This window comes from Lytechinus pictus, chromosome 4, assembly GCF_037042905.1.
Source record: "Lytechinus pictus isolate F3 Inbred chromosome 4, Lp3.0, whole genome shotgun sequence".
In the NCBI taxonomy this organism is placed as follows: domain Eukaryota; kingdom Metazoa; phylum Echinodermata; class Echinoidea; order Temnopleuroida; family Toxopneustidae; genus Lytechinus; species Lytechinus pictus.
The window spans coordinates 28,706,371-28,768,885 of record NC_087248.1 but is presented as its reverse complement, the minus strand read 5'-3'; the positions used below and the strand labels follow the sequence as shown (position 1 = coordinate 28,768,885).

General features: G+C 36.8%; 1 protein-coding gene across 1 annotated transcript; it reads right to left on the bottom strand.

Annotated features, from left to right (window-relative positions):
* Positions 1-6,986: 6,986 nt before the first annotated feature.
* LOC129258680 (sestrin-1-like) lies at positions 6,987-56,754 on the bottom strand. The gene is made up of 11 exons (XM_064098777.1): positions 55,925-56,754; positions 53,417-53,533; positions 52,611-52,856; positions 51,042-51,074; positions 44,856-45,026; positions 28,320-28,502; positions 26,471-26,668; positions 23,184-23,316; positions 18,215-18,455; positions 17,169-17,394; positions 6,987-15,420 (listed from the first exon to the last, which is right to left on the bottom strand). The coding sequence occupies exons 5-11, from the start codon at positions 44,961-44,963 to the stop codon at positions 15,334-15,336; spliced, it is 1,176 nt and encodes a 391-aa protein (XP_063954847.1). The 5' UTR covers positions 44,964-45,026; positions 51,042-51,074; positions 52,611-52,856; positions 53,417-53,533; positions 55,925-56,754; the 3' UTR covers positions 6,987-15,333.
* Between the last annotated feature and the right edge of the window lie 5,761 nt (positions 56,755-62,515).

Sequence of the window (62,515 nt, the reverse complement as noted above, 5' to 3'; positions counted from 1 at the left end):
ATAGGATTATATTATAATAGGTATTGGTTCTACTACTATTGTATCATCCAAATCTGTTAGAAACCTTGTTGCTTACTTTGATTGTAATATGAATATGTTAGAACAAGTTAATCAATTATGTAAATCTGTCAGATTCCATCTAAGAAACATATCGCAGATAAGAAAGTACATAACTGAAGAAACCTGCCACAGTGCTGTTCGTTGTCATATTTTGTCCAGATTAGATTACTGTAACAGCCTATTAACATCTGTTCCCCAAGTGTATTTGAAGCGCCTACAAAGTTTACAAAACTGGGCAGCCCGTATTATCTTTAAGGTGGACCGACGTCATGATCCTGGCCCTTTACTTAAATCTCTTCATTGGCTCCCTGTAAAGAAGAGAATTGTCTTTAAATTACTTCTTTTTGTCTTCAAAGCCTTAAATAACCAGATGCCAAAATATATCAAAGATAGCCTTGCTTCCCATAGACCAACTCGCCCTAATCTCCGTTCATCTAAAGACCCATATTTGCTTGCCATACCCAAAACTCGTACAAAAACAGGTGATCGCACATTTAGTGTTACTGCTTCTAAAGAATGGAACAACATCCCCACTTTCATTAAATCATCAAACTCTTCAGATCAATTTAAGAAACTTCTAAAAACATACCTCTTTTCCGATTAATTTCTTTTGCGTGTATTTGTATTGTAATTATTATGTACTTTTGTTTTAAATCGTTTGTAAACGCTGTGATATAGTTAACTATGAAGAGCGTACTAAATGCTAGTTATTATTATTATTATTATTATATATCTCGTTATGAGACTATGTAAGCACCATGAACAATGAATTACATAAGCCCTGAACAAATTATGTTTTATAAAGTTATGAAAAAAAGATTATATAATATAATATAACATAACTTAATCATAATATAATAATATAATGAACAATTTTATCTTCTTTCCCACTACATTTCTTTTCCTCCCCCCCTTTTTTTTGCCAGCCGATGGGGGGGGGGGGGGGGCACGTGCCCCCCTGTGCCCCCCGTAGTTACGCCACTGTTTGTGACTATAAAATATAGCTGCTTGTGTAATCTAAGGTAGATATGAATAATAACAATAATAATAATATAATAATAATAATAATGATAACAAAACTAATTCTAATATTAACAGGTCACCTTCTCCCACTCCTACCCCCCCCCTATACACAAAAAAGTGGTGGAGGGGGATGCACCGTCCACACCCCCTGGTGACGGCCATGTAAATTCAATTGGTCTAATTCAAGTTCTTGTTTGGAAATGAATTTCAAACATGACCGTAGGCCTACTTCTGATGATGTTAATCACGTGGTCTAGCCCATTTGCATATTCCCAATTTTTTCCAAATCATAATCTAGAATAAAATATCCATACAATGGCCCTCATTGTTTTGTTAAAATAAACTTAATACGTGTGAACTATTTGACAATGAAAATGTGTAAATTTACATTACATATGTCAAATAACACTACTGCTAAATGATTAATTTTTCCACCACATTGCACTGATCATGACTGCATACCGTACATTCTTTTTGAATTAGAGCGCCGTTACAATTAATTCAACAGCATAACAACTAGGTATTGTGGCGTGCGTCTATGATATAAGCTACATTACTGGGAAGTTACAAATTGGTTCGAGCCAGGGATCACGCCTTTCGGATGGTAACGTTAAATGCAGGGGCCCCGGAAGCGGGGGGGGGGGGCTTCAGCCCCCCCCCCCACTTTTGACTCAGCCCCCCCCCTGAAATGTCGGTTACAGACGTAAATACTCAAGGATACTGAAGGATACAACGTCTGAAGAAAACTTAAAATTTTACGCACTCGCGCAGAAATTGGGGATTCCCCTGGCCTAGGCCGGGGATTCCCAACCCATTTGTTTGACTGATCGATGAAGGGAAGATCTTATTGATGATTTAATTAACAAACCAATTTTATATAGATCCATAGGCGGTGGAAGCGGGGGGGACCTGTCCCCCCCCCCCTAAATTTGAGGTGGGGGACGATCTCCCTAAATTTTTTGTTTATAACCTTTTTTTGGTTTGGCTTGTAATTTTTTTTCTTGCATCCCCCCTAAATGAATGGGAAATTGTAGGCCTATGTGTGTTGTTGATAACTTTAAATGAGATTGCCCGTATTCACAATTTCTCATAGAGTCCTAAGTCAATTTTTTATTGAAAGTGTATTTTAGTGAAACTGATCCACAATGTGCTGCACTCAACCCAGGTGAGGTAAATGGGTACCGGTAGGAAGTAATTCCTTAAAAAGCTGTGTGCGCTATGAACGCCTAGCTTAGCCGGGTAATATAGGAGCGCCTTGAGCACCTAACAAGGTGGACATGTGCGCAATATAAATACCCTATATTATTATTATACTATATTATTTTTAACTTTGAAGTCTTTATTTTCCTTAAATCCCCCTTCACTCGTTCGCTCTAACGTTAGACCCTATTCAATATCTTTCTTTTGATTTTTATCATGATTGTATACCAAACTTATAACATTCCATAAGTCTTAGAGTATATAGACTCTTACAAATAATCTAGAGTCTAGACCTAACTGTTAGACCTAATTTTAGGTCTAACAAGTAACAATACAAATTACAATAAAGTTATGAAAAATACACTTCTAAATCTAACGTTAGATTACGATACCCCTGCCATGCACCCCATCCTGCCAACATAAGCAGTGCATCTAATTTTGTCTGAACGAGAGAAGTTTGAACTCAGCGTTTGCTTGTGGAAACTTGTCACATTATCAAAATTTAGGAATACTAACTTTGTTACCGAAGGGGAATAAGCCGAGGAACTTGCTCAGAAATTGGCGACCAATTTCTTTACTTAATGTCCAATATATAAGATTCTTTCCCATTGTGTTTCGAATAGAATAAAACCGTTGTTAAAAGAAAATATACACAACGATCAAAAAGGTTTCCTCGCAGGTAGATACATAAGTGAAAGTATTAGAATTATTTAATTTCCTATATACAGAAAATAACGACATACCTGGTATAATTCTTTTTATCGATTTTGAAACAGCATTCGATTGTGTTTCGCATGATTTTTATGGAATGTACTACACTTTTTCAATTATGGTGATAATATTATAAAATGAATTAAAGTTATGTATGCTAAATCTACTTCTAGTATTTTGGTTAATTGCTGTTTAATCTCACGTTTCAACACTTTTTAAAAGAGGATGTCGCCAAGGGAACCCCCTCTCTCCCCATTTGTTTCTACTGTGTGCAGAGATCTTAGGAATGTTAGTAAGAAAATCTTAACGGATTAAAGGCATAGTTATTGATAAAAAAAAAGAATTCAAACTATTGCAATATGCAGATGACACCGTTTTGTTTCTCGATAGAAAGGAAAGTTTGCAAAATACACCAGATCTTATAGACACAGAGACTCCAACCCCAAACACCTTCTGATCTGGAGATCATCCCGCCTGGATCCCCTAGCAAACTGGAGACTCTAATTATTTTGATGTGCGCTTTGCGCACATCACGAGCGCGAAGTCCCTTGCGGCCGGGGTCCTGCATGGGGCCCACTAAAAAGGTCCAGGAAGCTCTATAGGGTTCTAGATGCTCTCTTATGCTATCTCAGACTAATTTTTGAATATGATGGCACCATGCAGTGGCGTAATGAGCTAAAAATTTCGAAGGGGCTAGATGTGGCATATCGCGTAAAATTGATATTAAAACAGTTGCGAGCGAGCTTTTATTTCAGAAATCCAATTTTGTTAAAGATTTCGACATATTAAAAAATGATAATATCACATTTCACCCTACTGTCTCTCCTTTTCTCTCTTTTTTTTATGGTCGTGACTCCCCCAACCATCTGTACGACTTAGGAGGGTACCAAGTAATTATTGAATGAATCAAATAATACATTTTGGCTTGATAAAACTTAATAAAACTTTTCATATATATCATTATTCATGCATGCATATAAAATTGATAAGCATCTACAAAATCATACGTTTTTGTGATACCTTTATCCGTATCAACCAGTGAAGGCATACTACCTCACGGCCTTAAAATTGACATCTCCATCCATCTTGTCTCAATACTTGATGATCTCTGGAGTAAGATTGCTCCAAACGCCATAGCGGGGCGCGCCAATGGGCGAGATCGCGCGCAGCGTTGACTCTCTACTTAAGTCTTACCTTGAATATCGGCTTGGATATGAAAATTTAATTCCGGTTTTTAAAAAGGTGTTTGGGCGGGATAAAGATCATTTAAAGCGGGAGAAAATACATCTTATGCGGGAGACACAGGGCCTCGGTGGGAGATATAAAATCTCAACCGGGGGGTAATTGTCCGGGGGGTAGATGTCCGGGGGGGTAGATGTCCGGGGGGTAGATGTCCGGGGGGTAGATGTCCGGGGGGTAATTGTCCGGGGGGTAGATGTCCGGGGGGTAGATGTCCGGGGGGTAGATGTCCTAGGGGGTACTTGTCCTAAGGGGGTGGATGTCCGGGGGGTGGATGTCCGGGTGGTAGATGTCCGGGGGGTGGATGTCCAGGGGGTAGATGTCCTAGAATCATTCCAGGCATCTCTGACGCATGCTTTGGACAAGTTGTCTGGCGTAGTCCTGGGAAAGTTCTGTCCATTCCTCCTGCAGAGCTTGGATCAATGTTTGCCGATTGGTAGGAGGCTGTTCCCTTGATCTCACCCGTCTGCCAAGTTCATGCCCATGCATGGGATTGAGGTCAGGAGAACATGATGTGCATGCTCTCCTGACCTCAATTGGGTTAGTGACTTGTAATTGTGACTGTGATTAACGTTCGTGATTCTAATCATGTTCTAGTTTGGTTTCACACGTGCTAAATATTCGTCACTAGCCTTATTTTTTTCACTGGAATCATCATTCAAATTACGATTCTTTACCGTGTGAAGGGCGGTGAGTCGATAATATCCATGAGGTACCAGTATTAGACTATCTGAGTAGACGAAGGGCCTTTTCACACGTGAATCTTGAATCATCATTGTAATAATGATTAGAGACGTTCGTGATTCTAATCATGTTCTGGTTTTTACTTACTTGGATTTACTTGGATGTAGAGACGTAAAGCTCGTAGCTTATTTGCCCCTCGTCACGTTGGATAGTCTCTGGTAGGGTAAAAACTTTAGTGGATGGTTTTTCCAGTGCCTCTCAATAGCTGATTTGAACATATTGACACTTGATGCAGAAACCGCTTCCTCTGGTACAGCATTCCAGTTATTTATACTCCTATATTGAAAATGCATTTTGCCTTATTTGCAATTTGCATCTGTTTTTTCTTAATTTCATGCTGTGACCTCTGGTTCTACTTTGGTTTCACACGTGCTAAAAATTCGTCATTAGTCCTATTTTTTTACCTGGAATCATCATTCAAATTACTTTTTTTTACCATGTGAAAGGGCGGTTTCTGCTTGTACATGTAGAGCAAGGGAATAATTATAAACCTCGATCGGAGGATGCATTTTCCTGGAATGTTTTTTTTTTTAGGGGGGAGGCGCAGATCTAGCCGGATTAGACAAAATGGCCCGTATATTCTGAACTCAGGTTTTTTAAATTGAACCCTGGTTTAAAGTTGTGGTTTAGCTTTGGAGAGCCAATTAGGGCACAAATCCCAAATTGCACACATTCAGTGTCTTGTAACTCATTTGACACTCAAATTGTCCATAATTGTCGGTGAATGATATATAATTTTTTTTCTTCATTGTGAAAGCAAAAGGAAACAAAATAGTAAACATAAGAAATATACAATATAAACAAAATCTTTGAATATTTGGCTCCCCATAATTTTATTACAGAGTTAGACCGTGGTCTACCTGACTGCAGAATACGGGCCATTCTAATCTTTGAGGGTGCCATGGCCCAGTGGTCTAAGGCGCCTGGATATCACTTGAAAGTACGGGGTTCGATCCCCCGCCATGACACCTATTCCCACAAGCAGTGAGGTTAATCACTCAGTGCTCTTTTGTCCGACATTCAAATAAATGGAAATGCTAATGCATTCTTGGTGAATATGTGTTCACTTAATATAATAAATATACCATCTTAAGGGCCATATTGTTTTTAACAATAGTAGGCCACTCAAAACTATCGTGTATAATCTGGCTGAATCCTGCGGTTGTTGCAAATTTGGAGATGGACGAAAAACTGCTACCAAATGCTGCCACAGCATCCCACCAAGGGGGTATGGTGGAATAAAATACCAATTTCACTTATCACAACAAATCTCTCTCTTCCCCCCCCCCATTCTTCTTATTTCCAGAGGACATTTGTTTATCTTAAGGGGTACTCCAGGCTGTACATCGTTATATCAGAATAAGTAGAGCAAAATTCACCAAGCAAAATACTGAAAATTTCATCAATATCTGATAACAAATAACTTTGTTCTTGCTATTTGATTGTAAGTGAATGCACCATTTTTTAATGTGCGAATAAAGATGATATATATTTAATTCAACATTTTGTGAAAACAGTTATAATATGCACGTCGTCATGAATATTCAATAGGTGGGCTGATGTCATGTTCCCCCTCCCCACTTACCCTATCTTGTCATTACACGAAATAATAATTAATTCATATTTTCACACAAATGTGTATATCATCTTTCCCTTCAAAAATAAGTTGAGAATAATTATCTTATACACAGTCAATCCAATTTATTTTTCATTCTTGGAGGACAAAATTAAAAAAAAAATTCATATGACAAAATACAAAAGAATATATGTAAGTTTGGACATGTCATTATCAGCCTGCTCATTACATATTCATGAAGATATTATAGAACTGTTCCACCAAAATATTGCAAAACTTGAAATGTCAAAACTTTGTTACTGCTCTTCAAATTTTTGTCGAAAATTTTCAGCATTTTGTTTCTCTGATTTTTCTCTATCTGTTCAAATAATTTTAAAGCCTGGAATAATAATACAGAAAGTTACACTAAATATTCACACAAAAACACACATACTTTATTTTAGTCACCATGAAGTTAATACTTTTAATTCTTTGGATTTCAAAAAAGAACAAAAGGATAAGTTCATATCATGGAAAAGATATATTCAGATAAATATAACTAGATCACAAGTCAATTATTTAGTTACCATAACAACTCATTAAATGGGCAACCACTCAATCAATTTAAAATCCAGATTGTCAAATGAGCCATTAATGAAGCACATCAAATATCAATATCAACACTGTAAAAACAAGAGTAAGACTGACTGGGGTTTGGAGAGCACCATATCCCAGGTGAAAAGATAACACCCTGGAGTGTTTGAATATGACACCAAAACCAAAGGGTGTTGAACTTGAACCATATATTCAACAAAGGTGCAATATTCTTTGTGTGGTCCCCTAAGCCCTGTCGGTGTAGGATCAACACCATGGAATATTTCTAAAATGAATTGGTGAACTGGTGCCTTAATGCCCCAAAGTTTATAGAGTCTACATCTACTTTGACAATTACAACAGAATAAAAGCAGAATCTATATCTGACCATACTCTTGACACAAGTAGAAGCGATAATGCACAGCTAGGAGAGAAACTATCATGCTCTTCTTGCTTGTTATAAAGCTTGTCAACTAGACATACAGGCTGCCCCCCCCCCCCGGAAAGAAAGGTTCTTATAAAGCGTGATTAACGGGATATCTATCCCAGAAAATGATTTATTTTTTTCTTTCTGGGGCGCATGGTATATTATCTACACATGCAGCATAATATATATTAAAACAAATGGAGGGCAAGTGTATTAGGGCCCAAAACTTTTACTGGGTTTGAGTATATTGCCTGTGCGAAGGCTTAAAGAAGGCATGACCATGTCAGCATTTTACTGGTACTTACACTATACATGTTTGCTTAAAATGACCCAGGAGGTTTTAATCTATCAAATTTCAAACTTTATTCATCAATATTGGTTTGTAAGGTTTGTAACTGAACGGAACAATGCATGATGCATGCCATAGATCTTGACAGGTAAAAGTCGGGAAAGCTGAACAAGATGTGAATGGATCAAAGACCTTCAATGGTTATTGCCGTATTGCAAATGATTATATACCTTTGTGAAACTGGCGCCACAAAGGTTTGGGACAATGATCCTGACTGGTCAGTGCCTTTTTGCTATTGATTGCAAATCATTGTGAAACTTGAGTGACAAAGGTTCGTGCAACCTACTCTACCTCATCACAAGGTAACACAATTGGAACTAGAACAAATAATCTACACAAGTACACAATTCAAATTCAGAATATATTTCTTAATATCATTTTGATAATACAAGGAAAGTACACAAACATATGTCGTCTACTTCCGTAGCACAAGGGCGAGCACGAATGGCTTAGAGCCTGCATTTACATGTAGCTGCAGTTTATAGGGTATTTGAGATTACAATGAAATACAACTGTGGTTTTACTGGTGGTGGGGGTGCTTGATCCCACCAATTATTTGATGCATGATAATTATGTAGGCCTTGTTTCTTCAGGCTAGGATCAACTGCAAGATATTCTTAAAGGTTATTCCCGCACAGCTAAAAAATTGATTTTAATAGCTGTAGACCAATTAAATTGTCTATAAAATTGGTTTTTAATTCACTTGAAATTAAATTTCAATTATACAAGTGGTGAATACCCCTCCCCCAGCTTCATTCAGGCAAATCAATCTTTTGAATTTACACAAGTTATAAGAATGGTAATAAGAAAATGGTTTGAAAAAAATATTAAACCAAATCACAATGGCAGTTTCATTCAAACAAATTCGCACGATCATGACAAGGTTCAAACTTCCATCCCCTTTTAGCGGTAATCTTTACATCTAATAAATGAAAAGCCTTGTCAAAGTAACTGACATAGCATATTACATATAAGGCCATTCATTCATACAAACTGTTGAGCACTATATATACATATATTATTGCCTTAAACAAGGGATGCAAGATATACATATATATTGAAAATGCAATGTTTATGTATTTCGACAAATAGGAACGTTGAGCATTGTGGATTGTTGACCAGGCTTTTATAATTGAATATGAATGACTTACAGAAAGAAATAATTTATCTGTCAATACTCACCCATCCTTAATTAAAAGTTATATTAACAATGTCAGGGAAGAAATAGGCCACAGATGATATATAGAAACAAAGGTAAAATAATACCTTAAACTCTACAGATATAAATATGAGCCCATTCTCAGCTTTCAAAGTCATTAATTTCCCACTTCATACGGTCAATTAATGTATATAACCTCTACAATCCGACTGAAATATGACCTTTGACACCCCCCCCCCCAGATATGCCAGAACCCTATTACTATAGACCATGGCATCAGTTATACAATTCATTTCACTTTTCAAAGAAAATGATTAAAACACATACATTTGGCACTCAAGAATGTTTGCATGACAAGATCAATAATGTATGAGGGTGGAAAATCAGACCTCTTAACCTTTCTGTGAAGTATTAACTTTTAATTTGTCTTAAAGGGAAATCCTATCTAATCAAGAGCTCTGAATCGCAATAAATTCTGATTCTTTCCTCCAAATTCAGAATGGGTGGAAGATCTGTGTGACAATCATGGCTCCTCCATTCTCAATATTTGTCAGTGATTACCGACTATCTCACATGTGTACTTTTAGAGATAGGACCACGAATCATGAATGATATGGCTCCCTGTTTGTGTGTGCATATGGGGGTGTGTATATGAAGTTTGGAATGAGTTCTACCAGAGGTGCTTCTCTGAGATAAGTTTATTTACATGCAGGGACCAACCTTTAACCCACAGGGCTACTGTGTCTCCTTTAATGTTGTATCCAGATTTGTTGTTTAAAATATGAAAATGAATAGAACAAAACATTGCTTGCCAATTTGAGGAGAGAAGGATTAACTCTAAGGTTCAAAATTCAAATTAAAACACTTTTGCAGTTTGTCATCATCCTGAATGCTAGCAATCACATAACAAATATGATTAGAAAGAGAGCAATGTACCGAAAAACAAATAATACTATTCACATAACAGTATGTGGTGCTGTTCCTGAACATGTCCCATGTAACATGAGCTAATAATTTCAAACTCAAAATTGGCAACGCGATTAAAACAACATAATCACTGTTCGAAATGCAAATTGCCAAGTTTTTCAGTATATTCATTCTTCTATCATTAATTGAGACTCATGTTGTATCCATTTTTTCTTCAAAATATGAAAATGAATAGAAGTTGAACGGCTGTCGCTAATTTTGATTTGCAAAAGAGAAACTAATCAATCGTAACTCTATGGAAATCCAACAGTGTCATAATTTTTTCTACAAAAAATTTGCACAATGTCCTTTGTATGCAAAGGGAAGCGCAGTGAATTTTCAAGAAAACAATGAATGCATGAATATACATCATAGCTAGAAAATACTTTGAACAAACATGCATAATAGATGTTGATGTTGCTGGCCGTCCAAAGTTGCGATTGATAAGATCAATTGTAACTCTTTGTAAGACGGGGGCCCAGGTCTCGGTCTACTATATCAATCATTTCACTATACCCAGGTGTGGAGTGGAGTCTCTCTGATTTTTTTCCTCATTATTTTGAGGTATCGAAAAACATCACACTTGCGTCTATCTTATATTAAATACCAGAAAATAACAGGCTAGTACTCATTGAGCTGTGCAAATAAGAAGCAAAACAAGTCAAGATGTTGACATTTTTAGGGGTAATAAAATATGTCAAATAAACTGGCAAATTTCAAAGACAAATTTACATTAATTTGGCACCGTACATAAAGTAACATACAATGCAGGAAAGGACTTAACGCAGCAATTTTAAAGATACCTACAGTCAATTTTTTTTTAAATAGTGGAATCAGTTAATCAGCTGCTTTCCATCTCTAACTTCCTATAAATATACTTAAATAAATCACACTGTGCTAAATTCTGACCTAGCTAGAAATGAAAAAAAGTTAAATAATTTTTTTGGGGGTATTTTTTATCTGATTTGCACCCCCCAAATAAATAAATAAACTTCAAAGGGGTTGTGGCTCAGTGGATAAGTCGCCTGAATTTGAACCACATGGTCGGGGGTACGAGTCCCACTGCAGCACTTGTGTTCTTTGGCAAGGACTGTATCTAAATTTGCCACTCTCCACCCAGGTGTAATTCCTTGAATGCTCGAGTGACCGATAAGAGAAGCGGGGCTAAAGCCAGAGGAATAGTATGCAATACTTACAAACACTGTATATAGTGTTATATAAATGTTGCATATTATCATTACTACCAAGACTATTATCATTCAGAACTAATGTGTCTGGACATTGCAAGTTGGATACAAAAAACGTGGGAGACTCGAAGGGGGGGGGGGGGATAATCACACAACAGTTTCCGCTGCACATTTACCCACCTCCCACGCCCCCCTATCCCTGTTTTTTTTATGATTTAGATTTAACTTCAAAATACAGAGCATGTGGGGGCTTGAAGATTTTTTAAAAATGTTTTTCTAAACCAGAAATATATGTGAGACTAAATTATTGCCATACAAAGTAAGAAGTTGAAAAAAGAATGTGAACTTGATATGTACATTCTACGCCATGAGACTGGATGACAGAATCATCTCCATCGTAAATTTTTTGGCAGTGTTTAGCTTGTAAGAAAATGATGGCACAATATTGATCAGTCTCGATTGGCCATGTTGAGAAAAATGACCTGAACAGGTGATTCTGCCGAACACGTACAGATTGTTGAACATCTAGAATTGCAATCTACCTCCCACGAAAGCTCAGTTGTTAGAGTGAGACTTTTAATATGTAAGTGTGTGTCATTCGAATGGATGGGACAGTATATTTGGCTGACCCCCCAAAATGAATCTGTACTGCATAGATATCTATAGCCTTTCACAGAGTCTGGATGTAGCGAATTGTAATCTACCTCCAATTAAAGCTCAATAAAGAGTGACTTTTACGATGTGAACGCATGTGATACGACTGGATGGGACAGTTGGCTGAGCACCAAAGATATAACTGTATTGCATGGATGTCTACAGCTTTTCACAAAGTCTGGAGTCGGTAAACTACATCTACTTCCTATGGAGTCTCAAGACAAGGTGACTATTAATATCAAAGATGTGAGAATTCTGGGGGAGAGGTTCAAGATTTCATCAATGCACGTTCCACCAATTCATTACAAACAACTTTAAAGTACAGATTCAATACATAACTTAACACATTATTTGGCATATACATACTAGATAATATCAATAATGATGATCAAAACATGTTACCTCAGCTTTTATAACAAATATAATTATTTCAAATTCAGAGTAGTCAGGATATTCACTGAAAGGAGAGGGGGGGGGGAGGTAATATTATCCTACCAATTAACTAAGGGTTAAACTAACACACCAACAATAGCAAACTTAAAATGAACACAGGAATGATGTTTGGTGCTTGAAATTACATCACCCAACACTAATCCTTTTTACTTTCTATTGGAAGATGACTGAAAAAAAAAAAAATGAAGCAATAAATAATTCACATTTCATCATGCCGTCATATATATATATAAATTGCAGTCAGAGGCTACGTTTCCTTGCTGACCTTTATGACCTTCTTGTGACATTATGACCCATAGCTGGACTACACTGGAATGGGTACCCGGCAGGATTAATTCCTTGAATGCATGAGCCCTGAAAGGCAGCTCAAGCTAAAGCCGGGGTAATAATAATAATAACAACGCGCCTCGGAATAGAATATTTCTAGATAGATGGCGCTATATAAATGCCTATTATTATTATTATTACACATCAATAATTAACAGGAGTATCGAAGTGATAACGTCACAAAAAACTTTTTTTAGCATTTCAGCGTTTTTGATACCATATTTTGGTAGAGCATGATGAAACCCCCCCCCCCCCCACTACCAAAATTTGGTGGGAATCTGTCCATGGGGGCCTTAGATATGACCTCATGAATACATAATTAGCCTCATTGAAGTCAGTGTATAATTGGTCTGGTTCTAAATGTTAGGAACCCAGCCAATAATACACTGACTTCAATGGGGCTAATTATGTATTCATGAGGTCATATCTTGGGGCCCTACGGACCGATTCCCACCATATTTGGCTTGTGGGTTTCATCCTGCTCTACCAAAATATGGTAAAAAAACGCCGATGTGCAAAAAGTGAAAATTGATGACGTCACACTTCGTTACGCTATGAATTCCAAAAGAATTTCTGCCCCTTACTTTATAGCTTACACCAGTAGGGCACAATTGCTGTTTGAATTCCTTCTTCACTTTAGCTGCTTTACAATGCAGCATGAACACTATTCAGTCAATGTTTCAGCTTACTCTCTCCTCTTCTCCTGTGACAATGTACTGTTACATGCAGCTGCAGTGACAGTGCAGGCTCGACGGGTCTGACTGCTTTAATAATCAACTAACTCTCACTCTGATTCTTTGGTATACAAATTTACGGTGGCTGATAATTTCTGGTCAAGATTCCCAAGAAAAGTCGTCTAATACCTTTACTTCACTGACGATTATTCTTTCCTTGCCATTAGCAAAGGGGAAAGTAGATAACCCCACTCACGTTGGGAACACAGGCCCAGTATCAGATCTTTGACTTTGTTGGCCTTGTCTGACCTTTCAAAAATCACCATGGTATATTTCATTTTAATTTCATCTTTTTTTTTGTCCATCTAATGAAAGCACTTCATTGAGTTTCCCCCTATAATTTGAAATGTAACTTGTGAAAAATACAAACTGTTTCTGAAAAACCTTTTAAATACTGCAAAAGACATCGAATTTCACATAAAAAACGCCATAAAAAGTACAAATACATTACTGTACAAAATCCTCTTCATGTTCAGTCTCTCAATAAATGTTGTTCTAAGCTGTGCCTTCAGAGACCTAGCCAATCTGCACACTTCCAGCAGCAATGCCATATATACATACAGAATGCTTATACCAATGATGTTCATTTGCCTTTTTGTTTAGGAACAAAGCAGCTCTATAATATTTGATAAATACTAGCAGTATCACGCAGTGTATGCCCACCAAAAAAAATTCAATGCCCAAGTTTGTCCATTATAACAAAATAACATTTTGTCCCCCCCCCCCTCTCACCATGTACATGTACACAGATCGTATAGCAGCATATATCCTTTGTAGAAAAATTGGTTAACCCATTGCATACCGGAAAAATGTGATTCCTGTATACAGTCTACGGAAATCACACAATTCCGTTGTCCACTGGTAAAAAATAAATTTGATTATCAAGGAAAATGGTCCAATATTTTGCAAGGCTTACTGTAACTTGACCGTCATTTTTCAAGCTCTTTTGCTTCAAACTACTTTTATCCTACCGGCTATGTGCACATTGATAATGGAGAGAAGGAAATGGACAGATTACTGCTGGCCGTAGGTTTGTGGTCTTCTCATTACCGTTCAAGCCTTCTTGCAGTTTACATCACACTTTGCTCATAGTTTCATGGATGCTTCAGTGACCATTGACGGATACCGTCTGAGATCCCAAAGAGTGGATCAACCCCAAGATCTTGACACATTTTTCTCATAACCATCGACGTCTTCGTGCAGCATACACGATACTATGCTTATTGCTTCACTAATGCCGTAGTTGAGTTCAAGATAACCATATGAGATTCCATACAAGCTAGTCAATCACAAGTTATAGACAGCTTTTCCTCATAACCATCCAAGTCTTCCTGTAGCATACATCTCTATGCTCATCGTTTCAAGAACACTATCTCAAGTTTCCATCCAGCGAAATAATCCCAAGATATTGACAACTTTTTTTCTCATCACCATCAAAGTCTTCTTGCAGCGTACATCACACTATGCGTGTTGTTTCAAGAGCACCTCAGCAACATTCTCTATATCCATACGGGAATCCATACAGTGAACCCATCAAATGTTACTGACAAGTTTCCCATGATGACAATTCCTAATATAAAGGATTCTCAAGCTTTCCAACACAATGCATCAAGGGATCAATATTTATATATATATATATATATATATATAAGAGAAACACTGCTACACAAATTTGTTCAGAGCACATTTTTTTTCAAGTTTTGCAGACAGGTTGTCAAGATTTGCAGTGAAGAGATTAAGTTCGTCGGGGATTGGCTATACTGGCGTAATGACAAGCGGGGGTACGGCGAGAGTTGCAGGGGCGCAGCAGGAGTAACGGGACGGACAGCTTCAAATCGTGCGAAAAAAAAGTCTATGCAGAATTGTTCGGGACTTTGCACTGTTCAGGAGGATAACCTTGAGATGTACTTGACCTCTAACCGCAGCGGTTGACCTGAGAGAGGTCAAAAGGTCATGTCATGTACCTCATGATGGCTCGTAAGCAGTAAAGTAGACTGGCCTGTATTCTGGCTTCTAACACCATCACATTGACATGGACCTGGCAAAAGAAAGACAGAGAGAACAAACAATGATTGATTTGTCTCATTTATCGACAATTATTCAATCGTGACATCTTCAGATATAAGTAAAAAGAGCATAACAATCGGTAAAAAAAAATGGTCTCATCTCTTTTATTGACAAAAATACTTGCTTATGAGATATTAGTTATTTTAAAATGATATGGACCCTAACCAGATCATTGGTTGAAATTTATAACATGACCAGACATTCATTATAGCAAACAGCTAAAAAGGAAATACTTGTGCTCAAATAGAATGTTCATGTCACCAATATTTTGAATTTGTCTCTCCTTGATTATGTATATTTTCCTTATGTGTTGTAATTTGTATGTTTGCATGTAAACAAAATGAATTTCCATTAAATTGGACAATATATATATATATACAGATGTCAATTGTAGTATTATGTGACATCTAAAGACACTGTCTAAACTTAGAGCGCTTAGAGACGTTGTTCTGATGTCTTAAGCACTACTAGTATAAAAAAGCGGATTATTATTATTATCTTCACTTTCTTTGTGTTGTTTGGATTTTTTTTCAATGATATTTTTGTTCATAATTATTCTACAGGTACAGATTAAATTTAATCAAAGTCATGGTTCTTGAAAGAAGTATAGCTGCACAATGCGCTTCATGTACTTTCTCAAATTTGATTAGCAGTTTTTGTCATTGGGAAAAGGATTTGAACAGAGCTGTGTACAGTCCTATGTGAAGACCTGCTATGCTGAAGATCAATAACGGGTAGAAATCCTTTATAAAATGCAAATCAAATTGTTTGCAATACCAGGAAAATCGTTCCCCATCTTTCATGCCATGGCTGTGTACATTCAGGTGGGTTTAGAACAGCTTCAGTGAGCAGTCCCGCTCCATCACATCTAGTCTATTATTCAGTCCACTATAGCATTTGTTGATGTACAAAGGATTTCTTTCTATATACAACATAGTTTTGAGAAGCATGTCAAAAGGGATATTTCGTCCGAAAAAGTGTGATTTATCTGACATTTAGCATACATGCAGGTACTGTGCTTCTTGGCCAATCAAAATCAAGGAAAGTTGACAGATCCGACAATTTGTTAGACAAAGATGTTGACGAAACTTTCATGAAAAGACTTGTTGGTTGTTTCATCTCACAAATTAAGTTTCAAAAAGACAGTTACCATAGTAAATGTGCTTAACTCAGCCATGAAGTAACTCCTGAAGGTTTCTATGGCAAAGAAGAGGAGTGTAGTGGTTTTACGGTACACAATGTATCTTCCGTGGGCAATCGTTGGTCCTGAAAAGACCACCCGAACTCGACGTATCGACAATTGTGTTCTTGTTGTCCTCGTCTCATTTCTCCTGAAGATGACAAAAACACGCTTGTCGAAACAGCGAGTTTAGGTTGTCCTTTTTGGGACCAACATATACCCACAAAAGAATGCATGGTGTACTGTGAAACCACTACACTGAGTCATGAAAACTAAGGGAAATGGTCAGATCTGGGCCCTGTTGCATAAAAGTTATATTATGTTAACTTTGCCATCCAATGGTAACTACCATGGTAATGCTGATCAGCAGCCAATCAGAATCAATGATTCCATGTAAGTTACCACTGGATGGCAGTTACCATAATGGTAATACATTTTATGCAACGTAGCCCGGACAACTTGTTGGATAAATTGTGTTGGTAAAATGCTCTCAGTGTATCTTTCACTGTAAACCTGACGTTGCCATGGTGAACACTCACCTTTTCTGAGTGCTTAAAGTCTAGCCAGAAGCTGTCGTAATCGTGTTTGGTGGTCCGATCTGGATAGCACGCGATTGTCTTGATGTACGTCTTCAGTTGCCTATCGAGCAGCTCATTGATCTCTCCGTAGTCGTAGTCGTCATGCCGTATCCCGTACAGCGAATGGATGTAGTTCCAGATGGCTCGTCTTAGTAAAGAGGTGTCTACTTGTTTTTTATGGCCCATTCTATACAAAGAAGATAATTTTTGTTAATTAATTCAGGTCAGTGTTGATAAGGAAAAAAAAAACGCACAAATCCTCGCAACCTTTTTTGTTAAAATGAATGTGCAAGTGACTGACAATATTTCATTTTGGAACTTCAATATTCCTGTACCATGCATTATCATGACTGCCTGTACAATCTCTGATCGGCATCCGTATGGCTTTGTCGAGAGCCCTCTACAAGGACAAACACAGTCATGTAATCATAAAATGGCTGTACATAATGTATGTATACAAAATCATATTAGCCTATAGCAATCTAAGATGCCACCTAAATCCATCACATGATTATTGCAGAAAATGTAAATTAGGTATTACCATATCAAAGTTCATTTAGTTTTCCAAGACTTGGGAGATGACACAATAATAGTTTGAATATTAATATTTTGAAATTGATGCATTTTCTATCGGTATTTGAATTGTGACGACTCCTACATGTATATATTCTGTTATGTAACTGTTCAATTATATGTTCAATTTCTCTGTTGTATTTTTTATTTGTTGTAATGCATGACAATGGCAATGACGACAACAACAACATACATTTTTTTTTAAATATTAATATTTCTAAATTGATGTATTTTATATATCATTATTTGAATTGTGACGACTCATATATATTCTGTTATGTAACTATATATGTTCAATTTCTCCGTCGTATTCTATATTTGCTGAAATGCATGACAACGGCAATGACGACAACAACAACATACATGATTTCTTTATGGAAATACATATATATAAGGGACAAATGATCTGTTCCACAAGAGGAAAAAGAACTCACGTATTGTAGGTCATGTTGTAAGCTACACCAAGCTTGTCATCCATGAGCTGACTAACATCAGGGTAGTACCTATTGACCAGCGAGTAGCCCTGGTCTTCCCACGTGTAGTCCTGGGCCCGGAAGGTCTGGAACTGGGAGTTCTCCCCCCGTCTGGCAAAGTCCTCGTAAAGGAAGTTGGGATCCTGGACAAATGGCGTGATGTCCTCCCTCTCCCCGCATGAACCTGGACTTCTTGGCAGTACTGGAGTTTAGAGAAAAAGATTTGTGAAGGCTTTGTGGGTTATCATCATTATCTTCTTAGTGATATCACCATCATTATCATTACCACCAACATAATCAAAACCAAACATATCATCATCATAATAATAATAATATAATGTTTTATTGTCCAACTTAATGGAAATTCATTTTGTTTACATGCAAACATACAAATTACAACACATAAGGAAATATACAAAATCAAGGAGAGGCAAATACAAAATATTGGCGTGCACGTAATACATTCATTCTTATACATAAGTCGATTGAAAGAGTATAATCATCATTATCATCAGATTCCTCATCAAAACCAAAAATATCATCATCATCCTACTCTTTCTCCTCCATCCCCTCCTACTCTTTGTCCTTTCCTCCTCCTCATCATAACTGTCACCTCCGTGAAAATATCATTATCCATTTTTCACATCACTACGAACACCACCTAAAACTAGCATATATATGTACTAGGCATCAAGCCATTGAATTTCTTTTGTAATTGACATCACACATTTTTTAACTACCACTCCCTTTTATTTTATTTCAACATATTTTGTTGGACTCCTTTCAATGACAGCATAATCTTGCTCTGTTAAGAAAAAAAATGCAAAATGCTATAAAATGAAAATGGGCATGGATATCAACTAAATCTAGAAGATATGAGATTAAGAGAGCTATCATTGAAAGAGCAATGGGGGGGGGGGGGGTTGCTTCCTCAGGAATCAGTATCCAAAACAATTTTCACATCATACATGTATACACCAACCCTCCAACCGCACTTGATTCCTCATAATAACCTCCCCAATGGCTTGTCCAATGCAAGAAAGTGATGAACACTAATCCTGTTCAACACCCTACTTCCACCCACCACCGCACCTGTTACCACACCAACAAATGCCTCAAACCACCGGATTAGTGTCTCACGACAATTCCCTTCACGTTCCATTAATCCCAGATTTGTTTACCCTATGAATTTGGAGAAAAACAATGATTAAGCTCCCCTAATTTCAAGTCAATATTTTGACGTTGATATTGTTGCCATGAGCAACGTCAACCACACGAGGTGTTACGGACCAATTACTCTGAATATTCAATTTGATGCCCTTGGTTTACGGAGTGTTTATCCACTCTCATTAGATTGATTGGACAAGGTGGAGAGTGAATCATGCATGTATGCTCAATTCTGTCACTTGCTGGCTATCTTATTCCTTTCAAACATACAGAATGATGATCATATCAATTCACACTTGCTTGAATTACTTTAAACAATTTGAAAGTGAATTTCAAGATTATGCATCTAAACAAAGCAATAAAGTATAAATTACAAGCTAATAAACATGTAGAGTATCGTTTCAAACTAAAATGGCTGGTAGTGCATAAATAAACCAAGAATTCGTCAGGGAAGGTTTTTGTTAAAAGCTTAAGTAGTAATTTGGTTTTCAAAGTAAAAAACAAAAACAAAAAAACACAGAAAATTTGTTTTTCTCAGCTTTTTGTTTCTCTTACTTTTAAACATCAAAATTTAAAGTTGAAAAATTAAATAAAAGACAAGATACTCTGGGTCCCTCATATTCCTCTGAAAACAAATCTCGTGCTTTTCCCTTTGATACTCTCAGCAAATCAGAATATCAGATGCAAGGATTTCAATGCTTGGCTCATCATAGTCAATGGGTGTGTTTATGCTTCCATTGCGAGGACAGAATCAGCATTTTCAAACGTCGTTTCAGAACGACGATCGTAAACGTGGCTCTGGGAGTGCTGTTTATTGCTTAACTTTTCAGAGGCGAAATCATGATCTCCAGCTGGCTTCGCATCATAATTTTCGTTGAGCAGGAAAGCGAGGTTAAATTGGACGCAACCTTGTTTTGGACTAATCACGTATGGAAACGCTGATTCTGGCCTGAAAAGTGGAAGCATAAACACTCCCAATGATATTCGCCATTTGTTTCATGAAATTCTCCCAGGGACGAGCACACCTTTAATGGATGCCGAGACATTTGTTCCAGCGTGCCAAAGGAGGATTAAACAGGCAATATTTTGGCAGCTTTGAAAAAAAAACACAAGCCAAGCAAATGTGAAGTGTCTAAATGCGGCTCAGGCAGGAGTGGAGATACTCTACACAATTCCCAAGGTGATTTTGACTAGGATTAGGATATTGATTGAATTTTTTTGTTGCTCCAGGCTATCTGTATATCACGCTCAATACATTTTTAATGACAATCACATACCGGTATGCTATTTCAAGAAGATAAACCTATGATGCAAATGTGTGTGATCATATTGCTTCTTTGTACATATGCATATTATTTCAAGAGGAAATGTGCATGTATATTTTATTTTGGTCTATATCTTCAAACAATAAAACTTATATTACATTACTTTGTAAGTTTTGCTGTTTATTCAATATTTGAGTTATCTTCTTATAACATATCCTTAATTCTTTGTTTTGCATGATCTTATTTGTATCTTTTATCATAAAAAATTAGCAATAAAATAAGACAGGAAATACAAGAGTAAGACAGGTGAATTTGCCTTCATGACTTGCAAACACCCTTGAATTTCCCAAATATGAATACTACAGAGGCAATCATCTCCATCTTTTTAAGAGTTGCCTGTAAGTTCTGCCACAAAAAGTATTGAAAATGTATAGAAAATCAATATTCTACATACTGAACAAATATTTGCATTTACTGCATAATTGCTCACTGCACAAAGAAAGTAGCCCTTAAAATTAAAGAAATGACCCCCAAAATATGTAATTTTCTATCCTAAATAAAAACTGAATTAACTTGAATATTTGACGAGTACCCACATGTTTTCACATATCTTTTTATTCTTAATATGCATGATTCTCTATTTTTCTGTTATTAAAATTGAAAAAAAAATCTCTAGGTTTTTAGTCATTGCTATGTCTTAGGTTGTTTTCTAATTTAATAATAATACCAAGTGATGTTGCTATCCATTTGCATTCCAACCCCTCCTTTGCACTTTTTTGAATGATGACTTCATAGATGACATCATAATGTGTTGGCATATCAACATAGGACTGTTCTGTTTCTCCACGATGTGAAACACCTGAACACCGATCTTGACACGTTTTTTTTTTTACCACTCGTTGCCAGGTTTATGTTTGACCTTATAACAGGAATGGATGTTAAGTCCTTCCTCTCCTCCTATTAGTATGATTAACCCTAAAAGCACTGGGCTATTTGAACTGAAGGGGGGGGGGGGAGAATCATGCCCCCCTTCTGATCTACTTTCAGCATGACATTGTCTGGTAAAAAGTCATGTGGTGTTGTTAAAAAGGAAAGTCATCAAAATTTACTGGCACTATCTTTATGGAATGATCATGCAAATTGTTGAGGGGGTGGGGAGGGGCAGTCAAGCCGCAAAAGCAAAAATAAAGGAAATAAATTTGTTCACTCCCCAAAAGAACACAATTAACTAACCCCTTAATATGGACCTGGGGTTATTTCACAGAGAGTTAGGTGCGAATTATCAAAGTCATGCTTAAAAGCCAACATGCACATGACATCTAACGCATCTGATTGGTTAATATGCGGTAGTGCACGTCCCTTGCGCATGATGTGGCCCAGTGGATTAGTCTTCAGACTTTGAAACAGAGGGTCGTGGGTTCGAATCCCAGCCATGGCGTAATTTCCTTCAGCAAGAATTTTATCCACAATGTGCTGCACTCAAATCAGGTGAGGTGAATGGGTACCCGGCAGGATTAATTCCTTAAATGCATGAGCGCCGAAAGGCAGCTCTAGCTAAAGCCGGGGTAATAATAATAATAATAATAAGGCACCTCGGAATAGAATATTTCTAGATAGATGGTGCTATATAACTGCCTATTACTGTAAACGCTGTTATTTTCGCGGGATTAATTTTTCGCGCTTGGCGGCTTCAAAACATATTCACGGGTTCTTGAATTCGCGCTGCACACTCCATAATCACAAAGTCACTTCTTTTTGCCCATCTGTGAATGGTTTTAATTAACATTTCAGCATCGAAATTGTATTTTCTGATCATAATTCTAGCTCTAAAGCGGCATAATTTAGCATTGTTTTGATCCAATCATGAGCTTTTGTGACATTTAGCGGAACTTTTCTTTGCGGGGCGGACATCGGGGAAGGCAAAACGGAGGCGCTGCTGGCCTGGTATGGACGGCCAAGCACCGGGTAAGGACCAGGGGGGTTACGGCTATTCAAAATGCATGGGATCAATCAACAAACATGGGGAATCGACCCAACGTCTTCTTAAAAACTAAACAGATCTAAACACTCACCAATCAAACAGCAAAAGCAATATATATTTCAACCAAAATCATAATTTAAATACCGATCTGCGACTGTTAAAAAAATGATCGCATTGCTTTGGAACAAATTCTCGCGATGCATATGATTTTGGAGCTTAAGCTTGCTTGCTTAAATGCCGCCCTCTATAGGTCAAATTATGCGATCTCTTTGCCAAAACGATACACGCAATTGAACCACGGCTCAAAACTTGCATAAAAATAGATGCTCATAAATTCGTGTGTTTATAAATTCGCGCTCGCCGATCTTGCCGCGAAAATTTCCACTTTTACAGTACTATTATTATGATCTTACCAATGCAGTGATGCAGCAATAAACCGAACGTAACTGAAATTCAAGTTCAACTACAAGTCACAGTACCGGACCTAGACAAGGCCAGTTTGAAGGGATTTACTTACACTGGCCGCTCTGTTCTCTGACTTTCTCAAACTTCTTGACTTTCTCTTCTTGGGAGTCTTCAGTGTCGCTCTGCTTCTCAATGTTCTTCATCTTCTGTACCAGCTCCTCAACGTTCCCTCCCGCAGACTCCTCCTAGAAACATTGGAGAACAAAAAAAAAAGAGAGGATCCATTATGATTATTCGCAACGCTTGAATTATGAATCTGTAGCACTTTGTGTCCTCTGGAAAAGGCGCTATACAAATCCAATTTGCTGTTGTTTTTATTATCACTATTAATCATATATTTCCACGATAAATGGATGTAGGGGACATGAACTCACTGAAGAAAAAAAAGAAGAGAAAAATCATGAATTTCCCAACGATTAAAGTGATTTACCGTTATCATGAATATTAACTGCATCGACTTCCACACCTAACTAACTGAAATTGAAAGTGAGAAGTAAGAATAGCATTCCACATTTCGTCATTTTCTACAGTTCTAGGAAGAAGAGGTTGAACTCATGTTCAGGTATACACATGTAGAGAGATGCTCACGTGCACAGACAGATGAGGGGCCCGTTGCAGAAAGAACTGCGATCAAACGCAACTCAAAAAAATCTTGCGCAACTTGATTTTCAGCCAATGAAGCGCCCGTATTCTGGACTTGTGCTTGATGTTTTGAATTGCGTTTAAACACAACTCTTTCTGCAACAGGCCCCTGGAGGGTGTTTCATAACAGTTTGTAAGTTAGGAATGACTTTACACAAGACTGGTGCCCTTTCTTATCCTACATGACATAACCCTATGTGGCTCATTTAGCACCTAAGTCCATGCTCCAGTTATGCTTAACTTAATGGTCAGCTTTATGAAACGCCCACCTGACCCATTAACAATACTGCATCCCGGACCCATTGGCCCGAATTCACAAAGGTGGTTTTTAAAACCATCAGTTGAACCCATGGTTTATGCAGATTCCCAGTATAAATTACTCTTATTTACCGTGTATATCAAAAATTCCAATGCTGATGCGTGCTTTTGTAACAAGCACCACATTGACACCTGTTGTCATGGTTAATTACGCTATGTTATTCATGAGTCCACTGTTTGAAGAGTGGACTCATTAATTCAAAACATTGGACTCATGAATAAAATAGCGTGGATAACCATGTCAACAGGCGTCAATTTGGCACACTGTGACAAAAGCGCGCATCAGCATTGGACATTTTTTAATATACGCGGTAAATAAGCATAATTTATACAGGAAATCTGCAAAAACCATGGGTTCAACCGATGGTTTTAAATACCACCTTTGTGAATTTGGGCCATATACTGTACATGTAGTCTAATGATTGCTGAAACAATCAATTTCCATAATCAGTTGCATACAACTAATTTTAATGATTAAAAAATTATGAAACATGTAATGATCAATGCAATCCAAAATTTGCGGTGTCTACATTTGATCGCTATGTTTTGTGTAAAGGGCCCCAAGAAAAGACGAATAAAGGGGACTGTACAACCACGTATTGCAACTTTAAGGCTCCAATCTGAGAGTGATCATCTTCTTGTCCAAAGAAGTGACCTTTATGGAGAGATGGTCTTCATAGAGAAGTGGTCATAGAGGAGTCTGACCCCTTGACCAACCAGCCTAACACTTTGTCATAACATTGTCAAGCGCTTGCAAGAAAAGCACGATCATGCCAAAACGATCTGCTCCATGTGACAAAGTGGTAATTAGAGGGTGACGATTTCCACAGCAATGAAGTAACCTTATATCTGTCAATAGATCACTTGGCTAAAGGGAGGCCGGTGTTGAGTTTCTCTGGGTGAGCACGTACACACCTTGAGGGCAATACTTCCCCCGCATAAGCATTCTGAAGTGAGGAGAAAAGGGGTTGACGGGTGGACCGACTTCTCATGCCATATATTGGACATTCTGAAGAAGTATATATCTGAATGTGAATACCTTGTTCACTCTGTCCCTCTTTGTATTCTCTAGACATCTATGTAATGTGGGCAAATAAAGAGACTCATTTGTCTCTACATACATCACGTGAAACATTATACAATGAATACCTGATGTATTTGCATCAAGACGATCACTGGCAATTTGTTTTCCATTTCTCTGATGACTGAGCGCCACAGGCCTATGATACACTGTACAATGTATATCATTTAGACCCAACGGCCGGTATTCTGAAGTCAGGTTTAAAGTTGTGGTTTAAGTATGGATAGCCAATTCTTACATAAATCACTAATAGTAGAGATATCATATTTCAGCTCATTTGGCTCTCAAATCATTCATAATTGTCTAGGAAGTATAAAAAGATGATTGTCTTCACCATGGATGAATCAGGAAACAGCAAAGTAAACATAAGAAACATACAACTTTAATAAATTTTGTTTACACTTTTGGCTTCCCATACCTTTAGCACAGAGTTAGACCATGGTCTAAGTTAAACCTGACTTCAGAATACGGGCCTACAAGTAAATTTAAATGCTGGGAGCTACATTTGGTATTTACAAAGGTGAGTGATTGACAATATATTTGCCCAAATGCAAACAAGGGTTTCACCACCCACCTAGGTTTTACAAGCATGTATACACAGTAATAAAGATTCAATAAATTCTGTAGGTACGTACGAAGGAAATGTGCTTATTTCAGTCTGCTCAACCAGGGCTACACACTAACCTTTTTTTTATACTGGTACGAGTTAATATGACCAGTAGATACCCAGTTTTTTCATTTTGTACTGGTCCAAAACTAAAATTCATTGGTCCCAAAAATGAATAAAAAAGATAAAAAGACTGAGTTCATTTTTGCTGTCTTTACTGCTAATTATTACCCCCCCCAAAAAAAAAAAGAAGAGATTACACACACAGCAAAATTCTCATTTTTACAGAGCCATTTTTGGGAGATGCCAGAGCCATTTTCATAATTTACAAAAGAGAAGAAAATTTATATCAGTTGGATATATTTATTACTAGACATGTCGGACCAGTAAATTCTGGATTTTTTAAAATTTTACTGGCCTGACAGTAATTTTTACAGGTCTGGGACCGTCGCCAGTATGGCGCGCTGGCTAAACTAAACTACATGTAGGGGGGGGGGGGGAGTTGTAGCTGTTCCAAAATATACCTTATTTTGTGTGTGAGTTCCGACCATTAGGATCTCTTCAACCCGTATGAGGATTGTATATTAACTCCAAGGTCTTGAATTAAAAAAGCCAATAACTGAAAACTGTAACCTTCTCTTACAAGCACTCTGCATGAAACAAATGCTGCTACACCTGAAATCAGACTTACATTTGGCTTATTGTTATTTGAAAGACCGGGCTCGTCTGACAACGAGGGCGGTCTTAACGTATGACCTCCATCCATGTCGATTTCAGGATTGATGCCGCAGCCGTAGATGAAGCTGGGTAACGATGTGAAGTGGGAGATGAGAACGCAGGCTTGGACCAACTCTGATAACGTCCAATTGTGGGGACCTTTCAGTAATTTCTGTCCACGAGAAAACAGATAGTGAAGGAATAAAGTGAGAAAATTGTCATATTTTGTCATAATTACATGGATGCCACTTTGAATAAAAGTCTGGAAATCATCTAGAATGACGCCTTTCCTACGTGGAAAAAGGGGGTTTCTAAGGCCGAAAATATGTGGAAAATGTCAGAATTCAGACTTAAGTCTGAAAAGTGGCATTACTGCTATCATTATAATATATCAGCATAAACCCAGTTATCATTATACTGTGTATATAGTATCACAGAAGTTGTGGAATATTGAATAGCTATTATACTTTATCACTGCTGATGTACGTAGTAATCACCTATTGTTGTTCCGAGTATCCCTCATATGTTTACTGAGATTTTATGAATCAAATATAAAAGTTACACACAATTTCTTGATATCTTACTACTTGGATATCAAATATCTCCCTCTAGTGGTACAATTGTTTGTTGAACTTTAAATAAGACTTCTGCCAGTGCTGAACTGCACTTTACAGTTCTATTTTTAACCTTGTACGTTGGCATGTAAACAAGTATATTTTTCTAGGAGAGAACAGAGTATCCGAGTTCTTAACAAGTACAGACATGTCTTTATTATTTTTGATAAACAGGGTGAAATAGAATTACACAACACGGGTGTAAAGCAACTAATTACGGAGTGTAATAACCCATTTCAAAGCAAACTACATGCAGTACAAAAACAATCTTAAGGTCAAACAATATTGATCTCTACACACTAGTTATTGCGCTGACATTTTTTTCATATCTTCGGATCTTCACTTTACAGAACATTGGTGTAAAGTGACTAATTACAGAGTGTATTAAACCCATCTTAAAGCAAATTGCATGCAATAAAACAATATAAAAGTCAAACAATAATATCTCTACACTCTAGTTTTTGCACTGACTTTTTTTTATAGGATTTTAACTTTGTAACTGTGTAGCATGGAATTATCAACTACAGTATATTGCAAGAAATATTGAGTACATAACTCAATTTAAGTGAGAATGAAACCCTTGGAAACAGTTGAATTGTATCAAAAAGGTAGATCAAAGAAACAGATCCACAAAATTTTGAGAAATATTTGCATAAGGTCATGAGCATTTGAACTGAGATCACTAATGTTTATGCAGATCCTCCCATTTGGCAATCCTTCCAAGATCACTAATGCTATGGAGATCGTCCCATTGGCAATGCGACAAAGATGTGTGATGTCACATGTGAACAACTTTCCCTTCGCTGGACTATGAAATTACCCCAAAATGTCTATTTTTGCTCTTTCTTCATGGTGATGCAAACACTTTATCCATAATGTATTCTTTGGAAATCTGTATTACATGCCCTCCTATAGAAAGAATTCATGATCTATCGATAGACGTGATAAAAGAGGCAGTTTAAGTAAAATATATACAAAAGTACTGGGAGAGTTCTTCACAAGTGACATCACACATTTTGTCGCATTGCCACTGTGAAGATCTCCATAGCATTTAGTGATCGCAATATTCAAATGCTCATAATTTCTCATTATTTGTCCGATTTTCAAACTTTCGTTGATCTGTTTGATTTCTCTGTTTTCACAAGTATGCAAACTTGTTCAAAAGGTTTCATTTTCCTTTATTAAGGAAAATAATAAAACAACACTGACCTCTATTAACTCTTGCGTGATTAACCACGGCCGATGAGAAAGGAGTTTGATTAGCTGGTAGAGGGCCTGGATTTTAGGAGGTACGTGCTCCAACCCCTGTAACCATTCCCGGTCTCCGCCCTGGGCTAAGAACTCGCTCTCCTGTAATCTCATCACGTAGGAGCATCTGTGACGGGCAGCTGTCTGCAGGGGGGAGATGAGAAAGAGGTGGAGATAGAGAAACATAGAGAGAGAGAGAGAGAGAAAGGAAGCAAGGGGGTGGGGCAGAGAAAGTAGAGGAAAGTGAAAAAAAAAATTGATTCAAATTCAAATTCTAATTGTTTTACTCTCTCAGTAAAACCTTCACATAAAAAACAACAAATATGAATTATATATACAAAGCTGAAATACATGTAATACAAATCGGTGTACAAGACAGTCTAAAAATTGCAAATAAGGTTCAGAATCGTACTTAGGGGTAGCAGCCAAAAAGGGAAAAAAAATCCTTATATTTAGGCTGACCCATTAATAAATGAAAAGGTGACACAGAAAATGCAATAATAACATACAGGGATATGAGAAATAAAGGCTAGAGGTAAATCAAGGGAAGGTGAATAGGGGGAAAAATTATTGAAAAAAACAAATACATATATCATACCAATTTTATAAATCATACCAATTTTGAACAAGTTTTAATTATACCCCTTTCATAATCCCAATTATGCGGCTAATAGCAGCATAATTTGGTTGTAAAATCGGAGGAGGACCAGAGTTATCCGCATTATTTTGATGCTGCAATTATTTGCATAATAGCGGCATCGGGACAAGATTTTGACTTTATGAACACATTTCCAAAGTAATGCGGATAATTGCCATGGTGCGGTCACCCTTTTCCAACACAACCGCATCGGAGGGGGTGTGTGCGGTTGCTATGACGATTATCCGCCTTTTTCAGGACGGGCGCTCGTAAAAATAGTGCGGATTATTTTCGGAGTTTGTGAACGCAATTTTTATTGAATTATCCACATTACTCTTAGGCGGCTAATTGGAGGATGGGTTTATGAAAGGGGTATTAGATGATGAAGAGTATATTGGACCGATAACCATTCAATTGCAGTATAATGCATTATAAAAAACAAAATGCAATCCTAAACAATACCATGGAAGTTGAACAATGAATATTCAGAAATAATCAAGGCATTTCATACACATGTCTACAGGGAAATTCAAGAAATGTTAATTTGGTGATAAGCAACTACAACATACCAGGAGAAATAGCCCAGGAAACAACAGATATTTACAACCTACAGTACATATAAGGTTCCATGGACATGATATAACCTACAGTGCAAAACAAAACTTCAGAAAATTGAACTCTTTCCAATTACAGTACATGCTACATGTAGGTTTTTTTTTCCATCGTTAGTCAATGATAAAGTAAATTCAATATTTGAACATTTCATTGTATGAAAAGCCCTGATAAAAGAGCTGATAATATAATAATGATGATGATAATAAATATGATTCTAAATGTGTCATATCCACTCTGTATTTTGTTACATTAGTCCAGTTTGGACTCTTGTGAGATGAAACCTACTTTCCTCAAAGTCAAACATACTTGTAAATGCATGGAAACTCATACAAAAGTCACATTACATGTACAATAATAGTATAACACTGTACTTGCTTCTATATACATATATATATATATATATATAGTCAAATTAATAATAACATGAATGCAACATTATCATGTACATATATACTTGACAGCAATCAATTATAACGTCAACACCCTACCCTCTCCCAACCTCTACGATGAAAAGATCATTTTGCTGAGTCATGATGCAATGTATCAGTCACAATAACGCCTGATGTCTAATGTTTGATCAAGCAAGTCAACATTCAAACTATTTGCTCAGCAATTATGCCATTGTCACCCTTGAGCAGTAAAAATCTATTATCTGTAGACTATATCATTAGTGACAGCGACATAATAATGTATCAAATGGTGATTCTGGGTCTTTATTGCGTGGAGTCCAATAAACTTCAAGTAATAGCTAATACCCCTTTCATAAACCCAATAAAACCTATCCTCCAATTAGCCGCCTAAGAGTAATGCGGATAATTCAATAAAAAATTGCATTCACAAACTCCGAAAATTATCCGCATTATTTTTACGAGCGCCCGTCCTGATAATCGTCATGACAACTGGACACGCCCCCTCCGATGCGGTTGTGTTGTAAAAGGGTGACCTTATGACCGCACCATGGCAATTATCCGCATTATTTGGAAATACGTTCATAAACTCAAAATCTTGTCCCGATGCTGCTATTATGCGGATAATAGCAGCATCAGAATAATGCGGATAACTCTTGTCCTCCTCTGATTTTACGACCAAATTATGCCGCTATTAGCCGCAAAATTGGGTTTTATTGGGTTTATGAAAGGGGTGTAAATGTCATTTATGCTCCTTACGAGGTGGGTGGGATAAAATGGAAGGTGGAAAAGGGAAAGGGAATTAAGACATGAAAATATATGAAGAAGGAAAGCATTAAGGTTGGTCTGAACAATGAGAATGCTCAGGAGAGAGAGAAGTGGAAGGAAGGAGTGTCTTCGTGGCATGAACGTTGATAACCTTTTTAGTATTAAAGAGGGAACAAATGCTGACTAAAATAATGACGATGATGATGACGACAATGATGGTGATGATGATGATGGTGATGATGATTATGACAATGTTGATGATGATCACGGTGATGATGATGATAATGATGGGGATGATAATAATGTTGATGGTGATGATGATAATGATGGTGATGATGATTGTAATTATGATGATGGTGATGATGATGGTGATGATGATGGTGGTGATGATGATAATGATGGTGGTGGTGATGGCAATGATAATGATGATAGTGATGATGATGGTGATGATGATAAAGATGGTAGTGATGATTATGATGGTGATAATGATGGTGATTATAATGATGATGGTGGTGACGATGATTGTGCTGATGGTGATGATGACATCTGCAAATAGTTCAGGGCGAGGGTCATGACCGTCCCAATTAATTCAGGGTTCAAAGAGTTAAGTTCATGGACCAACTACACGTTCAAGTAATTAATGTCTTTTTATGACGATTTTTATGTTAATATGTGTTGTGTGTGTTAATGTCAGTACATGTACTTCTGGATACTCCATGGTGTTTTTTTTTCCTTTTAATAAATCTAGGATATAATGTATGCATCTTAAACTGCACCCGCATTGGCTAGATTGCAAAAAAAGCCCCATAAAATTACATCAGAATGGGATTCTCAAAGTGAAACTATTTTGCCTCATACATTTGTCTCTTGAGAAAGATAACTATTTTTTCTCTCTTTCATACACCAAATTCATGCAGCGCGAAGTAATACCAGTTTAAAGTTATAAAGCAAACTCAAATAGTGACCTAATCCCAAAATAAATGTTGATTATTCATACATGTACAACATTTAAACAGAACAGACATGGTGGGGCAAATAAACTTTGCCAAACAGGTGTTTCTAAAGCCAGTGGGAAGACATGAGTTTTTACTTCATACAACCATGAAGTACAAGTAATCTGGAGAGCAACCGCGGCACTCCTGAAAGAATATACATTGCAGTAGCGTGTTCTGACAATTCTTTTTCTAGTTCCCAATTGCCAATCTACTAGATTTTTTTTTAATCCAACAAGACACGTATAAGCTTGATTTATATAGCAGTGCATGCAGTGAACAAAAAATAATATTTATATGAAGGAAAGTCGCCCCAAAAAAATAAATAATATAAAAATAAAATTATTTTCTACATGTATGCTATCTAGGAATTTATTTTCAATCAAGTCAAGTATATACACTTAAAATACAGGTCTACTTTTTGTTTTACTGTACATTATTTACAGTTCACAGTATATTTCCTCCTTTTTTTTTGGGGGGGGGGCACGGCTTCAATAAAAAAACATTTGATTTAAACACTCATTAAAACCACTGGAAAAGCTTTGGAAATGATATTAGGCAAACTGGCACTTCACAAATTTTGGATGTTCATTTTGCACTATGTTTATTAAAAGCTTTGTTTACACTCACAAATATCACCTGAAGTAGGCTATAGAGAGCCAAATCAGAAAGGCTTTTAATAGACCTAAAAACTATAAATTGTATGGACAAAATACCATATTTTCTCACAAAAATCTGGATTCAAATTAGGGAATATATAAACATATACACTATAATTATACATGTAATACCCCCGTCACACTTATTCGGAATCAGCAGGAATCGAGCAGAAGCTGGAAAGAAAAAATATTCAAAAAATCTAGAAATTTTTGGGAGGAACTTCTGAATTCATCAAACTGGAGATGAAATTCAGTAAATTGACCAGGTGTATCATCATACACTAGTCAAAATGAACCGCAATGGAGTCAGATTGATAATTCGTGCTACGTTCTTGGACATTCTAGGGGCATTCTAAATATTCTGACTGCATTCTGAGTGCATTCGAAATATTTTTGTCATTTCTTTTGGCCGTCCCGAAGGTTTTGGTCATGTTCAAAACATTCGAGGGGTATTCTCGAACGATGTTGGAAGTAGATTTAAATGACCAATTGGTGGTCAAACAATAGTCCTTTCATTCAGGCCAATTCTGCTTGATTCGGAATAAGTGTGATGGGGGCTTAAATCATTTTACTCTAAAGAGAAGATTGTTATTAAAGTGAAGATGCTAAAAGCATTTTATTACAAGGGATTAAAACAATGAAACTTCATACACATTGCATGTACCTGTACATTACATAGTACTGTACAAATTCACAACTACAAAATATGTTTTGCCTTTTGAACCTGGCTATGAGTAATACCAGCACTCTTTGAAAATCAGGTGATATAGTAGGGGGGGCATAACGTAGGAGGCATGTACTGGGCCGGGTCACTGCCAACCAATAGGAAGAGAGTAAAGGTTTGCCCTGATCCAGGGTAGAACTGCATATATTGTTTACAGCTTCCAAACATTGGAGAAGTGTTTCTATTGTGAGAGTTGGCCTGTCATGTACAGGAAGATAACCTCTCTATTATCTTCCCATGGTTATCGGCTTATTGTGTCCACAAAACTCTGATAACACTGAGGAATGCTTGAAACTAATATATTTGTGTCAAGAAGCTTTAGGAGTTGTTTTGACATTAGGAGTTCTGAAATGAATAATAATGTAGATTTCAAACGCAGTGGAGTGCATTTTTTTGCTGACACGACGAAAGCTTTTGCACCTTTTCAGACCTTTAGGCCCGAATTCACAAAGGTGGTTTATAAAACCATCGGTTGAACCCATGGTTTATGCAGATTTCCTGTACAAATCACACTTTATTTTACCGCGTATATTAAAAAATGTCCAATGCTGATGAGCGCTTTTTTCAGTGCACCAAACTTACACCTGTTTTCAGTACGCTTTTTATTCATGAGTCCACTGTTTGAGCAGTGGACTCATTAATTCAAAACAGTTGACTCATGAATAAAAAAAGCGTGGAAAACCACGGCAACAGGCGTCAATTTGGCCCACTGTGACAAAAGCACACATCAGCACGGACATTTTTTTAATTATAAGCGTAATTTATACAGGAAATCTGCAACCATGGGTTCTAGTAGGTCCATGGTTCAAACAATGGTTTTAAAAACCACCTTATGAATTCCGCCAAAGTATTTGACAGATAAATGATTAATTAATTTTGTCATTTTCATGCCGCATTGTCGCCTCAAATGAGTGCTTTTGGTGTTCATTTCTATCGATCAAAACTTTGAAAATCGACACTCATGATCAGCTTGGCAACATAATGCAATGGAGAAGCAAAAAGGAAGGAGGTGGATAGAGGGTTATATACATTAAATTATGTACAGTGGTGTGATGTCAAAGGTCATAACAAGGTACATCAAAGAGGCTGTTCTCACTACGTTCCTAAAACTAGTTTACTGGAAACTAGTTTAACGCATAGTGAGAACGGTCAAAGCGGTCTTGGAAGCGATCTTCCAAACCAGTTTGGAAAACCACCTCGCGATGTAGTTTTCAAGATCGCTTTGCCTCGTTAAACTGGTTTTAGCGTAAGTGAGGACACAACCGTTCTTCGGGGAGCGATCTTCGCATATTTTGAGCGCGCTACTCCACACGACAGGTGTAGAATGCCTATGCTGCGGTTTCGAATTTCGCGCGAAACGTGTCACCCCACTGAGAGCGTTTCCATAGCAACAAGAGCGCTTTACGTGAAGTGATTTTGAAAACCACTTTCGTGTGATCAAGTGGGAACGCTAGCAAAGCGATCTTCCAAAGTGGTTTCCTGAATCGGTTTCCAGTAAACTAGTTTTAGAAAGCGTAATGAGAACGGCCTCAATGTCTCTGGATCTGGAGGAAGGGGATATGAATTGGGTAGGACTATACATGTTACAGGTCAAAGGGGAGGGGCATACATCAAGGACCCTGGATCTGTTGACTGGCGAATCTATCACCATGACGATTGCTCATGACAACACGACATTGCTGTAAACATCAAGTACATGTTGTATGAGGATTCAATTGCTGGCTCACTTAACACCTATATGTACTTCAAAGTTCAGGCCATCCCCACCGGCAATTTGGGTTGACTTCATTGAATTATCATGCAAGTACAATGCTGAAAATGTAGTTGAAATCTGAAATCAGACATGGTATGGGAAAGTATAAAATGCCATTAATTTTCCTTATTTTCACACAAACAGTATGCAGAGCCTATAGTCTGAATGCAAGTGAGGGAAAGTGATACCAAACACTCTCTTTTTTTTGTATCATTGCATCATTTGTATTTGTTTTATTATTATTTCTTTATCTATTCATTTTTCTTTTGTTTGTTTGTTCGTTCGTTCATTCATTCATTATTTATTGATTAATTTTTTTTTTTTTTTTTTTTATTTATTCATTTATTTATTTCATTTTATTCTATTTACTTATTTTTTTGTTTCTTTTGTTGGGGGGGGCATAATATGCTTCTGTTCCAATCCATGATCCTTGCATAAAACAAAAAAAAAATTGTCAAATTTCTGTAATTATCATGACAGGCATTCCAGTAGCACCATCTTTCTAGAAATAATTTATGCAGAGGTGCACTATTACCCCAGGCTTTAGCTTGAGCTGCCCTTTACACCGATTAGTTTTCAAGGAATTAATCCTGTTTATAGGTACTAGGTATTAGGTAAAACACCTGGGTTGAGTGCAGCACAATGTGGGTAAATTTCTTGCTGAAGGAAACAGGCCACGACTGGGATTTGAACCCACGACCATCCGGTTGAAAGACGAGTCAGAACAACTACATGTAGAACACTTGTTTCAATATCTTGATTCTTTGTGTGAACTCTATTACATGTAGCAAAAGGTAAAGATCATTATTTACCTCTGTGAAGATATCATGATTAATCATTACTGACACTTCACTACCATACTAATTTTCATATTTCCTTTCTTCATTGCACATATATCAGCAATAAAGTGTCTGAGCAAGTAGACTTTATTTGATTGAGTGTCAAACTGCTGGCTTAAAATAGAAAGCCTATTACACCTTGGTCTCATTAATATTTGACAGAATGACAACCGAAAAGATTAGAGCTGCCTGTCAAAATAATATAAATAAATAGAGAAAAATTTATGACATATTGCCAGCAACTAAACTACATGAATACTGTATAGTACATGTACATTGCATACATACAGAGCAGTATGGAAGAAGTAGAATACTACATGTAGATGATGTACACATGTAAATTAAAAGGCATTTATTTAAGAGGTTATTAATTTTCTCACAAAATAGAAATAATTAGAAATGAATTTCTAAAGTATTTTAAGAAATAATGAATGCGAGCCTATGCTATAAATAAGATTTCAACCTGGAAAATAAACTGCTTGGCATAACTTTCTATTCATGGACAGGATTATTTTATATTCCATTTGATCTTTTTTCTGTTTATTTAATATAAAGGCATAAAATCATTGATCTAGCAAAAATCTCAAGCTATGATCAATGCATGAGGCTATGTAATATTGGTGCAAAGATGGGGGCGATAAGGCGAGGTTCCCTGCCCCCTTCTACCCCCCCCCCCCTCCTTGGGACAACAAAACAATGCTATTCCCATTATGCTTGTATGGAAGCCACTAAAAACAGTGGAAAATTCCACCATGAACCTATCCAGCTATTTGTCCTACGAGAGCGACGGAGCGCCCAAACAGGCATCCTCTCCATTTAAATGTTTCTAGTCTGAAACCCCAGACTCTATTTGCTGGTGAGAAGTCGGAATTAAAAAAGCCAAGATTATAACAGCTGAGTAAGGATTCAGAAAATTTTAAGAATAGATTGAATTATTATACAAGAATGGCCAAACCCAAAATCAAAGAATATGATACACCTGAGCAAATAAAACATATTATTATTAAAGTCCACCCACACCTCATTTCATCTTGAAATTATAAATGTTTGCTCTCAAGTTCTATTCGACAAATAACTTGTGATGATGTCAGGTGCCTCAGAAACATGTCGATATTAAAGCCAATCACAAAATGGAATTAATAAAATGTCAAGTTGAAACTCATTTGACTTGTTTTTGCACACAGGAAAACAGGATATTCCTGGCTGATATATTCTATTGGCAATTCTTTTTGATGTACATGTATGAGGTGAAAAGAGAAAGAGAGCAAAGATGATGGTGGGAATGGATTTAAAGAATATGAATTTCCCTTTTTGGCCCCTATGGAGACTTCATACATGTTTTTTCCTTGGGGGGGGGGGGGAGAGGTACTTTAAAATAGAAGCATTCAAGCAGCCTGGGAGTCAGGCTAACAAAATGTGTTAATACCTTAATTCTACACCCAAACAGGGCTATATGTTGAGCCTTTTGGCAAACAATGTTTACTATACCATTTACACCCTTTGGGTCCAGTTTTCATTCAAGTAGTAGAAACAGAGTCACAAGTACATAGGCCCTAACAACTAAAGTTATTCATCCCCTCTCAGGTTTTCTTCTTTTTCCTTTTAAAATGTTTTCCCCTCAATATGATCAGCTGTTTATTTATTTATTCAAAATAATAAAATATATTCAAATAACAAAGTTATTGAATTTTGAAGATTTGCATTATTCCGGTGAAACCGTTCTAGGCATGTCTGTATGAATATTCATTAAGTGGGCTGATAATGTCACATCCCCACTTGTTCTTTTGTATTTTATTATATGAAATTAGGTTTATTCAAAAAATTTCTACCGAGAACTAAAACAATTGGATTGAAAACTGAATAAGTGCATTAATTATATATTGCCGCAACTTATTTCATCATAATGGAGACACATCATTTACGTATGTGAAAAAATTAAACATTCATAATTTCATGTAATAACATAAGAAAAAGGAAATTGGCGATGGGACATCTTCAGGCCACCTAATGAATATTCATGACGATGTGCATAACTGTTTTCACAAAATATTCATAAACTTTAAAATTCAATAACTTTGTTATTTGTCATCCGATTTTGATGAAATTTTCAACATTTTGCTCGGTGAATTTTACTCTATTTATTTAGATATAAATATTTTCAGCCTGGACCATCCCTTTAAAACTAAATCTAGGCCATGCAGGCCCACAAATTCACAGGAGGTTATTAAATCAATTCATATCCAATGTAAAAATAATCTGTTCACCTCCTGACCCACATTGTGTTTATTGTTGGTGAGATAATTTTGGCGATAGTGACCAACAGGCGGCTGATGGATGGCTGACTACTAACAGTCCGCCTGACCTATTTCTGTATCACTGGGTAGGAATACATTTATCTGTAGAGTGTAGGCCCATATGTTAGACCTCGATTGACCATGAGAGGCGAGCCTACATTAAACAGTAGATCATAAAAAATTTAATACAGTTAAAAATTAAACCAAAAATGTCACATTTAATGCAAGTTCAAACTTTGGCGAGGTGCTACTGAGTACTGACAAAAAAAAAAAATATATTGTTGCATGCAGCAGGGGGGGGGGGTGGACTTGTATTAACAACCGTTTGAAATGGGCAAAAATAGGTGAAATTATTGAAATCTCGAAATCGAAATTCTTAGATACATTTTTTTTCTCATCAAGATGACTTATAAAGAAAGAGATGCAAAATAGGGGCTATAATACTAGTCCTTTGGCAACAAATTAAAATTCCCCAAACCTGCAAATTCATGTGTGAAACCATTAGGCCTACAATCCTTAATTTTGCCCACAGAGATTTTACTATGAAGGCCTATACCGTTACATACTGGTGTATGTAAACCTACATACTGCGAGAGGTCTGAGTCAATGTAGAGTGCAGGTTTAAAAAATGCATTGTAATGCACTTTAATAATAAAAACAGTAATACACTGAAATTCACCAAAATTCTGGAGATTTTGAATATGATAAATATCTTCCAATTATGCTAATTTTCATAGTACTGTACATGTATTCGATGCAATCTAAGGAGGAATTGAAAAACAGATACTATTATTTTGCTGCCAAGTGCCAATTATAGCCTTTGAAACATTCATTTTGTCTCTGATGTGAGAGCCTGGTACATATATTATATCCCAGAGGCCTTTAATTTGCATGTTGAACTTGAATAGAGGTTATTGTCCGACAGAAAGCCTGATAATGTACAGATGGCATTCACAACGAACCTACATGTATTGTACACCTTCATAATGACAGGAAATGTTTCCAGCGCGTGAATGTCACATGCAACTTTCCGGCACACAACAGTGTGCGAATGTGCGGTGTATGGATGAGGGTGGGTGGAGAGGGTGACAGACAGTGAGAGAGAGAGTAGGGGAGAGGGTGGGGGAGATGGAGGGGGTTTATTGTACAGCAAAGTGAATGGACAATGGGAATCATAGGAGTGCCACAAGGGGAAACAGATGAATGGGGAAAAAAAGTGGAGGGATACATGCAGAACATTATCAAGGTTATCTAAGTCCACCACCACAGCCAGTTGAATTGAAATTTGAATAGTGTAAATGCCTTTTTAAAAAATTCATTACAAATCAATATAAAAAGAAAGATATGACATTTCAAATTTAGGCTGAATAAAAAATGACAGCTACATGTACATACATAAAGTACATAACAAAAGACATGTACATGTACATATGCAGTTTACAAATGAAGATGTCGCACATTCATGTTTTCAGGGTATGACCGTATAAATATAGATTTGATAATAGAGAAGGCCTCGATTTAATTCATAAGTAACACTAATCATCATCATCGTCATCATCATCACCGATGATTATCTGGACAATCAACTTGCTATTGTCAAGTACGCGTAACACAGGAGGGCTGTCTGCGCCATTTCTGATCCAGAAAATTATTCCGATCTTAAAAATTTCAAGATTATTTGCAATGGAGATGCAATCATCGCGATAGTTCGCTGGATTAATCTCAAGCTTGCAATCCTAAGTCTTCGGAGGATTATTTGCAAAAAGCGCTATTTATGAATTATCCCGCTAATTCGCAGGACTGTGCAGACGCACTCGAGATTTGACTCGATTCGACGGAATTATTCATTCACGACGTCGGACCTTAATGCATCAATACCTCACTCGAGCACGAATTACTCTTCTTTCGCTGGTGGAGATGGGGTTTCTTGAATCTCGAGATTAATCGCGAAGAGGGCTGATCGGGCTAAAATCTCGAGATTGAGCAAACTCGGGCTGGTGCAGCAGCGCCTAGGGACTTCCTCTCGATGTAACTTTATATCAGCCTGATGGATTTGTAATCAAAATTTTACATTGAGATAATGATGCGGTATTTGTGCACCTCATGACTGAACATTCACTGCGTCTGTCAAGGAATTAAAATCCCGATATATTTTCATTCTAAAGATGTACTTTTGACAAAAGATGGGGGCTTCAACAAAGAGAGTTATTTATGAATAACCCCAAATACAAAGCTTAAGCTCAGGTATGTCCATGTATTAAATGCAATATATACAAAATGACTTATGATTACTTTTTGTATGTACATAAAAGCCATACTACAGTCCAGAAAAGCTCCCAGAATAGTATTTGTTTGAAAATTATAATCATAAGTTTAAATTTTGTGTGTCTGATTAAAAGAAATTGGGGGGTAATCTACCAGGGCACAATAGTTACTTGATATTTTGCCAGTGTGAAAAAAAATACTCAGAATACCCCCCCCAAAAAAAAAACACACACACACACACGCAAATTAGTAGTCAGGGGTAGTGTTCCAAATTATGAGAAGTTTGGCAAATATGCAGCAGTTTTTCTGTTAATATATTCACGTTTTCAATATTCAATATTAAAGGGAAAAGGATGCAATTATTTGTTCTTGACTTTTACAAAAGGAACATTTCAAGACTCACATTTTTTTTGCCCCAAAAGGGCTTTGGTCATGGACCCACCCTTAGCAGCTCAGCTACATACATGTAGGATCTGACCATAATGCATCGAATTCCCTAAAATGCATTTGAAGTACCGTACATGTACTGTATATTTCCAGCAGCCAAGATTACCCTTGCTCTCTCAAGTTCACCATGTAACCTTGACAAAAGTCAAATTTCACTAATAACTCTCTAGGCGGTGCTGCACCAGCCCGAGTTTGCTCAATCTCAAGATTTTAGCCCGATCGGCCCTCTTCGCGATTAATCTCAAGATTCAAGAAACCCTGTCTCCATCATCGCAAGAAGAGCGATTCCTGCTCGAGCAAGGCATCGATGCATTATGGTCTGACGCCGTGAATAAATAATCCCGAGTGCGTCTGCACCTGCGAATTAGGGGGATAATTCGTACAATAGCACGCTATTTTGCAAATAATCCCAAGTTGACTTTGGATTGCAATCTCGAGATTAATCCTACGAACTAGCGCGTTAATTGCGTCTCCGTTCCAAATAATCTCAAGATTGTTCAGATTGGGATAATTTGCCGGATCAAAAAGAGCGCGCTAATTTGAAAACTCGGGCTGGTGCAGACGGCCCTTCTGGTAAAGGTCACCAGGGTCCCTGTAAAATAAAGCTAAGCGATTGATCATGGGGTTGAATTGTACTATTGATCATGCACAATAATTAATGCAATCAATCATAGAAATCAGCCCACCAATCAATTGCTGTGCTTCATACTACTGGGGTCTTGTTCTTGACTCTTCAAACAAAACAAACCCAGGCCAAAACATATACCAGGGCAGTCTGATTGTATGTCATACCTTGGGGCAAAACCTAGCAACAAATTGCTTCAAAGTTTAATACAAAAGGGGTAAGGTGACATCTATACACGTGACGGATAAATTAGTTTACGAAAATTGTATGTCGGATTCATCGGATTGTGCATTTTGTACCGTGGTCCCATCGGATGTTGCTGATGCCGGGCATTTCCTTGAACTTGAGAGAACGACCTGGGTCCTGTGACACAAAGGTTTGCAATGGATTGCCAATAGCCTACATGTACATAAAGGGTAATTCTGATTGGTTCCTGGTTTTGTGGGTTGAAAAAATGTGTATGCCACAAGGATCTTGATTGGCTGTTGCCATAATGAATACAAACCTTTGTGTTATCTACAGAGCCCCCTCCCCCCCAAAAAAAAAATATATAGAGATATATTCCTTCACAATTGCTATAAGCTGCTGAAATCTGTGTAAATGTGTCTGGTTCTCATGAAGGCACATTAAAATGCTCCTTTTTCAGCTTGCACTGATTCTACATTAATACTTTTTTTAACTGAAAAAATGGTGTGTTTTTAAACAAATGTTGGGGGCTAAATAGCCATACCCCTGTCTACATTTTCTGCTGCTCTAATTGAGGCCACACAGAGACAATTATTGCCGAACGTGTTGTTTAACACTTTTGAAGAACATTTGATATTGACATAACATTGCAATTCATGCACCAAGTGAAATCGTTCATCAGGAACCTTGGGAAAATGGGCCGAACAAATATCCACCTTTGCATGACCTAGAAGCCATCTTGCATGAAGCAATAATAGATCTATAGCCTTTAACAAGATATTATAAGTGGTGATACTAAATGACTATGGAAATAGTATCCTTCCCCTCATTTTATATCCCTTACTTAAGATTGTTGTATTGAGAGTGTACACAAGGAGAAAAAGAATAGTTTTACTACGAAAAACGTTTGCCATGAAATAGTTCATTTTCCTTGCTGACGTCACGCATAGTCCATTTTTTCCCTAGGGAAAAAGTGAACTATACGTTTTTTGACCCCGCCCCCTACTCGATTCGCGAGCTGTGCGGCGCGATGCGAGCAGAGCGCTGCTCAGCCCTACGGTACTCTCTACTGCATGCCATGGGAAACTTTCGGCGAGCTGCACTAACCAGGTGCGCTCGCTGAACAGACGATCAATACGACAAGGCTTATTGTTTTCTCAACTTCTCAACGATTGTTCCATCATCGACTTATTAAAAATCATTTTGCTGTAAAAGTCGGGTATCAACAAAGAATATCGTATGAAGAATATATATGAGTGGAAGGGATATAAAACAAATATACAATGACCCATTCTCGGAACTGGCTAAAACTATTTGCACTCAGGAACATAACATAGAACTATTCTCCCTCGGGCCGATGGCCCTCGGGAGAATAGTACTATATGATGTTCCTTCGATGCGAATAGTTTTAGCCAGATCCTCGAGTGTCATTGTATAATATTCTGTAGACTTTCTGATATACACAGTTTGTGTCAATTTTTTTTCAATGCACCTTTGCAAACCCCCCAAAAAAGCAAGAATCAAAGACCCTATATCAATCTTCTACCATGGGCGCGTCGTGGTCTAGTGGTTCTGACTCTTGCCTTTCAAACAGAGGGTCGTAGGTTCGAATCTTAGCCATGGCGTGTTAATTTTCGTTCAGCAAGATATTTATCCACACTGTGCTGCACTCAACCCAGGTGAGGTGAATGGGTACCCGGCAGGATTAATTCCTTGAATGCACGAGCACTGAAAGGCAGCTTGAGCTAAAAAAAATATAATAATAATAACAATGTGCCTTGGAATAGATTGTTTGTAGGTAGATGGCACTATACAAATGCCTTTTATTATTATTACATGTCCAAGTAACTCTATATGATGCCAAGAGAAATGTCTAAAAATGCTAGAAAATTCACTTTATCCATTTTAATAGAATACATTATCTTTTTTTTTTTTTGGGGGGGGGCCGGGGGGGGGTGTCACTAGTCAATCCATGCATATATGTATGGTAGCATTTAGCAGATTTTTTTTTTTGAAGGCTTCACTTTAATCTATGAAAAAGCATGAGCTCCACTCAAGTGCTCACCTAAATCGTTCACACAACACTTGAGTGAAGGTAGCGGTAGAGGTTTATACAGGTGCAGTGGTTACTCCCACTCAAAATAAGAACTCCCCATCTCTTTTTCTTCACTGCTTTTCACCCTTTTGAAATAAATCCCCTAGTTTCCACATAAACCTCAATGATAATGTCCCAGCAAATAAGGGTAGGTATAGGCCTATTTATTAACAATTCCCCTTCCCCCCCCCCCTTTCATCTTTCCAAACTACACAACCTTCCAAAATCAAGCATCTTCCATCTCTTCCCCATCTTTTCTCTTTCTCTTTTCCCTTCCTTATAAAAATATCAGCTTGAACTTGAAGACAGTAAAAAAAGCAGAATATACATATAGAAGTATCAGTTCCTCCCCACTTTCTTGTTTCCTACATGTGTACCCCACCCCCCTCCAGGGCCCCGTAACACATAGGTTAGCGATTGATCGCAAGCTTGATTTTCACGAATGATTGTACATTGTAGTTAATGGAATCGATCGTAGAAAAATGTTCTACAATCATTGCTAAGTTTTGTGTTACGGTCCCCAGATCTGCTTTCTACAGTCTCCCCTTTTTTCACCATTCTGCTCGCCTCCCATACTACATGTACACATCCTTCTTGCATCAATATATATGCCCTATAGGACCGCCATTGCCGTGTTCTGTTGTTGTGCATCTTATTACTCCTTTAAGAAAAGGCAAATATTTTTTTTCAGACCATGGAGCATGGGAGGTCATCTTAATTTCCTCCTTTCATTGATCGCTCAAGATGTAGATCTGACATGCAAGATGCTAAGATGCTCAGGGGACATGATAACAAGGTTTTTTTTAAAAAGAATACCTGTGAAAAAAAGCAGTTTATCCTTTTCAAAACAAGAGGAAATTATCTGAAATACAAATTCATCATTCCATGAACAAGCTTTATCTTTATGATACGCCCACGTGGACATACTTTTTTAGCAGAAAGGAAGAAAATAGACAGTAACTGTTTATTCATATTTGACCTTTATACTTGTTTTTATATCAAACATTTTAACTTGGTTTTTATTTGAATGTAGGTAAAGATATATATTTTTATAAGTCTTTGGTATGACTCGGCCGGGATCGAACCTACGACCTCCCGTTCATGAGGCGGGCGCTCTACCACTGAGCCAAACCTACATGTACACGATAAAACAAAATGTAACAATTGAAACAAAATAAGCAAATCACTTACAAGAATGGCAATGTAATTCCTGTAGTCGTACGGAAGGGGTCCGTTCCCTCGCAGCATGAAGTCTTGGGTACGGCAGAAAGCGGCAAGGTACTGAGGATGTAGGCCCATCACCGCAGTGAGGTGGTCCAGTCTTTGGTTCTGTACAAATACATCGGTGAAGATTTCCCGCACCTATATTACGTACAACAAGAAAATATTGAGTGTTAAAACCAATGAATACATATATGAATTTGCAGTTCAGATGCACTTATACTAGAAAGATATAAGAAAATTAACTGAAATTGAAACTACATGTATTAAATCAAACTTGGACTTTATAGCTCAGAAGGGCTGTGCCATGCAGAATGTCAGGGGGCAGTTAAAACCTTTAATCTCAAAACTAAAAAAAAAAATGAAGACAATTAAAATGAAAACTCTATTTTAGAGTTGTGACATAAGAAAGTACCAGGTACAAACTTCTTTTGCCTAGAAAGAAAATAGTTCTCTGCAGAAAAAAAAAGATTTTAAAGAAAAAGTGAGATAGATGTATCTTATTCAGGAATCAAGATTTGAACTTGCAGTGTGGTTATCCTCGTGCAATTAAACCTCCAAAGGAAATTGTTTTGAGGTATATGAAATCAAAATAAAAGAATGAATGGCAATTCCTTGCAAATCATATGACCAAGAGAAAATAAGGCAATGTCAGAGTCCTCGAACCAATTTCCAAGCAAAATGGATTGCTGACTGCAAATACTGTGCAAGAAAACATTGGCAGATTTTAATCTAATAATTGTAATCATCCGACATCAATAACAGAGCCTTCAAAATAACTGATTACCAATCAGCATTTCACCAGCCTCTCCCCTCCCTTGCAGTATAAACTCTTACAGTACCTGTATATCATCATCAACTCCCATGCCTTCTATTACAACTGCAATGTCTTCAGAATGTTTTAAACAAGCAAGTTGCAAAAAATACACGTTTCCATGCATTCACAAATAAAGATAGCAGAACTATAATGCTCAAGATATCATCGAAGATGAGTCGGCATGGAACAGTAAAACCAAAACATACATGTAGTATTGTGAAATAGCACGTTAAAAAATCCCCTTCAACTCAAACTTAAATGGACCAAAGTCTACACCTAGTAAAAATAGCATGTTTTCAGAATGGACCATCATGAATATGTTCTGGGTCCTGTAACACAAAGGTTAGCGATTGATCGGACGCTTGATTTTTACGATTGATTGTACATTGTAGTCAATGCAATCAATCATAGAAAAATGTTCTATGATCATTGCTATTAGCTTTGTGTTACGGGCCCCTGGATGTAATAATTGATATGAAATTATGATAAAGAAGCCAGTATCATTTGACAGCCCCTCTTGAGGCAAACATACTTTGTGAAATTAGTTTTAAATTTTATACAATTTTGAAAGGGTAGAAATGAGAATGCATACATGTGCAAGACCACTTCTATTTAATAATCTAGAATGTATCATGCATTTTGTAATTTGATTATATGGAAATAAAAAGGTTTTTTTATACTTATAGGGCCTATATAAGTACAAAATGGGTGAAGTTAACTACATGTGCGCAAGAAATAAATTCATAACAAATAGGCCTCATGTACATGTATATCAGGGAAGTTAAGAATTTTTAGGGCAATTTTTGCCACATTATTGGCGTGATTTCTAAATTTGGGGGCTATTTATTTCATTTTGGGGGCTATTTTTTTGGTTAAACAAGCAATTAAGCTGTAAAATCATATCTCATTACTCTGCTCTACATGTATGTAAAATATTGATTTTCTAAATGCTCTTGAATATTTTTGTGGCAGACCTATTAAAGGGCAACTTTAGAAAAGGTGGCTGTCCTGGAGCATTCATTTTTGCAATTTATTAGAGTAATTTTAGCTGTCTTGAGGGCAAAATTGCCCATTGCCCTAAAGTAATTCCTACACTGGTACATTTATGTATTTCCATGTTTTACAATGCCTCCTTTAATAGTCATCCTCATCCAATGCTAGCCAGACAGTTGTAGGCAATGAAATAAACAGTTGATATCTTTTATAATCTGAATTGTAGTTTTGTTTTCAATCACCATTTCTGAGTCAGAAACAAGAATGATGAGGGGAAACCAGAAAACAAACACAACTCATGTCAAAGATAACAAATAATGAGAACCTGCATACATGTAATAATGTACAACTTCACAAAGTATTTGTATCTCTTTCACTGGTCAAGGATTCAAAATATACCAGGGTAGAAAATAATTATTTTTTACGGGCCATTTTCTTTTCCACATTGGGGCAATTTTGGAGGGGATATCTTAATTTCCAGGGCTACTTTTGTGCAACATGCAAGTTTGCTATCTCCCCTTCTTTTGTATGAAGAGCATTTTCTAAACTTTCTTAAATATTTCTTAAGTGGAAAATTTTAGGGCAACTTTGGAAACAATGGTCGCCCCAAAGCAATCAATTTGGAAAATTTGAGGGGAGATTTGGGCTGTCATTCATAGGGTGAAATCGTGAGTCACCCTCATGTACATGTATTTTCAATGCTTACATGTATATGCCAAAAAAAATACAAAGACCCAACAATAGTTGGTAAATTTTCCTATAAAGTCAACATTACTAATCAACTCTGTTGAGACCAAAGGAATCTGTTTGACTTAATAATAAAATCTTTTTTTTCTTTTATAGGGAGTCACGCCTTCTTCAGAAAACAAACCTGTTTATTCAGACAAATTGATTCTGGAAAATTAACAATGATAGATGATATTTTGTGGAAATGGAAGATTGATGTTTATTTGAATGAATGAATAAACATTTTGCATAATCTGGTCTACATATAAATATTGGAATTACTGCCTCGAATTGGGCAAGTAATAAAATATGGAAAGTTGACTTTCAATGAGCAAGTTTACCTGCATATTTGAATAGGCAATTAGGCATCTTAAGAAACAAAATGTCTTTCCCAGATAATTCCAAATATGTTTGAAACAGAAATTTTAATGTAGAAAATTTGTGAATGTGTCCTCGATAAGAAAAATAATGATTCCCATTAACAAACTATGCAATCTACAATGTAGGGACCATATCCGATTGTTATTTCAGGCAAGGCTAGGAAGAGTCAAGTGATAAAGATTGGGAACCGTGATATCATGCTATTTTTAGAAGTCTCCCACATGGACCAACAAGAAAGTAGGTTGATGGCATACTTCAAATTCAAGTTGTTGCTGGTTATTAGAACCTTAATTGTTAATGGAACACAAGGATTCTTGGGCTTATAAGGCAAAAATAGCCAAGATATACCAAGTAACCTCAGTAATTTGTGACTCGGTACAACAAAACAGGGAAATGGATTGAACGAAAGCAAGAAATATAAAACCCCTCCCCCCTTGACAACTTCTTTTCTCCCGCAGGCTATATGTATGCATAAAAGTCTGACAACAAATAATATGTAACAAGATACAATAAAAAGGTCTTTAAAAGCTACATTGCAAGAAAGTAAAGTATGACAGTTTTGTTTTTAAAAACTTTTCTTTACACTGAAATAGGAAAGCATTCAGACATGTATTTTGACTGAATACTATGGTAAACCCTGACTAGTGAGGAGAGCTTCATAACAGAAACTAGTTTTTCTTTTAGTCATTCTCAGGCACTAGTCGGTGGTAATTTATTCCTCTTGTACACATTCTTGTTGTCTTTTGCCTGGAAATGAAATAAATAAATAAATGGTGAAGCTATCATTCTACATTATTTCTGAAACCTTGGTTTTGAATGTCATGAATGTTAATGAATAAATGACATCTGATAACGAAGGCATAGAATTTAAAAGATAATAGAGATAAACCTACCATTAAATTCTGGAACTTGTATGATTCATTGCAAATTTCCCAATTAACAGACTCTGATTCACATTCTGGGCCTTCCATGTTTATTTTATTATTTGTCTTGCTACAATCCAGAAGGAGATCATCAAAACTTTGACATGACACTGGAGCTTATTCCAGCTCAAAAATATAAAATAAATCGCAAAGATGCTCAATACATAGCATACAGTGAAAGTGGTATCGAGCTTTACAGGTTGAAGTGAAACTTTCAAAGGATTCCTCTGATAATGTTGAATGATGCAGCAAAGTTTGAATGCAAACTGTTTCAACAAATCAGTGACGTCCTGCAGGGTGATCTAAAGTGGGCTGAATTCCCAAGTAGCTCAAAGGACACTGTCTTGGAATGTTGAAAAGAGTGAAGTTTGACAAACTTTCAATAGATCTTTCCAATCAAAATTTCCAATTTAATACCAAAATATGTCAGCAACACATACTGAAGTTCAGTAGAGAAGCATAAAAATGAAAGAAATACTAGTACGCTGTATTAAGAAGCACAACACTTCATCAAAGAAGATGTTTGCAGTTACTCAAAGGTGTTTGAACACATGTTCTGCTCCAAGACACAATTTGTACAAGTCAAGATGCAGATATTGTAGATCAAAATATAAAGGTATTTTCTTCAAGTGATTTGTTACTGCCTCACACTCAATTCAATTTAGAATTCTCTTGAGTGGCTGTATAAATTCGCTAGATGTTTATGTACAAAGCTACAATGGCATCATAGAGTCCATGTCAACCCTCTGTATGGATGCTTGATCTCTATAAATTTACGAGAACGAAACGTGATGGGTATCGGCAATACTGGTGTCACATGTACGGCAGAGAAACAGATCTATGGCAAGGCATGAGAAGATCTCCTGGAAAGATACTGCAAGATCTGTTACAATGTCAGCGGTGAAACTTGACATGGTTAATACAAACAAACAGTGGAGAAGCTTTCATCATCCGTGATGATCCAACAACCGATTACCAAACTAAATCCCGAGGTGTCCCGGTGCCACGCTTTTAAACCATGAAGATCTCGATCCAAAACAATGCAAGACAACGACAATGTGCAGGTTGAGGAAAGGGGGGGGGGGGGGGTGGAGCAGATTGGTGCAAGATAGACAGGTATAACTGGTGAGATTCCATCAATATGAATGGCAGCTTCCTCCATTTCTGGGGCAGATCGACACAAACTGGTGACTGCTTCTCTTGTAACTCTGGCTTTGGGAACATCGAGGGTGACGCATACTGGGCTACCCTGGATTCGATCCCAGATCAGGGTAGTGTCTCATGAAACAATACAGTCAGCGATTTTCAACGACTGTTGTTACAAGCTACCAAAATCCTTGCATTTGATTGGCTCAGAGCAAATTTGCCAGTGAAAATCACTGACTGCTTGTGTCATATGAGACACTCCCCAGTTTGGGTATGGAATCTAATTTGGTTATTTTGTAATACTCAGTAAGAGAAAGTCCCAGGGCGACACACTTCAGTACAGCAAAATCATTAACATTTTCGGGAATCATAAACCTCATTACATTTCGTGGTGATTTTGAAACCATTCTGGCAAAACTAATATTGGCAACCTTTCCACAACAAAACCAAAACAGCTGGGCATGAGAAGGAATTATTAGCACTTTGTCACTTACAGATTTGTACATTTTCTTTATTAGGAAAAATCATGTATGTAGATAAAAGTTGAAGGGAATGAAAGGATTTCAATATTGAGTGAGTTCATACAAAGAGGACAGCAAAAGAAATATGCTGCGGCTGAAATGTAAAAATAATAAAAATTATAATAACACTCCCCTTGTAACAGAATGAAAGACACCTAATAGCAAAGGGTGAGTTGTCCCTAAATGTCTCAAATAGACCTCATACGGTTAAAGTTGCAAAAAAGCCCCCATTAACGGTATATGTGGGGTTTTGCATCACATATGAGATCAGTTCTGCACAAATGAAATACTTGAAATTATGAAAACTGGTCAATCAGCATCAATGGTATTGTTCAAATCGTTCTTGGAGAGTGGTTTCACAAAAGAGTTAAGTGTGACTTAGAGTCATGCTTAAATGCCAACATGTAACACAACTATAATGTGCATTTTATTATTATTGGCACGCAGTATATAGAGAGTACTCTTGGCAAGACATTTTCACCAATGCGGAGAGGGGGTTTACACCGCATGCAACAGGGAATTTAAGCATGACTCTACTGTCACATCTAACTCTTTGTAAAACACCACAACTTCAGGGGGTGTTTCACAAACATTTAAAGTGTGACTCAGACCTGAATACAATTACATTTATTAAAAAAATACAACTAACCTGCTCATCTGTGCCATTCTCAACTCCCTGTATCTGTAAAATACAAACATAAAAAGAAAAGGGAAAGTTTCATTAGAGATTTGAAATACAGTCATGAAATCTAGGATCTCCTTGAAAGAAAAAGGCTGCAGAGTTATCAACCATAGAATGTAACAGGAGATTAAAAAAAAATCTTCTGAAGTAACGTAAGTATTCAAAGCTTCTGAAGCCCCCAGTTGTATAGAGTTAGGATGGTAGTACATGTAGGGATGTTTGATGTATTAGTTTGGCCTAAATAATGAGCAGATTTCCATTTTCAAATACAATTGGAAAGAAAAAATAGGCTTCATCAGAAACACCATTTCGAGCAAGAAAAGCAATAACTAGTCATCAATTTTCATCATAGCCTTACTACATTGCGTTACTAATGGGGTGTTGCAAGAAACTTGCGATTGAACGCAAATCGAACGCAACTCCCAAAATTGAGCGTAAGTCCTCCGATTAAACGCAAATCTGCAATTGAACGCAAGTTACGTTCAATCCTGTTGCAAGAAGAAGTTGCGTTTGATCAATTGAACGTAGATCAAGCGCAAGCTTTGCAATTGATTGCAAATCGAACGTAACTTATGTGAGATTTTGGAGGATGCGCAAAATTTGCGTTTGATTTACGTTCAATTGATTGTCCATAGGCTTGTGTACTGAAAATTCTGCAAAAATTTTCTTTTTGTATTTTGTTTTGAAAAATTGTGTAAATTATGCAATTTTTTTCAAGAAAAACTTGAAATAATGTTATTTTCAATCTTATAGGCCTCTTCAGCAATTATGCCATTTTTTTTACACAATTTCACTACATTCTCTCCTAATATGATTTTAAAATGTGTCAATCACCAAAAATATTCTGCTCTTGTTATCAGAGGTCATGGAATATTCAAATTGTGATTTCTGAAATAATTTGTATGAAAAAATATTGAAGAAATATCAATTCTCCATAGGCACAAAAAAGCCACTCTTCATTAAAACACTTCATGCACTGGCAAATGGTTATCAATATTTCTGAGGGTTTACAGTAAATACAACTCAGAATTTGTTTTGCAAGAGCACCAAATTGCTTCAATGCTTTCATTCATAAATATAATAATGAATAACATGCCCAATTAAGTTATTTTAGTTTGATTTTCAAATAAAACATACATTTCAGGAGATTGCTACACTTCAAAATCTGAAGCTCTCTTGTTTCTCTCTCTTTAATCATGAGATTGCATGGTAGATATATATCACACTTGCATACAGGGATGAGGTCGAGGCTGATTCTTCCGAGTCATGAGGCAGCTTGAGAGAACTTCCCATAGATTCTGTACAGTGACTCGGACCAAGGCCAGCAAAATGTTGTCGCGAGGTCAGCATTGACTACATCCCTGCTTGGAAATGAAAAGATCCATTGATCTATGCACAAAAAGAACACTGCTCAAGACATTCATTATTGATGGACCTTTTATTTTTAATTTTCATTGTTTCTTACTCCTGAGGAATTACTTCTGAGATTCATTTATATCAAATAAAAATTCATATCATCTTCATCAAGTGTTTTACCACTGAATGTCAGCCCACAGTCCTTAATGTTGGCAAGAAGAATCCATAGAAGTCCAGTCAGGAAAGCCACAAGCTTCTCTGCTTGAAGGAACAAATTTGGTTTCCAGAAGCAGTCTAATTTGAGATGACTTTGGAGAGCTCCATGGAGTGAAGTTTTTAAACCAGCAACACCCTCATTCTGAAGTCCACTCTAATAAGATGTTACTACAGACAGGAGCAGCTCTGAATTCAGTTCTGATAATCAAACTGTTCATAAAAAAATAATAATATAGGAAATAATGCAAGCCCATAACCATACATAGCTTGGGTTAGTTCAAATTTTGTCCTTTCAGTGCAAGAACGCCCTTAGCAAAACATTTTTGTGCACCCCATCAGTGCAGCAATGCCCCTATGCCTGCTGGTAAGGGCGTTGTTTGCAACGACAAGATGATATGATAGAGGGATAGTGGCTTACTCCTGAGACCATAATAATTGGCAATTTGCCATGATGTAATCTAAAAGTGTGAAAACTGATTGTTTTTCCCCAAATAAATGAATCATGGAAATTAAAATATGCAATAAATTAAATCAATGAAAGCAAAATTCACAATTTCATACAGTACACATTGGATGAGCACAACAACCACCCCCCCCCCCCCCCCCCATCAATGGGGGTGTCTTCATTGCTGAGAAGTCCAAGTCAAGATAGAGATTTGTATTTGCCTTTTTCATTTTGCATTATCCTTGGGTTAATGTGTTCAGATTTCACCCCCATCCGCATTACGATCATGGTGAATTATTAATAATACAGTTTACATGTAACCTACCATTTGAGAGTTGATAAAATGAATCAATCAGCTGGTTGCAAGAACACACATTGTAGCAGACACAGTTATGGTGGTTCGGAGGTTTCTTGTTTATTCCAGACTTCTTTGGCATCATAACTGTAGTAAGCAATTAAAAGCAAAAAGCAAAGAGATAAAACATGTTCATGAAATTAATATACAAGTTAAGCTCAGTTGCCAGGGTGTTAATCATTATAGTAGTCCCAGGGTGTTTTGATTAAAGTCACTTCTGGCCTGGGGAGGGGCACTATGGTTCCTCATCCATGGGCGGTGTAATTAAAAAAATTATGAAATCATACCTTTCGCTTTAATTTACTAAAAAAAAGCTCGTAATAGAATGCTAAACTTTGGTGTAGATATTCCTTTCTAGAGCATTCCTAACAACTTTACTTTAAAAAATCTGGTATAAAAATAAATTCCTTTCATGTTTTTTTTTAATATTTTTTCTTAACTTCTTAAATGTATTTCTTTTAATTGTTATTTTCAACACAAAGTTCATCAGTGACATTGAATTACTATTGTCAATAAAAAAATTACCCAATTATGAATATTGACTTTTTACATGTAATCATGTTTTTGTCTGACATGTACTTAAACAAACACAATGTTGCAAAATTTCCTGACCCTGTACCTGGGAATTGCAAATTTGGTCTCAAAAGTTGCGTGAGACTTGAAAGTAAAACGTCAGTCAATGGTGCGGTAATACAATTTTGAGTGGCAGATTTATTCTGAAAAATGTCAAGGGGGACCATATGCCCCCCCCCCCCCCGAGTATTGTACTTGATGTAAAAGGATGTAAAAAAAAATTATGATTATGCATTCAATATTAATAATGATGCACCAAATGAGACACCCTTTTACTGTAAGCACCTGGAAAAGCATTGTAATCATCCATTAAATAATTTAAAGAGAAAAAAGAAATCTGTCATCTATATAGCATCTCGATCATGTGCTTGCATAAAAATCAAGTTAAGACTAGAGTCAGTTACATAGTAGCCCGGGGGGGGGGGGGTTACTCACGAAATAATGCATATGGGGATGTGCCGCTGGAATGGGTCGCCTTTTTGGAAGAAATCCCTAAACATGGGGTATGGATTTATGCTGGAAAATCCCTGTACATGGCCCAATTTTTAGATACTGGCCTTAAACATGGGTCCATATTCTACTCCAATGTCTTAGGTGCAAATACAAAATTATCTTCCATTTTGGGCATTAACCTTTTTCTTTTTTTTTTGGCTTGTCAAGTTTTCCAGGCGAAAATGTGCCCCTCCCCCCCTTTTGGAAATCCTGGATCCGCCCCTGTAATGAATCCCCAATAATGGGCCCCTTTTTAGCCAAAATGACCTGTAAATATGGGTACGGGTTTCAAACCTTCAGTCGCACACCTTTGTCCAAACCAAATCTAAGTACCTACCCCCCCCCCCCCCGGCATAGTAGACCTACATATTGAATCTAAAAAATAGATGTATTATTTTAGGGGAAATTTAGGCTTACATGTATATCTTTTTATAATTATATGTGATGGATATTAAAAATGTGACTCATACGGCACATCATTACATATCAACGACACAAATAGACTGCCCTTGCAAAGAATCTCTTGTGCAATCTGCCCGTAAGAAATTTTAAAAAGAGCCCCGGGCGGGCAACTCCCTATTCAATGTTAAAACTTCCCCAAGAATGAGGCAGATGTGGCCAATAGATTCTGAAAAGTAGCCCAATACATGTAGACCCCCTATACTTTTTTCTTTTTTTTTCTTGTCTGGCGAGATATGTGGAGTCTGGAGAACCCCCCCCAAAAAAAAAAAATAATAATAATAAATAAATAAATAAAATGAAATGAAATAAATTAAAAAATAAGAATAAATAAATAATAATTTTTGTTTTAATCCTCCAAAGACAAAAGTCGAAACAGCAAAATTTTCACTTTATCCCAGGCCAGGCCAAGGAAAGTCCTAAAAAGGGAGGTTAACGTTAGACAGACTCTTAAGAGACAAATGGAGAGGATTTTTTTTCTTGTGGAAAAAAAAATAGAAGGTAAACTAATGGAATTTTTAAAGTCTTTATATTAATTTCTATTTACTGGATGGCTATTCGCCGTTGAAACCGATATAACTTAAAAATCATTTCCAATAGGAACAAAAATTATCTTTAAAGGTCATTTTCGATGTTTCATACATAATTAGAGCCTACAGTACATTTACTTGCTTCAGGGTGATTTTTTTTTAACAGCACTGCTGCACCAGCAATGACCTGCCGTGTTGTTGATACAACCGTGCATTACCGACACAAAAAGTCAAGTGTGGGACTGGGATTAAAAGTGTGCAGTAGAAAATTTGTTGAAGGTGAAATTTCGACCGGCAATGAAGATAGATTTTCACTGTTTTCAAAATAATTTTTTTCCCTGGCATAGGTCTAAAATATATAAATTCTCTGAAAACAAACATAATGGAGAAAGAATTGTCTGAAAAATGAATATTTTCTACTTACTCTCTTCCAGGTTCAAGATTGTTGCAAGCCAATATTTTGCTTTTTCGGCTAGTCTTGTGCTGCAGACCCTGTTTACAGCTGCAAATCGTCTGCAGATCAGCTGCAACTTGCGTTCAATCGCAAGCCTTTTTCTTGCAACGCAAATTGGCGATTGATTGCTAGTTGCAGTCGATCGGAATCGGCTGCAAAGTTGCAGTCGATTTGCAATCAATTGCAACGTAACTTTCTTGCAACGCCCCATAAGGCAACTTTCACTCAGTATACACGCACTCTGGCAATGTAGATGATAATTTCAATAAATGGTAGTTCCCATAAATCTATTCATGGGTCGCTTTCTAATCATATCAAAATTGTTTCCACTGCATTATTCTGATTGATATTGAAATTGTTGGAAAAATCAGGAAATGGATTGTGGTGGAGGTTTCGGACAAGTTCATAATTGCCAGCATCAGCAGGAGCGAACTGTTTTTCCTGCATGCAGATGTAGGCTGTGAATGGTGTAGAAAGGGTACTGTACTTTGACAACATGACCACACTCCCCAATGGGTTACCGCTATCTGGGATTTTTTCGCAAAATGATATAGTAATCAAATACATTTACACCTTTAAAATTCAACACAAAGTCCCTAAAAATCAAATGCAACTCTCCAATCAAAAGCATACATTGATTGGGGACTTTAATACATCTGGGGTAAGTTGCAGAAAGAGTTGCGTTTTATAAACGCAGGTAAAAAAAAATCAATTGCAAGTCCCAAATGCGTACTGTTCAAGTTGCGATTGATTGTAACTCTTTCTGCAACGGGCCCCAGAGGAACTTTTTTTTCTGATCTAAATAAAATAGGCCCATGGTCAAGTATACAACTGACAACAGGACCCTTGCTGTATAAAATAATTTTTTTTAAAGCCAATCGAATTGAGGAGCAACTACATGTATTCTTTATAAAACATTAATTAATCAATTCCATAATTCGGGTCAACAGCATGAAGACAATGCATTGGACATGTTCCTATTCTGGTTGGTGTTTCATAAAGCTATTCGTATTGAGAGCGACTTTAAAAACGGCTGGTGATCCTTTCTTGTGGTAAATGGCATTTATTCATGGCGATGGTTTAGCATGTGAGAAAGGATCACCAGTTGTTTTTAAGTCGATGTTGACTTAACAAACAGCTTTACGAAACAGCCCCTAGTCCTATACATGCATGGTGCCTATATGGTACAGTGTACTGTACTAACATTTTTAGTGAAGATACGGCTTCACTTGACATAATTTATGAACTGTCAGCTGAATACATAGGCCTATAATGAATAGGCCTTCAAACTCTTTCACCAGAGCATTAAGTTAATAATCTATATTAAAGCATAGGGATTTATTACATTGTTACTACCACGTCATTGTCAATAATAGAATAGCTGATAGGTCAAGAATCATATTTAGAGCATTATGGGCTACCTCCCACTCAATGGCATGCCCTCTAGGGAAATTAATTCAAAATCACACCTCAATACTGCTGGGTAGTGGATGCTAAAACTAGGCGTGTTTTATCTGGCTATAATTCTTTCATATTAATAGCACTGGCAGTCAGTCATCTGTACCTGATATAGTTTAGGATGAATGCAAGCCATCAAAGAAATGTGGGCGGCGGCAACACAATATCAAAAATATGGAAAATCTGGTGTGAGTGATCACAAATCAAAAAGGGCTTAAAAGAGCTGAAGAATGTTGAAAAAACAGACATTGAGTGAGCTTCCATGAATTGTACTTTAAGGAAAGCTAAAATAAGCTAAGATGACATCTACATGTATAAAGCAAAGAAAAACAAAGCTGAATATCAGCTAAAAACCAAAACCCTCACACCAATTGGGTGCATTTTATAAGACTTAATTGTTATAATAACAATTTTGCAATAACATATTAAAAGCTACAGAAATCCTGATGATTGGCTATTGTTATAGAAATCGTTCTCTTGTTATGTTATTGTGACACGTCTTTATGAAATGAGACCCTAATACATGCATGTATGTAGTACACAGCATAGTCCACTGCGTGACAAAGAATGTTTTCGTCTCCCTTGAAAATGTTTGTTTTGGTATTAAAGGGAACAAATACTTTTGCTATGGAGATAAACCATGACAATTTTGTCACGAGGAAAATAATTTGGAATGCAAATGTCATACATATTTTTTTTTCTGAATACAAAAGAGGTTCATTCATACCATCCTGCTAAGGAAAAATACCTATAAATTATTTTTTACATGTCTTAATAATAATTTTGAACATTCAAATCTGCCCGAACATCAACAAATAACAAGTCCTAATACTTTATGAGTGAGCAAAAGACAAGAGAGAGAAAAGAACACAATATGCATTCTTTTTGCTTTACATCTCTAATTGGAAAAAAAAACATGTTATTTGTTTTTGCACAGTATGTCTCTCTCTGACTTTGAAAAAATAAATCACTGCATAATTTCAGGTTTTTCAAACATGATTTCAAGGAAAATTACTATCATGGTACCTTTGCCATCCAATGGTAACTGCATGTATCATGCAGCTACAATGGTACATAGCCAATCTGAAAAAGGAATTTCAGGCAGGTTAAAGGGGAATCCCACCCAAATAAAAACTTGAATTTTAATAGACGAAAAAGAAAAATCAGACAAGATGATTAGTGAAAGTTTGATCATCAGACAATCAATAAGAAAGTTATGAATTCGTAAAAGTTGCAAATGTTGGTAATCACTATTCACATGGACGATGGAGACTTCAAATTGGCCACATATGTGATGTCATAGTGATGTATAAAGGCAAGGACTACTCTTCCATGTACTGTACTCCAAAAAATCAAATGGCTAAAATGTCATTTTCCCCCAAAAGTTTCAGTTAAAAATATATTTTCTTTCATAAGGACATAACACAATATACTACCTGGGCTATATTTTAGATTACTGCCCCAAGGGAATGTATAGGAGAAAACCTGATAATTATTAAGTACATAGCCTAGGGGAAAGTTGCCCTTGCCCCTTGTCATAATTTGCACATTTGAAATCATCATATCTCAATCTTAAAGCATCCATAAATTGCTTGTCCATTTTTTTCAAACTTTCACCATTTAGTTTATCTATTTTTCTCCTTTCCAACACAAAATCTTATGACCAAGGCTGGATTCCCCTTTAACACTGATGACAAAGTTCATCATAAAAGTAATTTTTTATGAAATTGGCCCCTGGTATTTTCTGCTTGTTCAGGTGTGAAAGCACCAAGTGTCACATCTGTCCTTCACTGCCGACAGAAAAGGAAATGACGGTACCAGGTAAACTATGCTGCTCTATCTCAAATGAATGTTTAATTATTCTGAATTTTATTACTGGTATGACCAATTTCAGAGAGCACCTGGGTTATTAGCACAACCATGGACCATACATGTATGTACATGTAACTCTATAGGACGTCTTGTCAGTTTGAGATTGTAAAACAAGAGCCAAGAGAAGTCACCTGGCCAAAAATTACCAGTAGCAGTATATAAGTGAAAGCTATCTTTAAGTTTATTTAAGGACAACTATATTATTATCAATGATGATATTATTCGCTATAGTTCTTTATAATGTTCACTGACGGGGATGACAATGCAATGGTACATGTACATGCATCCTCATAGGCAGATTGGACTATTAATGTTAATATGAAAAGTTAATGTCTTTTAATATATGGAAAGATAATATCAAAATCTCAACTCCTGAACTTAATTTTGTTTTCTTTGATATTTTTCCTATTCATCTTTTTCAAGGGGGGAGGGGGGTAGAGTATGACAAGACAAATAAAGAGGCAATCAAAATCCATATTAAGGCACCTCCTTTTCTATGCATTTCTTCTAATTTACAAATATGTTCTTGTACATATATGTTCCTGCACTCTGAGGCAATATTTTAATGGGTTATATACCGTATGGGCACTAGTATTCAACCTGGCATAATTCAAAGATTTGGACAATTCCCCCAAATATTTAGAAATAGGGAATTTATCTTAATTTCATACCTTTGTTATTTCCAGTGTAATCTGTTGTCGGTATTTTCTTTATCAATCTGTTGACTGTATGCGCGGAGGATCGAATTATGCGGCGATGACCTTTTGCACTGAAATGCACTAGTATTCAACCTAGTGATGATAGATGACTAATTTCAAAATGGTTTAGATTGCTAAATTAGATCTAGATTTAAATGTAAGTAAGTCTCTGACTTTGATTAATTCCCTGTTTGGTCTCATCTCAATTGGTCTAGTCCATAGTCGGATGGGACAGGGGCAGATTGAAAGACAGGGCCATCTTTCATCGCTAGGTTGAATACTAGTGCCGACGGATTGAATACTGGTGCCAAAAACCATCGCCGTATAATTCGATCGCCCTCGCACACAGTCGACGGGTTGAAGAAAAAAATAACGGAAAAAGAATAACCAGCATTTGTTCTTGGAAATAAACAGGTCTGAAATTCAGGTAAATTCTATATTTCTATATATTTGAGGAAACTCTCCAAACGGGTTGAATACTAGTGCCCTTACGGTATACAGAAAGAAGTGTAGGCTACATAAAATGAAAACACACTGGCCCGAATTCACAGAGGTGGTTTTGAAAACCCACGGTTCAATCCATGGTTTATGCAGATTTCCTGTATAAATAACGCTTAATTTAGCGCGTATCGGGCGCGTGTATAAAAAATGTCCTATGCTGATGCGCGCTTTTGTCACAGTGCGCCAAATAAACGCCTGTTACTATGGTTAGATACGCTATTTTATTCATGAGTCTGTTTGAAGAGTGGACTCATGAATTTGGCGCACTGTGACAAAAGCGTGCATCAGCATTGGCCTTTTCTAATAAACGCGGTAAAATAAGCGTGATTTATTAATGTCTGTAAAGCGCTTAGAGACGTCGTCTCAAAGTAAGCGCTATATAAATGCAGAATATTATTATTATTTATACAGGAAATCTGCATAAACCATGGACTCAACCGTGGGTTTTAAAAACTACCTTTGTGAATTCGGGCCATTGTGACTATGAAAAATGTAGCCAACGGACTCACTTTGACATTTGGGGCATTAATTGGAGCATTAACAATGTGATTTAGATGAGATGGGAGGAAGCACTGCATTATACTATGGTCAACCTGAATGTCAAAGGCATTTAATTGTTCATAATACATATGCAGCCCTATGTGTACTCATGACAACACACGCTTCTTGGGTAGAAAACTCACTCTGAGCTTTAATGGACTGCAATATCAGGCAATCAAGAGCAACACTTTATTGACACTCTGTCTTGATTATGAATTTATTTCACAGCAGCATCAAAATTGCTTACATAAATCCCTTTATTATCAGCGAAGCATAACATCTATTTTCTCTTGTAATCTACATAGGCCTATAATCCCGCACATTTGTTATTCACAATCCAGAATGCCAAGGTTTTTGTTATTGTTGTTGGAATACCTGCAAATGTGTATATACTTACATGTACAGTGTAAGTGAAAAAAGTTATAAAAAAAACCAATGTTTTCCCAAAATGATCCAAAAATTTTTTTTTTGGGGGGGAGGGGTAAAAACTTTATTGAAGAATGTAGTGTATCAAGAATGTATGTGGCACACTAGTACATTGTGTTTGTAATAGTGTTTCTAGAAACCTAAAGCAGCACTGACACCATAAAAACCATCACACAAAACAATATCCACCAGCTGAATGCAATGCAGGGATTTGCAAATTTGTTCATATTTTTGAGGGAATGCAATGATAACACCCTTTTTTCCAATGATAAGTTCATAAATCTTACTTTTGTTATCTTCCCCTGATGTGAACAGAGTACCAGAGAAACTGCCTTTTTTTTTAAAGCACAGTATGGCTTTCGTCGTGCCCAGTGTTTTGCTGGTAAGCTATTGCTTTGTCGCAGAGCCAATACTAGACAGGGTAGGAAGACGACATCGTGGCCGTGCTATATCAGTAAAAATTTATGATTTACGAACAAAAGGAGAGAATTTGCTCTCCCTGTGAAGTTGGATTTTCAAGACTGATGTCTGAAAATACATTTTAAAAATTAGGTTATTTTGACTGCTGGTGAAAGTTGCTTTACCCTCTGAACATGGCGAATCAAATGTGCATGCACGGGCGGGGTCTCATGTAATAACTTTCTTATTTTACATCCGATTTTGATGAAATTTTCAATGTTATGCATGTTGGATTTTCTATTTTTATTCAAATAAACATTTTGTTGGGGTGGACTTGTCCTTTAACAAACAAGGAAATAAAATATACATGTATCAATCAGGGGTTTACATGATATAAAGAGAGAGAGAGAATAAGCAACCTTAGTATATTACCCCTTTCATAAACCCAATTATGCGGCTAATAGCAGCATAATTTGGTCGTAAAATCGGAGGAGGACAAGAGTTATCCGCATTATTCTGATGCTGCTATTATCCGCATAATAGCGGCATCGGGACAAGATTTTGAGTTTATGAACGTATTTCAAAATAATGCGGATAATTGCCATGGTGCGGTCACAAGGTCACCCTTTTCCAACACAACCGCATCGGAGGGGGCATGTGCAGTTGT

Excerpts from the sequence above, each read along its gene's own strand:
- LOC129258680 (XM_064098777.1), bottom strand. The coding sequence starts at position 44,963 with ATGGGCCTACATCCTCAGTACCTTGCCGCTTTCTGCCGTACCCAAGAC. Across the intron at positions 23,317-26,470 it reads CAAATAACAATAAGCCAAAT|GAGGAGTCTGCGGGAGGGAA; the intron begins GTAAGTCTGATT and ends CAATGTTTCTAG. Across the intron at positions 17,395-18,214 it reads TACAACATGACCTACAATAC|AATGGGCCATAAAAAACAAG; the intron begins GTGAGTTCTTTT and ends TTCTTTGTATAG.